Here is a 71649-nt window from a genome sequence, read left to right on the forward strand (position 1 = left end):
CCTCCCTCGATTTGAGCTTCAAGTGGACATGGAGGTTGTTGAATCCTGAGTTACAGATGAGCTGCAGCCATCTGGTTAGCTTCACTATGACCTGAGGAGTGTGTCTGGATGATTGGCTTGCCTTGAAACCTTCTGAATCACTCCATGGACCTCCAACTGCAAGTGCTCCAAAGTGAGAGCAACAATAGTGTTCCTCCACCTACAGAAGTGATCCAGGTGCTTGGATCACCTCAAATGACCTCCCTTGAGATGTTAGAATGCTCACTTCCCAAAGATAAGCTTTGGTTTGAAGAAATCGATTCTTCTTGCCAAAGAACTTTGAAAAACAATGAACAAGAGGAGAGAAAGAGAAAGCAAGTAATATGGTTGCTTTGGTGTGTTTTTGAATGAGGAATGCATCTGTATTTATAGGCAAATGGATCAGTATAGCTGCAGAGGAGTGAGCTTCCTTAGTGAAGTTGATTTGCTTTCTTAGCCATGAAGGAATTTTGCAAATATCTCTTATGCAATGATGAGAATTTTGATTCCATTTGATCAATCCCCTAGCCCTCGATTTTGCTTGATCTTAGGGGACAATTCTGAGCCAGAAATGAGCTCTAATTGGTTGGTGAGAAGATTCCTTGGGTGATTCATCAATTTGCCATAAATTCACAAATGTAATCATTACATAATCACATGTTCTTGTTTTTTTAGAATCTTCTTCAATCCTTATGGCATGGTGAAAATGAATGCATGGCATGGTTTCAGATGTGTTATGGGTCGTGTAGCATCCATAAGAGAGGTTATTTGCACAAAATTTGCAAAGTCCAAAAGTGTCCATGACCTATAATTTTACTTCATGAGGCCAACTTTGAACAAGCATAACTCCTAGCTCAAATTGAATTTGGAGAAGGTTGAACACAATTTGGAAAGCCCTAAACATCTACTTCAAATCATTAGTTTATGTCTTCTTCAGAATCATTTAGGAAATTTGTGACAAATGAGCCCAAAGTTGGATGAAAACTAGGTTAAAACACTTAGAAAAATTTCTAAGTGTTTATGACCTAAACTTCAAAATTTCCAAAACTTCATAAATGGTTGATCTTTTGAAAAAAGTTCCCTTGTAAGATGTTGTTTTATTTTGCAAGATCTACAACTTTCATGTTGGAAGTTTTTTGAGTTGTGTAGGTGAAATTTTGAGATCTCACCATGCCTTAAAAAAACCCTAATTCCCGACTTTTCGCTCCTTGATGAATTTCTTTGAATTTCTTTGGCCAAATGACTTTGACATCCATATATTGATGATATTGATCTTTGAAAGTCATTTTTTGACCAAAAACCTTAAAAGTCAATGATGATCCTTCACAGTTGACTTTTTCCTAACAAAGTGAATTTTTGGGCTTTTGTGTAGAAATAAGATCTTCTCCACAAATGGATGATATAAATGGATTATATGGAGGTAGTAGAGATCCTTGAATCATGTCTTGAGTTTTGGATTCATGCCCTGATCAGAAGTCAACTATCTTGGTGAATTAGGTCAAAACCCTAATTTGTCGACCATGTGAAAGTAATGACTGTAGACTTTGAATTGAAGTGTGATGTCCAGTAGACCTTGTAATATGAGTTATTTTAAGATGATTGATGTCTTTGAATGACCCTCTGAGGTTTTTTAGGGTTTCCCAAATGTGATCCCTGATTTCAGTCCTTGATAGGCTCAGAACCCTAGTCTGGTGATCTGAGTAAACCTGTACTCAGATGACTGGATGTCTAATCAATCATAGATGATAAAAGTGAAGTCTTTGAGCCCCATGATTGTATTAGAGACTAGTCTTTGTATTGATTGATCCTTTGCCTAAGCTTTCTTGTCTTTGAGCATCCTCGATTAGGTACCAGATGGAGAAATGACTGCTCTGGGCAATTGTCTTGACCCTGATGAAAAATCCTGAAGATATGTCATCTCAGGGGGGTCAAAAATTAGGGTATGACAAGCCTTTCCAGGATTCGCCATGTACCTGCTTACAAGACTTACTGCGTATGCTATGTCGGGTCTAGTACATACCATAGCATACATCAAAGAACCAACTATATTAGCATATGGGATGCTATTCATATAGGCTCTTTCGACATCAGTACTGGGACACTGATCAATACTCAGCTTGAATTGAGGGTTTGTTGGAATCACAACTGGCTACGAATTCGACATACCAAACTTTTCAAGAATCTTCCGTAGGTATGCCTCTTGAGATAAACATAACTTAGACTTCTTTCTATCTCTTCGAATGTCAATTCCAAGAATTATGGAAGCAGCTCCCAGATCCTTCATATCGAACTCCTTATTGAGTTCAGCCTTCACCCTCGTCACATCTTCAACATTGTTGCTTGCTGTGAGAATATCATCCACATAAAGCAACAAAATAACAAATGAATTACCACGTCGAAATCTGAAGTAAACACAGTGGTCGAACTAACTTCTAATGAAACTTATGCGTGCCATGAACTTGTCGAATCTCTTATTCCACTGTTAAGGAGATTGTTTCAGCCCATACAAAGATCTCTTTAACTTGCACACATAATCTTCCTTCCCCTTTTCGACATACCCTTCAGGTTGCCTCATCAGGATCGTTTCATCTAGATCACCATACAAGAACGCAGTCTTCACATCCATCTGTTCCAGTTCAAGATCGAACTGTGCTACCATGGCAAGTAACATTCAAATGGACCTATGCTTCACAACAGGAGAAAACACATCATTGAAGTCGACACCTTCTTTCTGAGTGAAAACCCTTGCAACTAACCTTGCCTTGTATCTTTTCGACGTCACTCCTTCAATTCCTTCCTTAACTTTGAAAATTCATTTACAGCTGACTAACCTTGCCCCAACAGATTTCTTGATCAGTTCCCAAGTATGATTATCATGAAGAGATTTCATCTCATCATCCATGGCCTTCAGCCATTCAGTCTTATTTCGACTCCTCATAACTTCCTTGTAGTCTCTAGGTTCTTGGTCTAGAACCTCACTTGCAGAGATTAAGGCATAAGCTATAAGATCTGCATACCCAAGCCTCTGAGGTGCCTTTATGACTCTTCTCGACCTATCTCTCGATAATAGGTAGTCATCGTCAGTTTCCTCAACTTCCTCAGTATCTTCTGCTTCTTCTTCGACTTCATCAGGGATATGCAATTCAGCATCAACATGTTCCACCTCAACAGGAATCTCTACCTGTTCCAGCTCTTCGTCAGATGTTTCTGTACTTCGACCAACATCATCAGTTTTCTTAAAAGCCATTTCAACTTCATTGAAAACTACATCTCGACTGGTGATACACCTCCTGCGACCTGGCTCTAGGCACCATAGCCTATAATCTTTGACTCCTTCTGGGTATCCCATGAACATGCATTTCAGATCTCTAGGTTCGACCTTGTCTTGCCTAATGTGAGCATAGGCTATGCAGCCAAATACTCTCAGTTTGTCGAGATCTGGTGGATGTCCCGACCAAACTTCTTCAGGTGTCTTCATATCTAACGCTGTCGAAGGACATCTGTTTATCAGATATGTTGCTGTCGAAACAGCCTCAGCCCAGAACACCTTTGTTAACCCCGCACTAGTCAACATGGATCAAACTCTCTCCAAAATAGTTCGATTAAACCTTTCAGCCAAACCATTTTGATGTGGAGTACCTGCAGTAGTTCTATGCCTTGCAATACCAGAGGCAGCACAAAAACTGTCGAATGCCTCATTGAAAAATTCAAGGCCATTGTCGGTTCTCAACCTCTTGACCTTTTTGCCAGTCTGATTTTCAACCAGAGTCTTCCAACTTTTAAAATTCTCAAAAGTTTCATCCTTATTCTTCTGGATGAATACCCATAATTTTCTGGAATAATCATCTACTATGGATAGAAAATACCTTGCTCCTGAATGTGATGGACACCTTGCAGGCCCCCAAAGATCAGCATGGATGTAATCAAGGGATCCATGTGTTCTTTGTTTGCCTTTGTTGAACTTCACTCTGCAAGATTTTCCAAGTACACAGGGTTCACAAAACTTCAGCTTTTCGACTTTGTCTCCACCAAGCAGATTTTGTTTCCCTAATTCGACCAGACCCCTTTCACTGACATGGCCCAATCTCATGTGCCAGATTTCTGTCTTCGACAAAGGTTTCGTGGATGCAACATTTGTCGAACCACTTACAACTTCAGCCTCAAGGGTATACAAGCCTTGTTTCTTCACGCCTCTCAAGACTTCCTTCGAACCCTTCATGACTCTTAGGATACTTTTCTCTCCTTGGAAAACATATCCTTTCTTGTCGAATTCACCAAGAGAAAGTAGATTTCTCTTCAAATCAGGAACATACCTGACTTCAGTCAACAACCTTATTGACTCATCATGGAGCTTGAATCTCACAGATCCAACACCTGCAATCTTGCAAGCCTTGTTGTTTCCTGGCAATACTGATCCACCATCTTGATCACATAATTCCTCGAACAAGTCTTTGTTTGGAGTCATGTGCCAAGTGCAACCTGAATCCATAATCCACTCCTTCTTAGAGTCACTACTTGAAACCACAAGAACATCAGATGATTCGAAATCATCTTGAACAATGGCAGCGTTTCCATTTGTCATACCCCAATTTTTGACCTAAGATACCACCTCATATCATTTGCATATGCATCATTTGCATCTCTAACAAATTGCATAGCTTGTGTTTGCTACTTGTGACTCAGCAGGATTTAAACAAGAAATCACTCATCAGTACAAGTAACAATTAGGGTTTTGTTCTCCCTTCATCTCATATGAACTATCTTCATCAACAGTCAACATTTGATCCTCAAAGGTTTATTTCAACAAGCTCAAAAGCTCTGAATCAACCAGATTAGGGTTTTGACTGAAGACAACATACTCCTGACTTTTGCTCAGGATTTGACCTAATGACTTGGGACATGACCTCAAGACCCCAAGTACATCATTTTGACCTAATCTATTGGCTCAAGACATCTCCTACACAAGGATTGATCAATAGTGAAATTTCAAATCATCAGATTAGGGTTTTGAACTATCAGGGACTAAAATCAGGGATCACATTTGGGAAACCCTAAAAAGCTCCAGGGAGTCACTCAAAGGTTTCAATCATCTACAAATAATCCCTATGACAATATCCAATGGAAATTGTATCTCAATTCAAGATCCACAGTCATCAATTTCATCAGGTCGACAATTAGGGTTTTTGACCTGATTCACCTGAACAACTGACTTTTTAATCAGAACATGGTGCCACAACTTAAACCATAGCTCAAGGTCCTCCAATAATTCAATGCGATCCATTCATACCATTCATTTAGTGAGGATAGCTTGGTTCATTTGAAATCTCCAGAAACGCGATTCGTTTGAAAAAGTCAACTGTACAAGATCACCATTGACTTTTTGGAAATTTTGGTCAAACATGACTTTTGAAGTTCTAAATCATCAATATATGATATATGAAGTCATTTGATCAAGGAAAATCAAGAAAATCAATCAAGAATCAAAAAGTCAAAAGTTTGACTTTCCATACTTAGAAAATTTTCTAAGTGTTTTTCAATGGTTTTTTCCAAACTTTGGAAGGGAATAACTCAAAATTTCACCTACAAACTGAAAAAAACTTCCAACATGAAAGTTGTATATTTTGATCCAATGAACAACTTTGTCACATATAATTTTTTTCCATAAGATCAACCATTTAAGAGATATGGAGCTTCAAAGTCACCATCTTTTGAAAATTTCACTTAAAATCTCATTTTTCTTCAAAGTTCATGGATCTTTTTCACCCATTTCCTTAAAGGTCTTGAAGAAACTTTCAACTAGGGTTTTGAAGTACATAACAAGAGCTTTCCAAAATGTCCAAGAGCATGAAAAAATATGGAGTGTAGCTATGGCTTTGAAATTCTCCATTAGTGACCATTTCACTTGAAATTTCAGGTCATTTTTGCCAAAGTTATGCACTATTTTACCTTATGATGCAAGCAATGACATATACATGTAATAATTGGGAGATATTTCTGGTTTGTAGACAGATGGGAAAGAGATAAGAAGCATAGCCAATTTTAACCATGGTTTAGTCATTTTAACCATATGCATTTAATGTGAAAGATTCCATTTTATCTCTTAAGCCAAATCATCACTCTTTGAGCCACTTACAAAGGCTTGTATTCAGAAAGCTTGGCCTATAAATAGAGGTCATTTCCACTCTTCAAATCACACCAAAACCTCATAAGCATAGGTTTTCTCTTCCATTCTTGAATTGCAAGTTTCATAGTTTTCAAAAGAGGTAAAAATCCCAACCTCTAAACCATTGGAGTTTTGAGCAAAGTGATGGTTCCCACAACTCATAAACATCATATGGAAGTTGTTTGAACCTTAGAAACACCCCAAAACACCCCAAATCTCAGAATCACTCTTCAACCTCCAAATATGCATAACACTAGCCTTATCATGCCAAAATCAATTCCAGGCCAATTCTGTCCAAACTAACACTTCCAACACCTCATATATGTCACATATGAACTATCCAAACACTCATCATCAACCTGTAACCTCAGAATCATCAAGCTCGATTCATACTTGTCCCTACTACAGATCGGGTTCCATGGAGTGATCCAGATGAATTCAATCCATTCCAGGCATCCAAACATGTTCCATAATCATCATTGAAGCTGTCCAGATCAAGAAACAACATCTGGAACATCTCATTTGCAGAATTCGATTCTCAGTTTTGCCATTTTTAAGGTAAGCCCTCTTGAACTTCAAACTCCATGAATCATGCATCATAAATGAAATATTGCTTTGCCATCTTGTTTCTGCACTATCACTGATCATTAACCCTCAATCAATTTCATAATTCATCAATCATACACGATTTCATGATCAATCTCAGAATTAGGGTTCTTTGTGTTCATCAGAAAATTAATGATCTTAGAGTGAAAATAAATGAAATTAAATGGTACCATCATGTTCCTTATGAAAAATCGAGCAAGATAGGCTATTCACTTGATCCAAACAATTCAGTTTTGAGAATTTTCAAATTCAAAAGGGATCCATGTTCTTGGCGCCATATTTTTGGTTCTGAATTTAGGAAATTGATTCAAAATATAATCTTTTCAATGCCTTTGTTTATCAGACCACGCGCGTGGTCCAGTTGATTATGTTTTTGAATGATAAACATAAGGGCGTGGGTTCAAGCCCTTGTGAAGACAAAACCATTTTTTTAACACTTATTTTTCTTCATTTTTTACACAACTTCACTTAATTAATTAACCAATCAAATTAATTCATTTTTGCTTCATTTTTTGTACACTTCTCATTTAATATATATATTTTATGAATATCCAAAAAAATTCACAAAAAAAAAATTTATTTAATGTGTTTTTATTAAGTTTAAAGTGACTTGTTTTTAAATGTTTTTAATACTTTAAAAAATAGTTTTTTCACTTGATTTTCAAAACTTAATCACTTGTAAATATTTTGTGATCAAACCCTAATCACTTAGGTCTTAATTAAGCATAAAATTTGTTTTTATCTTAATTAAGTTGACTTTTGTCAAAATTCAAAACTGTTTTAAAACAAACGATCAAAGTTTTTCGAAACAATAAACCATTTCTTTTTGGTTTTCTTTTAAAAAAAAAACTCTTAATCAAATCTTTTTGGATTGATCAATTGATTTTCAAAACACCATGGGCCTCTCGAATATTAGAGAGTATAAGTCCCATTCCTTTTTCTTTGTACAGTTTTTCTTTAAACAGAAAACTTCTTTCAAAACAAAACTTTCAAGCTTTTCAAAACGACGAAACCTCGCGTTTTTTAACAAAACAATCAACCATGTTTTATAAAATAAAACATGGGCCTCCACATAGGTATAAGTCCCATTCCCTTACATGAAATTAGGTATTTCATTATACATACACCTTTTGTACATACCTCGATCAATTTGATTTTTAACCTCGAATAACAAATCAAAAATGAAGGTTTTCTTTAAATCTTCCCAAAAATACCATGGGCCTCCATGTAGGTATAAGTCCCAAGCCCCTTTGTAAATACTTGTTTACATAGCTTCTGAATAAACTCAATGGGCCTCTCCCCGAGTATAAGTCCCGAGCCCCCGTGTATACAAACGGATCATCCTTACAGGTATATTTCCTTCATAAACTCCATTGTATACACACACTTTGTCATATATATGTGCTTGTTCATACTTGTTCATGCTTGTTCATGTTTGTTCATACTTGTTCATGTGTTTGTTCATATTATATATACTTGTTCAACTTAGTACAACACTAGGTTCCCCATAGCCTCTTATTGGGCTTCGTGCAAAGAATCTCCTTAGTTTAGGTTAGGACATAGAGTATGGTTTCCCGGTGAAATCGCTCTAAGAGCTCAAACCAACTATACCATGCCTCCTCTTGGGCTTCATACAAACGACTTGTCCCTCCCATAGCCTCCTCTTGGGCTTACAATGCAAGGACCCTCGATTGTCCCTCCCATAGCCTCCTCTTGGGCTTCGTACAAGGACCCACGGGCTTCTTATAAGCATCCCCAATATCCAAAACAAATACCCTAGGAGATTAGACATTTATCACTTCTATGATAGGAGTATCTCATCTATATCATCACAAACAATCAATCAATCAAATTTCTATTTTGCCACAAGGCTGGCTAATCAATCAAACCTTTTGCCACCAGGCTGGCTGATTAATCAAAGTTTTTGCCACAAGGCTAGCTTCGTCGAAACTTTTGCCACAAGGCTGGCTGATTAATCAAAACTTTTTGTCACAAGGCTGACTTCATTGAAAGTTTTTGCCACAAGGCTGGCTAATCAACTTGTTTTTGCCACAAGGCTGGCTAAACAAAAAATCATCTTTATCATTCTAAGCGCCATAAGTGGCACAGCCCAGGGCTTATAATGAAAAGATTTTAAACAAAAAACAAACAGATGTATGTGATGATATAGATTAGATACATCGAGCATTTAGATGACATTTGTCTCTTATCCTTTGCTTCCACTAGCATAAGTGGGAACTACGATTGCTCTGACTTTCTCAACATCCCTTTGAGAATACGTAGGCACAAGGTCGTATCCTTGGCGAGCAAAACTTCTCCCTCAAACCACTCAAACCTTAGCACCCTTAGACCCCGAGCTACAGATGCTCTGATTCCCTCTAAGGGATATGTATGCAGAGGATCGCGATGATCTTTGCGAGCATAATCAAACAAACACTTTAGGTCCCACCTATCTCACAAAAGAACCTCCCCATTAGTATAGCAAGAAATGAACAGACAAACATAACAAAGAAGCCTATAGAGTACTATAGACACGTTGGGTGCTAATACCTTCCCTTCGTATAACCAACCCTCTTACCCAAGATCTCTCCCCCACCTTTGCATTGCTTTTAATTTTGTGTTATTTGCTTTGCATATCTTTTAAGGTTATTGCAACTTTTTTCCTTTTCCTACTTTGGAAATAATAAAAAGTTTGGTCGTGACAAAAACAAAGAAAAATCTTTTTCTTGAGCACTCGAGCCCAAAGAAGGCATCAGGTGTCTCATCCCACAAACGATTTTTTCCCCGCGACAGAAAAATGGCGACTTCACTGGAGACCATCTTTTTATTGTTTCCAAAGAAAGGGTTAATTCTGATTGTTATTTTTTTTACGTGTTTGGTTCTGTGGTTCTGTTACATCTGTGGTTCTGTTACAAGTGATACATTATGGACAAATCCTAACCCGGATTAAGTACACATAAGAATTAGGTGGAGGGTATAGTCATGTATGGCATACAAGGAGTCAGTCCTTAAAAGGCTGGCATGAGAATCCTTCCGCTCAGCGGAGGTTCCTTGTTGGTAGTATATGTTTAGCAAGTTCAGTTTCGAAGACATTATTGCTTTCATTGAACTGTAGAAACTGAGTTGGCTGTAGAACCCATAACCCATCCTGGCCTTATTAGGTTGTGGCGCAGAAACTATTTAGGTGAAGACTTTGATTAGTTGTCATGCGGAGAGCCACACTCAGACGAGTTTTTCTTGAGAATATTGCTAGCTCACAAGTTCAGTTGTGCAAGCCGGTAATATCCGAAAGAAAAATGTAGACTCTGACGTATCAGTAGAACATGTTGTGCAGGTGATTAACCCCTAGTACTATCCCATGTTTGGTTCTCTGACCTCATGCTCGTGACGCTGGACCTTTGAACCTATGTGTACCATGTTTGAATTACCATGTTTGTATTACCATGTTTGTAGTACCATGTTTGCATTATCATGTTTGCCTTACCATGTTTGTATATGTGGCATTCGTGCACCCATGCATTCATACATTAAAAAAAAATCCATCTTTTTCCATAAACACATGATTTTTTCAAAAAAAGTTTTAGAGAATTTTCTTTGCAAACATTATAGGATTAAGTTATGGAGTGGGTAAAAAGGCATACCAAAAAGTACAGTTTCAAAGTGCCTAATGTGGAAAGACTGAGAGAGTTGGCATCTTTTGTACAAGATCCTTCCGATTTTAGGAAAAGCCATGGAAAGCTTTTGCCTATCTTGAATACTCATGTTGATGAAGGACTTCTCAAAATTCTGGTTCAGTTCTATGATCCCGTCTACCGATGTTTCACCTTTCCAGACTACCAATTGGTACCAACCTTGGAAGAATATGCCAATATTTTGGGTATTCCTGTGTCTGACAAAATACCTTTCAATGGTTTGGAAGCCATTCCTAAGTCACCAGTCATTGCAGCGAGTATCCACTTGAAGAAATCCGAAGTAGAGAGTAATTGGACTACCAAAGGAAACCTTCCGGGTTTGACTTTGCAGTTTCTAATAAAGAAAGCCTTTGATTTCATCGAAACTGGTAGCATGATAGCTTTTGAAGCTGTATTAGCCTTTCTCATCTATGGGTTGGTTCTGTTTCCCAACGTCAACGACTTTGTTGATATCAACGCCATAAAGATCTTTCTGATTGGAAATCCTGTTCCGACTTTGCTTGGTGACATGTATTTCTCTATCCATCATAGGAATCGCCAGGGCGGTGGAATCATTGTATGTTGTGCACCTCTGTTGTTCAAATGGATTGTTTCATACTTGCCTAAGTCTCCTACTTTCACGGAAAACCGAGAAGGTTTGCGTTGGCCTCAAAGACTTATGTCTCTTACTAATAATGATATTCATTGGTATACCTTGGCTCGCTGTGGTACAGAAACCATTGATAGTTGTGGAGAGTTCGCCAACGTACCCCTCAATGGTACACAAGGAGGAATTAACTACAATCCGGTCCTAGCCCGACGACAACTCGGGTATGCAAATTCAGCTAAACCCATTGGTCTCGCAGTGGAGTGCTACTTTTACCGAGAAGGGGAGGATCCTCAAAGGTTGAAGACAAGAATGGTAAGAGCTTGGTATGACATCCGAAGGAAAGAAAAAGGTGGGGTAAGTAATTGCATTGCCACAGACGCCTACACCTATTGGGTAAAGAAAAGAGCAAGGAAGTTTCAAATGCCTTATGATTATGAAAAACCCATGTTCCCTGTGGTATCTCAACTACCCAACATTCCCATTGACACTACGGAAGAATACCAAGGGACTTTAGCCAAGATGCGATTAGAAAAAGACGTTTGGGAAGAAAAGTTTCGTAAAACTGATGTGGAAAACAGAAAGTTGAAGAAACGAGTGAAAGATCACGAAGAAACTCTCTATTATCAAGATGGAAGGCTCATGAGCAAAGATGAGAAGATTCGTCGAAAAGACGCTGCAATCAGGAGGTACATCAAAGAAAGTAAGAAAAAGCTTGAAGGTTCAACAAGCGACGCTCCAATTCCTGACGATTGGAAGATTGTTGTTGACAAGCTAAGGACCGAAAAGGCCAAGTTGAAAGCTTATTATGGGAAAGAAATCATGAAGCTCAAGCTGCATAACGCATTTGGTTCTTCGTCCGATGAGGATGCTTAGGATTGTTTAAGCTTTTTATTTATCATTTGCTTCTGTAAGGAGCTACGCTCCAATGTTGTAACATTTCCCATTATTTCAACAAAAGAATAGTTTGTGTTCAAATGTTTGCAAGAAAATAATCTTTAAAATGTTTGGAAAAATCATAAACTTCTTTTTGCATACATCATTCTGCATATCGAGTCTGTTGTATAGAGTCTCATCTTTTGGATCTTTCTCCATTAGATCGTCAAGCTGTCGTGTCTCAAAGTTTCTCGACCGCGCTCGCAATCAGATCAAAGATACAATACCCGTTCAAGCAGAAGAAGAGTGATGGAAAGCTCTGAACAAGAGAATATTGAGCTCCGTGGTACAGTGACCACCCTTCAAGAAAAGTTGGAAAGTCTCACTACTCTGGTTGACTCCTTAATGGCCGCATAGAATCAGCAGCCACCACCCAACAGTCAAGTCAAGCAACAGTGATATCCGAGACCACTACTCCAGTTTCTACAGTTGCATTCAGCATTCCATCTTTCTTCATGCCAGAAGGTTGGGGCACGCCTTTCAGCTTTGGTGCAGGTTTCCGCCATAATTTCTCTGGGGTTCAAACAACCACAACTGAAGCGCCTGCTGCACAAAGTTCAGTGTTCACTCCAAATCAGGGGGTAACTTTTTCTCAAATCACTATGGCACTCTCTCAACCCACTATGACGGTTGCTACTCCTATGGTTCACACTGTTCCTTACGGAGACAACGAGATTTATCATGATCAAGGTGATAGCACAAATCAGCGTAACCTCGTGGGAGATCTCCAAGAATAATTCAATAAAGATTCAACTAGAAGTCAAAGCTATTCGTGGGAAAGATTTGTTTGGGAAGAATGCCCAGGAGCTATGTTTAGTTCCCAGTGTACAAATACCAGCTAAATTCAAGGTCCCTGACTTTGAAAAGTACAAAGGTAGTTCTTGTCCACAAAGCCATCTCGTGATGTATGATAGAAAGATGTCTACTTATGTAGATAATCATCAGTTGCTCATCTATTACTTTCAAGACAGTTTGACTGGTGCCGCACTGAAGTGGTACACAGGTTTGGATAGCACCAATATTCGGACTTTCAACGACCTAGGCGAGGCCTTTGTCCGACAATACAAATACAACTCGGATATGGCTCCAGACAGAGATCAGCTCCGATCTATGGCTCATAAAGATCATGAAGCTTTCAAAGAATATGCCCAACGATGGAGAGAAACTGCTGCTCAGATTAATCCACCGTTAAAAGAGAAAGAGATGACAAAGATCTTCTTGAATACTCTTGGCCCGTTTTATTATAAACGCATGATTGCTAGTGCTCCAAGTGATTTCACCGAAATGGTAAACATGGGGATGCGTCTAGAAGAAGGAGTCCGAACCGGACGTCTAACTAAAGAAGGTGGATCTTCAAGCGGAACCAAAAAGTTCGGAAGTGGTTTCCCAAAGAAGAAAGAACAAAGTGTTGACATGGTATCCCAAGGTAGGCCAAGAGGAAATGTCAATCGTCGACAACAGATTGCTGCTATCGCGCCAGTCGTTAATGCAGCACCGAATCCGGGATTTACCCCGCAGTTTCAACAACAACAGCCTCGACAACAGGCTCAACAGTTTAACAACAATCATAATCGTGTGCAAAGAGCTCCACAGTTCGATCCGATTCCAATGACCTACACAGAGTTGTATCCTGCTTTGATTGAAATAGGTCTTGTTCAAACTAAAGCACCACCACGAGTACCTGAGAAACTCCCATGGTGGTACAAAGCTGAGGTCTCATGCCCTTATCATCAAGGAGCACCTGGCCATTATCTTGAGCATTGCATAGCTTTGAAATATGAAGTTCAGAGGTTGGTTAGATCTAATCTCCTCTCTTTCAGAAATTTGAATCCAAATGTGCAAGCAAATCCGCTGCCCAATCATGGAGGGCAGGTTGTAAACATGGTGTATGGATGTCCTGGTCCATACCGAATCTATGACATCAATTTCTCAAGAGCAGATTTGGTACAAATGCACGCTACTCTCTGTCAAGGGCAGAATTTTCGCCAGCATCACTACGGTTCCTGTAGCATATGTTGTGTAGATCCTCATGGATGTTCGATTGTGAGAAGAGATCTTCAAGTCTTGCTAGATAATGGTACTATTCAGATCTACAAAAATAGGAATGAAGATGAAGTTAACATGATAGGATGTTATCCGCATGAGCTTTTAGTCTCAGATATCAACTCGGAAATGCCTAAAGTTAACGTCATCGTTCCTCATTTCAACATGCCCGAGCGCATAGAAGTTACTTACAACAAACCAAGGGTTCCTGTTCCTCCTTTGATCATTTGTCTACCTGGACCTGTTCCCTATGACTCTGACAAGGCAGTTCCATACAACTACAATGCAACAATGATAATGAATGGACAAGAAGTTCCTTTACCTACCCTTTCATCTGTCGTAAACATCGCTGATGTGAGTCGAGTAACAAGAAGTGGACGTGTGTACACTCTACCACCTCCAAAGCAGCCTATTGCTCCTGCAACCAGGCAAAATCCTGTTGATACACCAGTGGGGAATCCTGTGGAAACTCCTGTCAGTAATACAAACACTGATGTTGGTCAATCCAGTGGAACCAATGTCAATCCTGACTTTGATGAAATTTTGAAGCTTATCAAAAGAAGCGAATACAAAATTGTGGATCAGCTTATGCAGACTCCTTCAAAGATCTCAATACTTTCATTGCTTTTAAACTCAGAAGCCCATAGGGAAGCCCTGATGAGAGTATTAGATCAAGCTTTTGTGGATCATGATGTGACTGTTGACCATTTTGATGGGATAATAGCCAACATAACAACTTGCAACAATTTAAGCTTCTGTGATGAAGAACTTCCCGAGGAGGGCAGAAATCACAATCTTGCCTTGCACATTTCTATGAACTGTCAGTCAGACTCTTTGTCAAACGTATTGGTAGACACTGGATCTTCCTTAAATGTGATGCCGAAGACGACTCTTGCTCGTTTATCTTACCAAGGAATGCCTATGAAGTTTAGTGGTGTAGTAGTCAAAGCATTTGATGGATCGCGAAAATCTGTTATCGGCGAAGTCAACCTTCCCATGACAATTGGTCCACATACATTTCAAATCACCTTCCAGGTCATGGACATTCAAGCTGCTTATAGCTGTCTGTTAGGACGCATGGATCCATGAAGCAGGGGCAGTAACTTCTACGCTCCATCAAAAGTTAAAATTTGTAACAAATGGAAAAGTGGTAACAATAAGTGGGGAGCAAGCCTTGATGGTGAGCCATTTATCCAATTTCTCTTTCATAAGTGCTGATAATGTGGAAGGAACGCAGTTTCAAGGTCTCTCTTTAGAAGACGAATCTTCCAGGAAGAAAGCATCAATCTCTTCATACAAATAGGCAGTGAAAGTAGTGAAAGATGGAACTACCACTGGCAGGGGGTAAGTTGTGATCCCTACCAAGAATGAAACCAGAGCAGGACTCGGATGTTCGCCAATGTTTTCGAACTGCACCAAGAAGGATGAAACCATTCGTCCGATCAAAGAAACATTCATTAGTGGAGGATTCCTTAACCCAATTCCTCAAGAGGTTAATGTCCTTATCGGAGAATGTATCGAAGAAGGTCTGCCCGATCCTGAAAAAGAATGGAAATGTTATCTCAATGACTCAGGATACATATCTCAGGAAGAACCGTATGCACCGTTCTATCCTCCTTCAGAGAAACCCCGAGGCAAAGTCAAAACAAGTGCCAAAGAAACTCCGCCTATTCCTGCAGAGGTCTGGGACACCATGGGACAACCAAGTGGCAAATATGATTATATGGTGAAATATACTGCACCTGAAAGTTTAAAGATTGCGATTGAAGACATCCAACCAACTGGATGGGGAGATTCCTTTGAATATAATAGTCAACCAGAAGAGGTTTATCATCTCTCTCAATTTTCTCAGCAGCCTGAAATTACTGAAAATTTCAACTTCAATGCATCTACCAAGATTTATAATCCTGAAGATGGTTATTATCACATAAATGCCATTTTTGAAGATGGAGGGGAAGATGGCCCCGCAGTTGACTCAGAAAGTGTCTCTGACAATGAGTCTCTTCATCCTGAAGATTGGGAGTTACACCCTGAAGATTGTGACTCGTCTTATGCTCTTCAAGAAGTAGAAGAAGACTGTCTCAACTCTACAAAGAACAAGGTTGACAAACCAGGACCTTCAAATCCTGCTCGACCAGCGGTCAATGTCAATACTGAAGATAATTCTGAGGAGAATTTTCTTGAATACATAATACACAGAGGAGTTCATTACTACTGGAAAGCTGTCGACGTTCCGAATGTTGTTCGCCGCTCAAAGTAATCACCTCGCTGTTATTTTGACCCCCTGCCTGGCCCAAAGCAGAGAGATGTTTTATAGGGCTTTGCTTTTAAATGTTCCGCCCAAATAACTTTGTGTATAGGGCTTTGTTTTAAAAGTTTCCCTCTTTGTCCCGCCCAAGACAAATGAGTTTGTGTTTAGGGCTTTGTTTCAAAAATGAATCATAAATAAAGTGTCATTTTGAATTCTCTACACTATGTGTTTTATTTTTTGCTTTTTCTGGAAATGGTAATCCTAAAAAACCAAAAAAAAAAAACTTTTCAAAAAAATCTGCATACACTCTTGTATTCATAAATTTTCTAAAATAAATATAAATCATATGTGCAGATTTACTATTGATAAACCCATTGAATGCAATAACCCTATGCCCTCTCCCAACTTTGAGTTTCCTATGTTCGAAGCGGAAGTGGAGGAAGAAGAGGAGATCCCGGACCAGATCTCTCGATTACTTAAGCACGAGGAAAGAGCCATCCTGCCTCACAAAGAACCTTTAGAAAAGATCAACTTAGGTTCTGAAGAAGACAAAAAAGAAGTGACCATTGGATCGCTGCTTGATGCTGATATCAAGAGTAAGTTGACAGACCTTCTCAAAGAATATGTTGACGTGTTTTCCTTAGATAATCAGACTGAAAATAGAGAATGCCACAATAAATTGTCAGTCTTCAATATAGTATGTATTAAAATTTGACAATCATGTGGTTTGTAAATAGAGATATACCTGGCTTGTTGCCTCAGTAAAAATCCTCTCTTCAAACCTGTGAGCAATCTTCCAAAGTTCATTCAATCCCTCTGGACCAGAAACGGGAAGATGTTTTTTTAATGTGTCCGTTCTACAAAAATGAAAAACAATGGTCTCATTATTAAATAATAATTCAATTATATGAAAAAATTGGTGTACAAAATGTTAAAGTTAATGTATTTAATAATTCAAAATTTAGACCTAAATTTGGACCAAATATATCAACTTTTTTTAATTAATTTTTGTTTATGATTAAGAACATAGATAGACACCTCCTTAAGAAATTTTCTTTGCAACATGAGAAAAATTCATTACCACAGTTTTTCCATTCAATCCTACTAAGATTACCATAGTTTTTCCTATATATTCATTTTACAGAAATAATGGCGGCATTCTCCACCCAAACACACCACATACTTATAAAGATAACACATCGATCAACAATTTGAATGCATTAACAGTAAAAGACTCGTCAAATCAGCAGTGACTCAGTATTAACACTAAACTAAAGCTTACATTTTGTCGACAATTCTTAGGCGTGATTCTTGCTTCAATTGACCTCTCCAATCACTAGTATCCATAATGGGTTCAGCTCCTTGATCAGATCTCAAATTATTAGCATCCATTGAATTTAAATTGACTGAAACTACACCAAAACAAATCAGACTTGGAAGTCGTTAAGGAAGGTATAAAGGATGAATATAGACCAATATAAAATTAAAAAAGTAATCAAACTGAGCTATCTATAAAATCGAGATTTTTAACTTTAGATTGTATTAGTTCCGTTAAATTAATTCAGTTGGTAGCTTTGCAGATACATCAGATGCACATGCATCATCGGATGCATGAGAATGAACATACATGAAAGATTCCACATAAGACAGTCAGATCTATAAGTAATGTTGCACAAGATTACGAAGAAAGGTCCGCTACTCTTGTTAATAGATTATTCTCCAAAAAGATGAAGTTCCCCAGATCGAAGCAAACAAATACTAAGTATTGTTAATTTTTGTGATCAAAATAAACTAGATCTGTTCAACCAAATATTGAACGAAAACGGGACGGCGAGAGAGAGGAATGGAACCTGAAGGTGGAGATGAATATCCCGGCAGTGGCGTGAGCAGTGGTACTGGTTCGGTTGCGTGGCTGAGAAGGAGCTTGCGTCTTAAACTAAGATTCTATCTGGATTCTATCTCTAAAGAGGGACATTATAAAGTTTTGGGTTAAATAAGTTTTTTATTCCTATAAATATTTCAGTTTTGATTTTTAATCCCTATAAAAAAAGTCGACTTTTAATTCTTATAAAATTATTTTTACATTTATTTTTAGTCCCTGTAAAAGGACTAAAAGTGAGTGCAAAAATAATTTTATAGGAACTAAAAATAAACTTTTTTTTTATAGGGACTAAAAATAATTTTTAGTAATTTTATAGGGATTAAAAACATATTTAATTTTCAAAATATTGATTTTTGAGTATAAAAAAAGAATATACTGATTTTTGATAATTAATTATGAGTTCTTTTTATTGAATTTAATATGAAACATGGGTCTATCCTAAAAGTGAATCCATCACATGACTTATTATTCTGTTGGATTGATATCTGATGCATGTAGTACAATTGAATTAGATGCGACAATATAACGTGTATCCGTGATAACCGGAAATGGACCCCTTCTCCTTTTGTCTGCAGCCACTTCCCTACTGCTCCATGGCCAAGAATAAATACAAATGAAATAAATAAAGTGAAATTGATCGATATGGATTGTCTCATGTTTTTCCTCTCATGTTTCCATGCTGCTTTAATCCTAGCCATTGATTTGCTCTATTTTATTGTCTCTTGTCACTATTGTTTTTTTTATATGAATGCATCCACCATTGGATTGCAAATTGGAGGGATGGCTGGTCCATTAAAATAGGAGAGGATCCAAATTCGAAATTGATTTGATGAGAGAGAAAAAATATCAATGGATGACCGAGATGAGGTACAATGAACAGCAATTGAAAGAAAATTGGAGAGGAACCAAATCCATGAAATTCTATTCGAATTCGTCCTGCGTTTGAACCAAAAAAATCTACATTAATTTGATTTGAGTTTTTTCTATTAAAAAACATATTTTATTATTTAAAATATTTTTATTGTATGTACAAATTTTTAGATTATTTTATTATTTGTAATGTAATTTGATATGGGTAATGCTAACTCGTGCCCTTGGGGCACAAGTTAATAAATCCATAAATAGAAATTTTGCATTAAAAATAATAATAAAATTATTAACTATAAACTTATATTAAATGCATTACACAATTTCCAAGAAAATTTTACTATATTTATCTCTTAACTTGTGTCCTTGGGACACAAGTTAGCATTACCCATTTGATATTGACAAAAATGAATGTTTTTGTTAAAAAAAGTTAATTCCACTACATGGATGGTAACGACGCAGAAATATTCAAATTCTTGTGAAAACATTAGTAATCAAGTGTTCAAATTAGTTATTGTGTTCTTGTAATTGGTTATAGGATTTAGTGTTATTGGTTGTTAGATCAAGTGTAACTAATGACTTATGGTTGTTATTGGTTATTACATGCAGTTAGTTTCAGTTTTGTTAATTGTGTCCAAATGAATTTTAATTTGTATAAATATCTAAGGGGTATCTCAATGAATGTTAATGTGCATTCTCACCCTTAACTATATTCTCTCTGTTCTCTCTCTCAGACACTCTCTATATTCAATTACTCTAAATTTGTCAACCATGTGGTTCTAAGTTCTAATATTTGACATCAAAAGTCGGGTTCAATATACCAAATATCTAGTGTGCAACATGAATTGTCTTCAATGAAAGAATCTCTACAAACCTACTCATTATTTATGCGAAGAATAATGACAAATGGTACAAGCAAATGAAGATGTTGTTTGACTACCAAAATGTCCTTGAAGTGATCAAGAACGATGTGAGTCCTCTTGTCAAAGGTGCAAAGGTTGCACAACGAGCAACGCATAAGAAATAAATTAGTATGGTTGTAATTGGTGGGACTCATACAACAGATGTTATGAAATAAATTTGTACATTCCAAATTTTGTTCTTAGATCGGGGTGGGTCGAATAGCCGGATTGAATATCTCATTTCTGACTCTAGCATTTACAAGATACAAAAGATCACTCAGTCCGTTACAATATTTTCCATAAGTCAGAGAAACGTTATGTTTCTAAAGAGATTAACAGTACACAGTTGTTTAATGGTCATTAGACCCATTAAATTGAGATCTATGCTATAAGAGCAGGGGCTAAAGTTGTAAAGTAGGAGGCAACATATGAATAACATAAAAAGGAGGAGGCACATGAAAACCTTGGACCACCAACAATGATGACCATTCATCCCTCCCAAAAACACATCATATACCAACATTCCCAACATTTGCAATGTCACCTGACTAGCATTAGGGAGATTATCTAAATAATGTTTTTTGAAATAACATTTGGCGTCCACCATGGTGTTCTAGTAAAACTTTCTCGGGCCACACAATAACATAACCACCACGAGAATCCCTACATGCAGTACCCCATTAAAACTTTCAGCCAAGCCTAACAACCATGGACTGTGTGCACCACGCAAACCATCCACACCTCCAAACACCAGAATCACTCAGAACCGCACTCGCAGCCGCATCACAAAATCACCAATACAGAGCCCAACTAATACACAACCAAACTCGCGGTCTCAAGATCTCGATGATCGTAAAATGGAAACCAACATGTGTAGATCCTGGAGCTTCGTCAAAGTTGTTGGAATTAAACCCAAAACTTTGAGTAATTCCTTATCGCTACACAATGACAATGAAAGAAACAAGAAAGAAAATTTGGGAAGAAAGGTGAGTTAGGGTTTGGAAAAAATAAGAGGAGGAAGAATGATATTTTCTGCACAGTTTCTCTCTGTCCACAAATTGTGAAAAATCTTATTCACTTTGCAACTACAAAATTATGTGAATGTAACTGTATATAAAATAGGGGTTATTCCCTCTATTTATAGTTTTAGGTTGCTTTCTCCATATGACAATCTCCAAAACATAAAAGCCCAAAATATAATTCTGCTAACATTACAAAACTAGGCCTAAGTCAAAATAACTGTTAAGGTAACTCTTTCAACATTCGACACACAACTAGATTAGACTATTTCGACACAACCTTTCTTTTGTCGAGCAACCTGCTTCTACACAAGGAATTACAATCTCAACAAAAGTCACCCCGTCTTGGCAATCTAGATCTAGGAGCATCCGAACAAAGTCTTTGAAAATTCGAAAATGAAGGTGTTGTCATGATCGCTGACAGGAGAAATCTTGGATCGGGAAATAAAGGTATCCAGAGTCACGTACCGAAAAACGACAGCGAAGATTTAGGTTCGAAGGTTTGAAAGCATATCGTCTTTCTTTTTGTATCGTATTGCAGTGAAAACATTGCAGCATCAGTAATCGCTCGTAGAGGCAATAAAGAGATACGTTTTCTTTTTCTTTTCCCTTTTGCTAACGTTCACTATTCATATGTTGATCATGTTTTGGAATGTCCTGCGGGATATGTCGTTACTTGTTTTCCATTCATTTTATTAAAAAATAATCTGACAGAAACACTAATCTGTCTCACTTTTGAATTCCTTTTCATGAGAACAACATATTGCTCAAATCATAATGTATCTTGTCCTGTTTCGAAACCGTGTTTTGATTTCTCGTTAAATGAAATCAGTTGTTTGTCAAAAAAAAAAAAAAGTTGCAAAACTTGTTGTGTAGTGCAAGCATAGCGAAATGTCAAATTTATTGATTGGATTTGGGATGGTTCAAGTAGTTATCAACTTGAATATCAAAATCATATTCCATATCACCGTACTCACGCATTTTTAAATTGCCGTATTCCTCAGATTAAAATTAAATGGTTTAAATATTAATACAAACTTTAATTTTTTTAAATACAAAATATCAAACTAAAAATTTATATCGTCAAATCTCAATCTAAAGGCCATAATTATATAATGAATGCCTCAAATAAATGCAGCTATAGAATATGACTATCGTGATTGTGCGTTTCACAACGATAGAACTTTTGTTTGTCTTTATCTAAAAGAAAATAGTAAGATTAAAAATGATGAAAATTCAAATGACTATAACTTTGTTTACGTTCAATTAATTTGAAGCAAACTTATGCAAGAAGAAGACTCGTCCGATAATTTTATTTCACTAGAATTGATAACATAGCACGCTAGATAAACACGTGACATTTCATGTAGATCAATATCAATGAAACATTCCCAAAAAAAAGTTAGAAATGTAGAATGGCACTATCTATTCCATTTCATTAGTAGTGCCAACTTGATTCAATGTTATATAGTTGGCCATATCTCGCGATGGATCCTTTATTGTACACATCTTCCTAGATATTGTCCATATATAATCACACTGAAATTAGAGAATGACACAATAATTTGTCAATCTTCCATATTGTAAATAAAACTTGATAACCACATGGCTTCAAATTATAGATATACCTGGCTTGTTGCATGAGTAAAAACCCACTCTTCATACTTTTGAGCAATCTTCTCAAGTTCATTTAATCCCTCTCGACTAGAAATAGGAATATGTTTCTTTAATGTGTCTATTCTAAAATTAAGAATAGATTAAAACAAAGATAGCATATGAATAAACAATTCACAGTTAATTGTTCTTATGATACGCATTAATATTCAACAATACAATAGTAAAAGTAAAGCTTACAATATGCTGGTAACTCTTTGGCGTGAACCAGGATGCAATTGAGATTTCCAACCACGAGTTTCCATATTGGGTTGAGCACCTTGATTAGGTCTAGAATTTAGACTAACTGAAACCACAAAAACACAAAAAGGAATTTTTCTTGTCAATTCAGATTCTGTAAGGAACGTAGAAAGGTTGAATAATATCAAAGATTTCACACAAGGCAATCAAATCTATAACCAGTGAATATTAAGTAATAACTATTTCTTCCAATGTCTTTCAATTATGGTGAATCATACAAATACTAAGCTTTTTTTATGTAAGAAATTTCAACAAAGGATATTTATTCAATGAAAAGATGAACGAAAACGCGGCGATGAGAAACAGAGAATAACGGAACCTGACGGTGGTAGATGGTGGTGCTAGCGGTGGTTCGGTTGCTTTAGAGGATTTATTAGTATCAATGAAAAGTTTATGTCTCACATTTTATAACAATTTTTTTTTATTATTTTTGGGCCGGGTTGGAAAAGAACATAATTCTCTTTTTTTATTTATTTAATTTTTTTATTATTTAGGGTGATTTTAATACTCTTCTTTCTTAGGGGTGCATGTTTTGGGGTGGGTGGGGTAGCTCAGTTGGCACTTGCTGACTGAGCGGGTGTAGGCTGTTGGTCCAGGGTTCGATCCTTGGTTGGTGGTACTTATAAACCATCAACTTTAAAAAAAAAAAAAAAAAAAAAAAAGGGTGCATGTTTTAATGAGTATAATTTGATTGATTTAGAAACCAATGATCTTAGTTTTATTTGAACTACTTAAAATATTTGAGAAATTTTGGATAGATGACAATCTTGGCTTCTTAATTGTAAGATTAAATATAATTACAAAATTTTCTCTTTTCATCCAGAATGATTGTGATATTTCGATCAATTTGTGATTGGCTCAAATAAATTTGTAGTTTTTATTTTAGTGAATCTCTTAACACACTTATATACTTTCTTAAAGATCTCAGTTGAAAACCTCAAAATACCTCTAAATTTTGCATGTGTTTATTCGAACACATTTCTTTTGAAAAAAATTGGTGATTTCGGATGTGTTTATCCGAAAAGATGTCTGAGACAGAATTCTTATCACCAAAGCAACAAAGCATAAATTCATCATAAATAATCGAAATTACATAGATAGGTCAATAGAAATTTAACGCTACATATTATTCACTACAACGCGCAAGGCTTTTAAAAGCGCTTTTTTTGGCCTTTAACAGCGCTTTAAAGCGCTGCCAAAGCCAGCGCTGGCATAGGCTACGAAAGCGCTTTTAAAAGAGCTCTGGTAGGCCCCCCCTATAAGAGCGCTTTTCAGGAAAAAGCGCTCTTGTAGGCCCCCCTTTAAGAGCGCTTTTCAGGAAAAAGCGCTCTGGTAGGCCCCCCTTTAAGTGCGCTTTTTCCAGAAAAGCGCTGTGATAGGCCTCCCTATGAGAGTAAAAAATAAAAAAAAACGCAACATACTAAAGCGCTTTTGTAAAAGCGCTCTTATAGGGTGGGCTTTAAGAGCGCTTTTTCCAGAAAAAGCGCTCTGATAGCCCCCCCTATAAGAGCGCTTTTACAAAAGCGCTTTAGTATGTTTTTTTTTTTTTTTTTGCTTTTTTATTAATCTTTGGCAGCGATTTTAAAAAGAAGCGCTTTAGTATGTGGGCCTTTAAGAGCGCTTTTTAAAAAGCGCTTTAGTAGCTAAATGAGGTATTTTAATGTGCAGCCTGTAATTTAATCCTCCCAGTCGACCTGTAATATTTTCGACCTGTAATATGTTTTCAGCCTGTAATATTTTCGACCTGTAATTTATTTTCGACGATATTATTTCAGCCATCAGTAAGACAATATATATATATATATATATATATATATATATATATATATATATATATATATATATATATATATATATATATATATATATATATATATACTAATATAATACCATTATAATATCCAAAATTATATATATACATCATTACAACATCAATAATATTATAGTACTTCAATTCGACACAAATCCTACATGAAAAAGCGCTTAATATAAAAATGACACAAATCCTCTTTTATTTCTTCCAACTTAAGTTTCGGGTATCCAGCGGTACGGAATTCGTCAAGGTACTACAAAACAAAAACAAAATATGAATGATACATTTAGTTAAATGTAATAAATTATATGAAATTATCTTAAGTTATAAATTCATACCGTGAGCGGAATCTCTAATTGATTTGCCTGAAGGATTTCTTTCATAAACCTCAATACAAAGTATCCGCAATCGTAACTGTTTCGCTGTTGCGGACACTACATAGAAAAACAAATAAGATTCTATAGTTGTGCATTGTTTTATCAAGTAGCATAAATATATTATAAGCAACATTGTGAAAAATAATGTACCTGCACTTGGATCCAAGTAATGTTGCTAGATTTAGTTCGGGATACCTGTGCGTCCCGTTGACTTCGGAACACTTGTATTGATCTAATTAACAAATATATAAAAGCATATGTTTAGATCAATCCCACAAATAAGTAAATATATATATAAATATACACGAATATATATTTAGAACGATCCCACTTACAAATCAACGATGTCCTTCATGGCCGGATAATTGGTCCATTCACCATTTACCGAATTCAGATAATACACGACTTCCCTTATAGGGTTGATAGCAAGCAGCAACCAGTGTGCTCTATAAATAAAAACAATAGGTTATATGAAAATTTTTCTATACACAAAAGAAACAGAGATTAGATGAACAAAGAATGAGAAACTAACCCTACTGGTCGGGTATTATACGCCCAAAGATGCAGACATTCTGTATTGCCGGTGGACATGAATCTATCGACTAATCGCTGTCTAACTGATTCCCGTTCTGAAGCAATTGTCATTCCGTTGCAGTGGGCGGAAGACACGAAACGGAATCTGTTAGACAACGGAGTCCCGCGCAACACTCTGTCATACAACAACCTTAAATAAAAACATAATAAACATTAGATTATTTTCATTGAAATGTGTAAATAAATTATATTGTGGGACTAATTAAATAATATATCGGATGAGGGAATATTACCGGATGTATGAGTGCATGTTATTGACGCCTAGTTGATCATGCTTAAAAATCTCCTCCAAGTCATCAAGTGTAATAAGTGACTTGAATTCAATACCGAAGACACTCTCATCCATAACGATTTCACGTAAAGCACCATCCTTCAAATCGGACATATCAACCATTGTTGCGAGCGTCGACCGGTACCGAGGCACAAAAGCACCGCCTTTTTTTCCCGCTGGCTTCGGAGGACCAGTGGGTGGTACGGTACGAACTTGCTGCGTCACTTGTTGTGACTCTCGAGCGGATGCCTAAAAATCATATAAGTTAGGTAAAATATAAAATCATGCAGATTTAGATTCAGATTAATTATTAACACTTTAAATGTACCTCTTTTAGTGATGCAACGGACTCCTCCTCCTGTAAAATCCCTTTACCCTTAACTGTGGGTTTTATAGGAGCAGTCTAAAATTAAAATGTAAAAAATAATTAATAAACGGTTTAGAATTGACATTCGAAAACTAAATGATTCATAATCGTTTTCAATATACCTCATCACTAATGGTAATGAGCTCCGAGGGCCATGCAACAAATGATCCTATTGCATCTCGCAGCAATGTCGTCTCTGAGACCATGTCAGGTACCGGTAGCATCGCATCATGATCTACTACAACATCCACCGATACTTTCAGGTGTCCATCCCGGAGCGGTCTATGGTGAAGTAAATCTCCCAAAGTGTTGTGCACTTTTCCCTTGCCAACTAGTCGATAACTCGGTTCCGATAAGTATAGTTGGCAAGATGAAATGCCCTAAACCAATAGTAAATATAAAGTCATTATCATTAATAAAATAGAACAATTTAAAAGGAAAAAAAATTATAATCACCTCGGGAAATTTCCTTTGATAGTTGATACTAGCCTTATCACTAGTTTCTTTCACCGATGAAGTGTTGCACTTTTCTCTCATATACGCCTCTTTATCTCTTTGCAATTCAGAGACTTGTGCTTGCAATTCCGCCAACTTTTGCAACACTTCTTCATTTGAAGGATTTCTTCTCCTAGGACTCTTGTAAAAAGAGGTTGGAGTCACACCATGACCCTTACCCCTCACCCGACCGGGATACTCAGGAGCATCTAGTGCTCTACTAAGTACGCTCCCCTCACCGGTGGATGCCGATTGCGACAAGGTCTCCTGTAATTCATTTACATTAAAAAATCATTTATATATTAAAAAACATTTGATTTAATTAAAGACACAGTATTATACTTACACATTCAGTAAAAACTCTCTGAACTTCGGGATCGACAGCATGATCCTTGCCCACACGAGCTTCCCTCCACAACACATGTTCAGGAAGTGAGGTTTCCTCACTTTTAGTCTCCTCTAACTATGCATTGACACAAATGATAAAATCGTCAAATAAAACACATTTAGACAATTAATTAAAACGCATTTCTATTTACTTACAATTTTATCCTCCAAGCGTGCATATCCCAAACGCCCTTTTTTGTATGGATATGCGGGTTTGGATGCTCTCGCACTATTCTTGGCACTCCTTTTCCGAAAATCTTCATCTCTTTGCTCTACAAACTTAGCCCAATCTTCTTCACCAATGAAGATCTCATACTTTTTTGGCCGTCCCGGTGCCTCTTCAAGAAAGTTTCCATCTTTATCCTTAAGATAAGTGTTTGTCAAAAAAGCTTTCCACCCTCTATATCTTTTGCTAGCCAAACCAAGTATGTAGCGTCTACGATCATCTGGTATCTCAAAAGTCCTCTGCAAAAAAACATACTCATAGTGTGTTAGTATAAGTAATTTAAACAATTTATCGTCAAGATAATAACAACAATTAACCATATATGATATATACCTGAAGCTCGTCCCAAATCGCTTTTTTTTTCGCATCCAAGTCTTCGCTTTTCAGATTCCATTTAGCTACGGAGACCGGAATATGCATACGAACAAGTGTACCAATATAACTTGTCAACTTTGCAGAATTAGGACCAATTGCTTGTTTATCAGAATTCCATTCCAATCGGTATACTAATCCTTGGTCTCTATGTCGAACGATTCCCTTCATGATAGTGATGCCTCGTACAACTTCTTTTGCTTCAGTATCAGGTGGAGCATTTGTATCCGTGGCATCTCTTTCTTGAGCATCTCTTTCTTGTGAGTTTTCAGGTGGAGCATCTCTATCCGGAGCCATTTAACCTGTATCAAACAAACTAAAGCACATTAGTACACTATTAATAAGCTAACAATCTATACAAGTAAAATGGAAGTCAAACCATGCATGTACAAGTAAATCGGAAACGAAATCGGTACAAATCAAAATAAGCGTCAAAAAATAAAGTTGTCGGAATTGAACGAAATTTACATGGCTATGGTAAAACGTCCCCACGGACTCAAAAATAAAGTCGGTTTTCCAAAATTCAGACCCTAAGCCCGACTTTTGATTACGGGCAGAAGCAAAACCGATAAAAAAACAGTCCCGAAATGAACATATAAGTGCATGAGCAGCTCCGGAATCGTCAAAATAGTATAGTTACATGTAAAGAAGTCGACAAACGGATACATGGTTCAAAAGTTATGTACAAAACGAGAATATGCACCAAAATTGAATAAGTACTATACTATTGATTAAAACAATCGGTACAAATTGAATAAAACAAATTAGTCGGAATATGTATACTATTACCTTTATCACTAACGTCTCTTTCTTTTCTTGGTAGGATTGTGTTCTACGCGTCTCTTAACAACGCGGACGGTTGGATTGATCCAAATACCCTCATTATGATCATTTCTAGTACAAGATTCATTCTCATTTTGATCGTTTCTTGTACAAGATTCAATGCCAACACCAATATCACCTTGATCTTCAATGTTTTCATCTACTATTTTGTTAGATAAAAGCACTATAGACCATTTCGTACTTGTCGGATCATTGACATAGAACACTTGTTTAGCTTGAGAGGCTAAAATGAAAGGCTCATCTTTGTACCCTACCCTATTGAGATCCACTTGCAAAAATCCTGACTTATCCATTCGTATGCCACTATTATTTTCAACCCACTTGCAACCAAATACAGGAATCTGAAACTTCGCGTAATCAAACACCAAAATGCGCTCGATAACCCCAAAATATGACAAATTTGCAAATTTCGGATTTAAGTCATTCGCACTTGATATGTGCATTGCTTCAGCTACCAAGGTAACACCACTATTTTGCATAGTACTTTTATCATCCTGTTCTTTGGTATAAAATGTGTATCCATTAATAGCGTATGCGCTATAAGAAAGCACAATTACAGTTGGACCATAGGCTAAACATCTCAACCTTTCTGTTACTGAAGCAGGATCTGAACGATACTTTGAATAAATATGATCCCTAAACCACGGTATGAAACTTCGATTGTGCTCTCGTACTATCCAGTTCTCATTTCTATTTGGATTTAAATCTCGGAGAACAACCTTGTGCATTTCAACATACGGCTCAACCTCAATCTCATTGTGCAGAACATACAAGTGCGCTTGATCCCGTTCGACCATTGATACTGTCACAACTTTATTTCCAATTAGCCTTTTTCCTTCTTTTTTTTCGACAATATGAGATTTGGGGAGTCCAATTGATTGAACATTTGACAGATATTCAGTACAAAACTCAACCGCTTCTTCAACAACGTATCGTTCGGCAATACAACCCTCCGGTCGACTTCTGTTTTTCACGTACCCTTTTAATATTTTCATATAACGTTCAGCAGGGTACATCCATCTCATATAAGCTGGTCCGCACAATTGTGTCTCTTTCACAAGATGAACGACTAGATGAACCATTATGTCAAAAAACGAGGGAGGAAAATACATTTCAAGATCACATAAAGTAACAACTATCTCTTTTTGCAATGTTGGTAAGATTGCGGGATCGACCACCTTACTGCAAATTGACCTGAAGAAGAAACACAGCTTAGTTATTGCGCTTCTTACTTTTTCTGGCAGAATAGAACGTATACCTATTGGTAAAAAGTGTTCCATTATAACATGGCAATCATGCGTCTTCAAACTCTTTAACTTGAGGTCTTTCATGGACACAAGTCTTCTAATATCTGAAGAGTAGCCTTCTGGAACTTTAACTTCACTGAGGTGGCAGATATGTTCGTCTTCCTTTCGTCACGGGTCTCAATTCAGTTCTCATCCCCATGTTTACCATGTCATTCCTTATGTTAACGCCATCCTTAGACTTTCCTGGTATATTGAGTAACGTACCTATAACGCTGTCAAATACATTTTTTTTCAATATGCATAACATCCAGGAAATGTCTTACGTACAACGACTTCCAATATGGAAGTTCAAAAAAAATGGACTTCTTCTTCCACCCACCCTTGACAAGTGAATGTGCAAAAGGCTTGCCAAACTGAGTGCTCACATCTTTCACCTTTTCAAAAATTTGATCACCTGACAAAAAAGGCGGGGCTGTACCATGTTCGGCCTTTCCGTTGAATGCTTTTCTCCACCCACGGTAGTGATGATTAGAATTTAAGAATCTACGATGACCGAGAAAGACATTCTTCTGACAAAGATCCAATCGTGTCGTATCGGTTTCATCTTCACAAACGGGACACGCCTTTTGACCTTTATTGCTGTACCCGGATAGATTTCCGTATGCTGGAAAATCATTAATTGTTCCAAACAACATCGCCCTCAAGTTGAAACTTTCCTTCCTATACCGATCGTAAACCTCCACACCGTTGTCCCACAAAAACTTTAAATCTTCGATTAACGGTGCCAAGTATACGTCTATGTCATTCCCTGGTTGTTTAGGCCCAGAAATTAGCATTGATAACATCATGTACTTACGCTTCATACATAGCCACGGAGGTAGGTTATAGATCATAAGAATCACAGGCCATGTGCTATGCGAGATACTTTGAATACCATGCGGGTTCATTCCATCAGTAGACAATGACAACCGAAGGTTTCTTGCTTCTTTTCCAAATTCAGGATAATCAGTATCAACTTTCATCCATTGTGGTGAGTCTGCCGGATGTCGCAACTTTCCATCAATAATTCTTTCATCTGCATGCCAAGTCAAGTGTCTTGAATCGGTCTCACTACGATACATGCGTCTAAATCTCGGAATTATAGGAAAATACCATAAGACTTTAGCAGGAGACAACTTTTTCTTATATCGAGGGGCACCACATTTAGGACACTTATTCAACGCTGCATACTCGTTTCGAAACAAAACGCAATCGTTTGGACATGCATGTATCTTATCATAGCTCATGCCAATAGAGGACAACATCTTTTTGGCTTCATACGTTCGATTGGGAAGAACATTATCCTCTGGTAGCATATCTTTCATAAGGGCTAATAACTCTGTGAAACTTTTATCCGACCATTCATTGTCCGCCTTTAAGTTGTACAACTTTAACACCGCAGACAATCTTGTGAATTTTGAACAACCATCATACAACGGTTTCTCTGCATCGCTTACCAACCTCTCAAACATTTTGGGACAATCCGCAAGATCTTCTTCAAGCGCTTCTGCAATCTCTTCGACTCGATCGCAATCGTATGTGTCTGTGCAATCGTCGTTTGAAGCATACTTCCTATTACACCTCGACTCAGCATTCCCGTTACTTTTCTCACCATGCATTGTCCAACATGTATAACTTCTATCAATTCCAAACCGTAGTAAATGGGATCCCAACTGTTTCCCGTCAACCTTACCCCCATAACAGCAACCCAAGCAAGGACACGGCATTCGAAGCGGGTCTTCGGAGTGCTTAACCGCAAACTCAACGAATTCCCATACCCCTTTCTCGTACTGTTTCGACAATCGGTTTGAATTCATCCATGTCTTATCCATGTCTTAATTAAGCTAAACAAAAGCGGTCAAACTTTCACTCTTCACAAGTAACCCCTATGGCGAATTCAATTCACAAAGTTAGTAAGTACATCACTTAACGATTAACGAAATTGACATCATGTCGGAATAATGAGTATTACTTAATATAATCTAAAAGTTACAAAGTTAGTAAGTTCATCACTTCAAAATCAGAGAATATTCCACATGTCGGAATAATGAGTATTACACTCATGTCTTAATTAATTAAGCTAAACAAAAAAAACTAATTATTAAGGAACAGAACGGTATAATGCGTTTCTGTCAATAAAACGCAATGAATCAGAAGCAATAAAACGCAACATATTACGGAATGAATCAGAAGCAATAAAACGCAACATATTACTTTGGCGAGAGAGAACAATATATTACCTGTATAGTAGTAAGCAACTTGTAGACCCACACAATGTAAGATTCTTGAATGAGATCAAACTTTCACTCTTCACAAGTAACCCCTATGTAGCAAAGATATTCCTAAAAAATATAAAATAAAAAACTTAATTGAAGAGTATAAAAATGAGGTCATAATCCATAGCTTAAAAAAATCAGCATTGTATCATTATGTCAAATGCATTCAAAATCAAATAACATCAATACAAAATATGACTTAATTCCACTTCAAAACATGAGATTAATTCCAACCACCTTTGAATCAATTAACTTAGAAACCGGGAAGCCACTACACCAAAAAGAACCACCAATAGTTATACTCAAACCCGACATATAATACTTGCAACGGAACCACAATAATACTTGCAATGGAAAATAAGTTGCACAAAATCTAGTTTCATGTTTGGTTTATTAGCCAATATAAGTAAGAACAACCTGACAATTTAATTTGTACTTATAATGTGATATATTACAAAATATTTTACAGGGTAATCCACAACATCTAGTAACATCATATAAATGAAAAGGAAATGGCATTCCAAATCGTATGACATTCCTCCTTCTGGTCTTGTACATGAATTATAAATAAATAGGTTGGAAAACTATAATATTCAGTATCCAGTATTCACTATACAAAACAGAGTCAAAGCATCGCATTTGTTCTGCTACTAGACATCTCAAGCTTCATTAATAGATGGGAAAAGAAAGTGATCATTAATCACCATAGGAAGCAAACATTGTCATTTTATTAAAAACAATAACTCGCATGTTTTCAGATTCAAATTTCAGGACATTTGATGTCATTCATTTCTACCTGGTATAACAAGCTTCCAGTACTGACAGCTACAAGATTGTGTGCAACAGTGAACTCCAAGTCGTAGCTGAACATGAACAATGCAAGAAAAAACACTTCAAGCTCACACAGTACATAGTAAATACAGAAGTTTCAACTAATTTGCAAATAGGAACTTATCATTAACAATAACCAGAAGTTTGTACAATGAACATGAACAATAACCAAACCAGAAGTTTCATTTGCAATTCTTATCATTAATGTAAAAAAACACATGGTTTACAAGTTCTACTAAATAGTGGGAAGATTTTACCTGAACAGAAGTGTTGATTTTGACCAAGAAAACCCTAAAATCCCACAGAACGGCGGCGGCAGCGGCGGCGGCGACGGTGGCGTGACAGTGAGACGAAGACGGAGGGACGGGGAGTGGTTGAGAACGGCGGAGGGAGTGAGAGGAGGAGTAGTTGAGAACTTGCGAGGAAGAAGAAGACTGTTTCTGAAAAAATAGCGTGTTTCTGGAAAAAATTAGCGTGTCTGTGTTTTATGAAAAATTTAATCAGGGCTACAAGAGCGCTTTTCAGAAGCGCTTTCATACCCAGCCCTACAAGAGCGCTTTTCAGAAGCGCTGTCACACCCCCCCCTATAAGAGCGCTTTTAGAAAGCGCTTTCATACCCACCCCCTATAAGAGCGCTTTTAAAAAGCGCTTTCATTCCCCCCCTATAAGAGCGCTTTTGAAAAGCGCTTTCATTACCCCCCCTATAAGAGCGCTTTTCTAGCGTGATTTTTTATTTTGTTTTTAGACAAACCTACCAAAGCGCTTTTGGCCATAAGCGCTGTCGTAGGTGTGCTGTTAAAAGCCAATTTTGGCGTAGTGATTACAAACGGGTAGTTAAGGACGTCGCAACATTTTGATAACATCTTCTCCCGGTCTTTGAAGTTTCACATCCAACTCGCATGCAAGCAAATGAGAGATGAAATGAGGAGACTTTATCTCAAATTGAAACTTGGATTGGAGACGAAAAATGGATTGGAAATGATTGAGGATTTGAAGAGGGTTTTGGTTATGGAGTGAAAGAAAATGAATGAAATAACAATAGTGGTAATAATGTATAGCAAGGGTATTTTCGGATATGCATATCCGAAAATACCTCTGACATTTTAAATCCAACGTTTAAATAATAAAACATTTGAAAAAGGTCATTTCGAATGTGTATATCCGAAACATTTTGAAATGTGATAAAAGATGCGTCCGGATATGCATATACGAAAGGTATTTTAGGGTTTTCAGTAGTGTTTTTCACCCTATATAACCGACTTAAGGGATTCCGTTTATTTTAAATGTTGAGTCTCTTGGTAGACCATTGAGGTTTTTCAACCGACCCTATAATTCTTGATGCCACTTTTATATTTAGAATGCTAATATGGACTTTAGTAATATTTTGACTCAATTGGATTAGATTGGTCCTCCAGAGCAAATAAGACATAATATTCTCTAGAAAAAATATTCAAACATTCTCTTATAAAAAACATTCTCTGAAAAAAGACATAATGTTTTTTCCTTGAAGATCACTGAGCGTCATTCCCTCAATAATTCCAATTGCATCTTCAGTGTTTTTGATTATTAGAGAACCTCCCGCTGTAGCATGTAGTAACAAATTAATTCGTTATTAAAGTTCATTTATGAAAATGTGTATTTACGCGAATTCGTCAAAACCATGATTTGAACATCGTCTCAACATGGACTTGTACATTTCCCATGCTTCACAAAGACTTTCTGTTCCGTTTTAGAAAATCACTGGGATGATAGTCTTTGCTTCCATGAATTTCTTATGAGGAAGAAATTTGTTCTAGAATTTTTCCTCTAACATGTTCCAATTTATCGTCGTTGATGTGGGTTGGTCTAGATACTAGTCTTCATGATCTAGACTTATCTAGACCTGTAAAAAGGTTAGCATACAAAATTCGTAACAATTCTGTTTTCATTTCACTTTGTCGAACATTCCTTGGCATTCTAGTTAAGTGAGCTAGACATTTTCATCTTCAACAAGAAATGTTTGCATGCGTTCTATGTGTTCTTGGTCGCCTTTGCTTGCCCAATACACCACCCCTTCAACTAGCGCGCTAACCCTTGCTTCTTCATGAAGTACTTGCATCTGATCATTCCACTTAACCCTATTTTTCACCTAAGGTGCCTGTGGCGTGAGTCTTTATTCATGTTGCTTTTGTGGTGTTAGAAATGGGAGAGGAATCCTAAATCCTATTGATTATCGGAAAGTTGTCTTAAACAAGGCAAACTTTCTTTGAATGTAGGTGAAGAGAAAAATTGCCTTTCTTTAAATGTAGGTGAAGAGAATTTAATTTAATTTTCACAATATCATGAAAAGTCCTTCCTTTTGAGAATTCTTGTTACATAGTTGAATTGAAAAATAATGGTGTTGGAAGTGTCCTCCAGGACCACTATGTCATGTTGGTTTAAAGGCTTGTTTAATTGGAGCTACGTGCAATAGAAGTGATGACAATAAGGTGGAAGACATAAACTTGATTCATATAGCAATCCATTACCAGTTGAGTAGTAAGACATTATTGTGAGCCAAATGCATTCCTTGTTGAAAATAAATTATCAACCCAGATAGTACATGATAAGATAATACTTGGTTACTTACTGAAGCCAACAACTCACAAGATAAGCATCATAAAACTAGGCGTGAAAACAATATGACTTCAGCCGCTGATAAACCGTTGTCTGTTGGAGCTATGGGAAACCAGCAACCATCATTAAACTTCCATCTGCACATCAATGGTATTTGACAGCCCTACAGGCCAGTGATTCAAACACAAAGTGAACCCGGTCAAGCCCTCCCATACAAGGAAATAAGTTGCATCCGCTCAATAACTACAGCTTAGATTTGGCCTACTGCTATGTTCAAACAACAATCATTGGTTTAGTAAGCTCAATCCAATTAATAAAACATAGCTTTGGGAAAAAGACAAATGAAGTAAGGCTTCATCACACAGCATGTATGAGTTCAGTTTTGCTGTTCTCTCTGATTGTTTCTTTTGGCATTTCTCAAACCAGCTCAAATCTGCATAGTATTTTGGAAACAAGGTCCATCAAATGAGAAATAAATTTGCAAGGATAAGAAACGGACTGAGTTTGAGGTTAACAAATGTCACTATGTCTCGAAATGTGAAGGTGGCATCAGTTTCCTGATATTGATATCAGTAACAGAGAAAGTCCCAACTCTTTGTTCCTAACTCTGTCTCGAAAGGAAGGACCTATTCCTCAACAAATTCTCCTCCCAAAGCCTTTGTACCCAACTCTTTCCTCGGCTTAGACGAAAGCCCTTTGGCCAACATCTCTTCATCATACTTCCTAGCCATATCTATCAACCCTTTCTCCACGAGAGCATCAATCAAAACATTATAAGCAGACGCATCGGGACTACATCCAAGTTCTTCCATTCTATTCCACACCAGAAAAACCAATCGAAGAAACCCCCACCTCCCAAACTTCTTGAGGAGCATAACATACGTGTCCATAGTAGGACGAACCCCACTCTCAATCATCCCATCAAACAACTCAATTATAAACTTAGGTTTCTCAAGACAAGAAAAAAAGCATTGATAAGAAACAGCATTAGGAGAACAACCATTCTGACGCATTGTTCGAAGCAACGTAAGAGCTTCCTTATATCTATAATTATCACACAAAAGCCTAATGATAGTATTATAAGTAACAACAGTAGGACTAAAACCCAAATCCTTCATTTCTCGAAATAACCTAATAGAGAAATCAACACCCTGAGAAACACCAATTGCTCTAATCACAATGTTATAAACAACAACATCTAATTCAATACCTTTTCTCTTCATCTCCTTAAACAATTTCACAGCTTTCCAAGGCTTTCCACCTTTTGACAAAATATCCATATAAATCGAATACGAATGTAGATCCTTTTGAACCCCTAATTTATCCATTTCATCCCAAAACTCCCAACACTTACTCCACCATCCCAATTTGTACCAACCACGAAGAACAATGTTGTATATCTTAGTATTTTTACTACTCACAACCCCATCAACCCCATCAACATTCCAAGCTAAATTAAGAGTCTTTTTCTTACCGAAAACCAAGTCTTGCGCTTCGAGTACATGTTTATATTCGCAGAGAGCGTCGATGAGGTTGGCGAAAGAGGTTTCGTCTTTCAAATTGAACTCATTGAGGCGTTGAAAAGTGGTGACTGCGTCTTCGACGCAGTGAGCGGAGACGTAGCGTTTGAACATGACGCGGAAGGTGGTGTGATTGGGGAAAGAGTGAGGATTGTTACGCATTTTGTGAATTAAGTTCCAGCATTGTTGAAACTCGAAGAATTTGCCGAGGATGTCTAGGGTTAGGTTATATGTTTCTGTAGAGTGATTGAATTTGAATTCGGTTTCTACCCAATTGAAGAATTCGAGTGCGCGTTTCCAGTCGTTGTTGAAGGATGTTAGGGTTTGGTGAACGGTGGTGTGATCAACGGCGGGAATGTGAATGGAAACGGGATTGGAATTAGGGTTTTGTGCGGTGAAGTTGTTGTTGTTGTTGTTGTGAAAAGAGGAATGGGTTTGGAAAGGTGTGAAGCGAAATCGAAGGAGGCGAGTTGTGGAAGATGAGAGGTGAATTGGCCAACGCATTGTTCTGGCTGCCTGAGGGAGACGGAGCTTGTTCGTTGCTGTGCTTCTCTGCAGACAGACCTATCAATATGGGCTTGGGCTTCGTCGTACTCTTTCCATTCATGTTAGAGAATTTCTTTTCACAATTTCTTTACGAGAAATGATACCTTTACACTATTTTTATACACTACACCGTATATTCAAACATAAAACATACTAATTTTATTTTTTAATAATATATTTCATCTTGATTTTGGTGCCATACCATTTTTGCTTTGATATTATTAAGGGTGTAGCATACGGTGTAAGCAATTTGGTGTAAACATAGCATAGCTGTTTCTTTATAGACCCCAACCTTCTTCACACCCGCGGCGAAATTCTCAAAATGGCTCTATATTTCGGAAATGCATCTCCGAAGTCATTTTTTTATGAAAAATGTGATTTTAGATATGCACTTCCAGAAACATTTTTTTTTATAAAAAAAGGTGATTTTGGAGATGTACATCCGAAATAAAGTTTTTTTTCAGAAAAAAAAATGACTTCGGAGATGCGCTTCCGAATTCACCCCCTTGAAATATTTCGGAGATGTACTTCCGAAATCTTGTCTAATACAAAAATCATAAAACAAACGAACAACACTTTGATTTATTATAAAGCATCAAAATTACAAATATCACAGAACATGAAATTAAAGTTACATATTGTTAAACACGGGTAGTTGAGGATGAGTCAACATTTTGATAATGTCGGCTCTCGATCTTTGAAGTTTCGCATCCAACTCGATCGGATCCTTTGAAGAAAATCGGTTGACAGTTGTCCACCAAACCGCTAAATCTTCGTCGTTCTTGACTTCAAATGGGGTGAACTAAACGTCTCCCTCGTCGTTAAACGAAGGTGAGCGGTACTCAAGCTTGACAACCTTCTGATTTTCTTTGTATTGCAAGAGAGAGTTAAGCGACATTATCAATTCTGCGAATGACGTGTCGCGCGAGAAGCGAAATTGGAATGACATCGGGTAACTACTGGTGAAGTGGACAAAATCTAGGTGGGGTAGGTTTGTATCATTGTTCTTTGTGGATTGATGAAAATGTGTGGTCTATTATTTATAGACTTATTGGAGTAATAATGATCCAATAAACCTTATCTTGCTTTCAGTGGATGTTTCGGAAATGCACTTTCGAAAAAAGCCGTGAAGCATTAAATTTTCAGAAATGTACTTCCGAATTTAGCAGAGACAGAACAGAAAATTGTTTTTTGATGTGTGCAGTCTTTTTTGAAATTTTCCATAAATCAGCAACAATGTAGTGGAATAAGAGATTAAATGAATGATGTTTACCTCAAATTGTAGCTTTCTATGCTCCCTTTAGTATGATCAACCGCTTGAAACTTGTTTTGGAAATGAAAAATTGATTGAGAATGATGGAGGTTTTGGAGATGGTTTATGTTTTGGTTTGGATGAAAATGATGAAATAGTGAAAGAGGGAAAATGTATATGAACAACATTTTTCGGAGATGCATCTCCGAAAAAATACTTGACAGTTAAAATCCAACGTTTAATTTGAAATTTAAGTGCTTTCGGAAATGTATCTCCGAAAACACCTTTTTGGTGTTTTCGGAGATACATTTCCGAAAGCACTTAAATTTCAAATTAAACGTTGGATTTTAACTGTCAGGTATTTTTTTGTGTTTGCAGAGATGCATCTCTTAATTCTGGGAAAATCTGAAGAAAACAAAACTTCGGAGATGCATCTCCAAAGCAGGGGTATTTTGGAGTTTTTAGCAGGGATTCTCTCCCTTTGGGGGTCTACAAAGAATTCATATATGAAGTAATGATTTTCAGAAATAAAACTTAAAAATATATAACATTAACATAAATTTAACATAGATGATTAAAATTACATAGATATTGAAACAGAAATTTAACATTACATATTATTATAAGTGGGTAGCTGAGGACGTTGCAACATTTTATTGACATCTTCTCTAGATCTTTGAATCTTCGCATCGACTTCAATCGGACCCTTACTGTATCGGCGAAAAGTACTCAACATAATCTTTAAATCGTCACCAGTCTTCAGTGCAAAATGGGTGAGCCACAGGTTTCCTTCAGTGTCAAGTGATGGTGAACGATACTCGAGCTTGACTACCTTCCGATTTTTTGAATATTGCAAGAGAAAATTGAGTATGGTAATCAGCTCGACGAGAGGTGAGTCCTCGTAAAACCTAAATTGAAGTAGCGGTTTCGCATCATTGAGGTAAACAAAAGCAATGTGAGAATATGTTTTGGTCATCTCTGATTTATGGTGTGCGATGTTGAAGAAATGAAGCAATTTAGAGCCTATTTAAAGAAGATTTGGAGCTCTCTGTTGGGGGTTAGAAGTAGTCATTATATTCATGTATTAAATATGTCACATGATATTTTATGTAACTCTATTCAAACTTTAATATTGAGGAATCTTTAATCTTAATGTGTGTTTTTTTATTACTAGATCCAAGATAGTCATCTATTGGATATGAATGCCTAAACATAAGGATAAGTTTAATATTTGCACACACTGTAGTAGGATAATTATGGAGTCTTGTTGCTTTATAAATGTTATAACTTAATACTCTGCATTAGTTAATAGACTGAGATATCAGTATTAGATAATGCAATGATCTCACGACGTGGAGACCTATATGAGATACGAATGAGAGCAACATGCAATGATATTGATAGTTAAGTAAAGAAATATATTATTAACACAGGTTATGCATGACAATTAAGTAATGAAAATTTACCCCTAATAAAGTTTCTTATTGTTAACACTGAAATCTCTATTTTACTTTCTATCATTTATTTTCCGTCATCCACTTTCATGCATCAAACAAAATATAAAACCTTTATCTACTTAGAACCTAAAAAACTATTGAACGGTCTTTGAAATTACTAGTCTTTATGGATACAATAATTATAAAATTTTCTTTTGTGCTCAAGAACAATAAAACCACCTTAGAAACTTCGAGAGAAATTCTAGTGGCACCAAAGCAAGAAAATTTAGACCTTTTGGCCCGACCCCCAATTGTCAGCAGAATTCTTGTCTCAACCTGGTTTATTCATGTCAGCGACCGTAGAGTATGGATAATCATTTGATCTTTTACTCTGTCCCTCGCCTTCGTCGGAGTTAGCTAGCTTGTAAAAGACTGGTCCTTCGTTTATGTGGGAATTGAGAGAGGCGAAATTGTTTGAAAAGAAACATATATTACCCCAACCTTCTTCCTCTCATATAAGCTCTTGATAGATGTCGTGGATTATAAAAAAAGAATGAGATCAACATTTAATAAAACTGTCTTCAAACTTCTTCTACTTATCACATCTAAATGTACCTAACTCGACTTCTTAAAATACTTCTCTAGCACCACAACATAGCAAGACTCAGACTCAATACAAGGGAGGCCCAATTTCTCTCACCACCTTTAAGACCGCCGATCCACATAATAAGTTTCTCACTAATATAAATATAAAAGACAGAAATAAATTATGTCTCGTGAAATAAAAAAAATTCAATGAAATCTCAACCGTTAATTTTTTCAACTAGCCATATAAAATTAAATATAAAATATTTGAAAGGTGGTGATTTTCACTAGATTCCCTCCGGTCAAAATTTCACTTGAGATAATCCATAGTTCCATATACCCATAAAAGACCTATGCATGTGACATGACATGTCCATGATCTAGTAACCAAAAACAAGACAATAGTTTTTTTACTAGTTTACCCTTCTTCTCATTTGCACTCTGAGTTCTTAGAAAACTCGCCGTACCAACAAAAATGGCGGCTTGTCTTCAAACGCATTTCCTCAAAACCATACCCTTTCAGTTTCGCTCCTCCACATCTTCTTCAAAACCAACTTCCCTAAGATGTACTTGCTCCGCCGCCACCCCTTCTACCAAAAAATCCTACAAAATCACTCTCCTCCCCGGCGACGGCATAGGTCCCGAAGTCGTTTCCGTCGCCAAAGACGTTCTTCTCCTCACCGGATCCCTCCATGGTAACTTTCTTTCTCCCCCACTCCCCAATTCCCAACATTGCCTCCAAATTTTGATTCTTTATATATTTTTTTCAATTAGGGATTAAGCTCGAATTTCAAGAGAAGCTTTTAGGTGGAGCTGCATTTGAGGCTACTGGAGTACCTTTACCTGATGATACCCTTTCTGTTTCTAAGCAATCTGATGCTATTCTCCTTGGTGCCATTGGAGGGTATTTATCAATTTCACTTTTTTTTTTGTTACTTTTGTTTTCACTATCTGCTTTGTGGAATTATTTTGTTTGATTTTTGCCTGAAAGGTATAAATGGGATAAAAATGAGAAACATCTGAAGCCAGAGACTGGATTGCTTCAGCTACGAGAAGGGCTTCAAGTATTTGCAAATCTCAGACCGGCAACCGTGTTCCCGCAGGTACATTTACCTTCTTCTGCAATTTTTCACTTCATGTTGTGGCATTGAAAGTAGACAGCTTTAGGGGAAAGTTTCTTTAGATAAACAACTTAATTAAGTGCTTATCATATAAGTGTATTAACAAACTTAAAATAAAATCAATCTATTTCCATATAAGCTATAAGCTATCTTGGATAGCTTAGGGAAATAAGCTGAAAATAACTTATGGACATGTCATAAGTTTTTTCCGTATGCCCTTCCACAAGTGGTTATGTCATGATTTTGCTTAATAGTTTCCATTCTGTCTCTAGTGTGCTTTTGATTTTGGTTTATTTCTGTGTAGTTAGTGGATGCTTCTACTTTGAAGAGAGAGATTGCTGAGGGGGTTGATCTCATGGTTGTACGAGAACTAACCGGAGGTCTGTGGTGTTCTCATTATAGTTTTTGTACAGTGGATTACTTTTGAAAGTAATCCACGTTGTCAGATATGATCCTAATATTTGAAATCTTGAATATCAATTCGTGTGATGGATCTTGTTATTGTTCTGTTTGTTATTCAGGTATCTATTTTGGAAAACCCAGGGGCTTTGGTACCAATGAACAAGGCCAAGAGATTGGCTTTAATACTGAAATTTATGCTGCACACGAGGTATGTTGTAATTATAAGATGGTTGCGTGGGTTTCCGGTAGATCTTTAGTGCTTTTTTGTTTTTTATATTATAGTTGTGAAGTTAACATTTGTCTAGGAGGAAGGATAAGCGAATGTACTTTATGCATATTTCATTGTTTTTCTTTCTGTCTTGAGGAGTTTTTACCGATTTTCTTTAGTGTTGTCTCTTTCTTTTCTATAACTATTTTCTTTATTATTTCCGTATGTGCATTTTTCTGATTGATGACATTTGAATACCAGATTGATCGTATTGCTCGTGTTGCATTTAACATTGCTCGGAAGCGTGGTGGGAAACTTTGCTCTGTTGACAAAGCTAATGTACTAGAGGTACTGATCGCCGAACTAAGCTGTGAAACTCATTATACAATTTTGTGAAGTTTTTGCCTATTGATATGTGTACATAAAACAATCATAGCAGATTGCTTATGAATGAGTCCGGTCTTGTTTGATATACCGAGTGGTAATCTATATTTTCAAAAATTAGAACGAGTTGCGTGCGGTGCCTTAAAGTGCTTAAACCTGTAATTGTGAAGATTATTAAACCGTGCTGCAAGGAGAACATCTCTTATTTGTTTTTTTTTCTTGTTTGATTGTTTAGATTGAGTGGTCTAGAGAAAAAAGTGTCTCCACAAGCAAATAAAAAATTAATTAACTGAAACTGTATAAAGGTGTTTGTTTATTTTTAACTTTTATGTGAAATTTGAACATCCACTGAATTATTAAGACCTGTTTTGGCTACTTAAATGGACATGAAGATATTTTTGACAGACTTAGGTCCATTTACTGCATGCTAACTTCATTTGAATTCACCAGGCATCCATGCTTTGGAGGAAAAGAGTTACAGCGTTAGCAGAAGAATATCCTGATGTTGAGCTCTCACACATGTATGTTGATAATGCCGCAATGCAACTAATTCGCTACCCAAAACAGGTTTGCTTATGGAATAAATTAACATCACCTGACTTTTATTTTATTTATAGCCATGCAAATTTATATTCACCGAAGAAAAATTGTCTGAAGGATGAAAATTCAAATACTATAATATCTAACCCTGAATTTTGCAGTTTGACACTATTGTAACAAACAACATTTTTGGTGATATATTATCTGACGAGGCTTCAATGATCACTGGAAGTATTGGGATGCTTCCTTCTGCTAGCCTTGGGGATTCGGTATGAAATGAATGTTCCTAATAAGTTATAATACAAATAATGAGCATGTTCCTATTAATTTCACTAATCTTCTTGGATCAGGGACCTGGGCTTTTTGAACCTATACACGGTTCTGCACCTGATATTGCTGGACAGGTTGGTTTCTTCTATTTGTTCTCTTTATTTTCCTCAGGGTAACATGCTAATGGCATGTTTATTATCTTTTTACAGGACAAGGCAAACCCATTTGCTACTGTTCTTAGTGCTGCTATGCTTTTGAAATATGGCCTTGGAGAAGTAGAGGCTGCTGAAAGAATAGAGAGTGCAGTTCTGGAGACATTGAACAAGGGATTTCGAACTGCTGACATATATTCTGCTGGAACGGTTAGCATTTACCTCGTTATCTTGATATTAATGTTGAAAAAACTCAAGTTCTTTTTAAATGCACTTTGGTCCATAGATAAAAAAAATTAGCATTGGAAATGAATCGTTTACTATTTGTGACTCCCATCAAAGCATTGCTTAACTTCTTTTTGACGGGCCTTACCATGTTGCATCAAGTTTCAGAAAATATAAATCTGTTCAAATTTTGCTATATTCAGAGTACTATAGTGGTGCTAATGCCGCAATTTGCCAGCACTTTATTTCTAAATCACATTATCGCGGAACAATAATAGTTTGTTTAAATTATGCTATGCTATAGCACCGCTTTTTGACGGCAATGGTTTAACATCTCAAGCAACTTTTCACTCCAACGACCCAACTTTTTGAAAACCTAAACAAGTCTCACAAAGGATGCAACTCTTTAAAATTATATCTAATCTTGAGAATCAACTGTTTTTACACGTAGCTGCCAACTAGACTTGCTCTTATGGTGATACTCTTTAAGAACCTCCTATTCTTAAGTTTAAGAATCCTATATAACTGCTATGCTATCAGAGATATTCTCAATAGTCGATGGTGAATAATAATTGTTCTCATAGTAAAATCATTGAAAGTGTATTGGTTACATTTTTCTGAATAAACTTGATGTTTGGATTGCTGTGTTAATGCAGAAGCTGGTAGGATGCAAACAATTAGGTGAAGAGATACTCAAGTCGGTTGAATCTCACGTTCCCGCCACTGTAGGAGTGTAATTTTAAGATCAACTCAGCATAGAGTTTTGCAGGGTCTTGTTTGTCTTTGGAGATTAACACGAGGATCAAAGCTGAAAAGATATTTTATGAGAGCTCTGGCTTTCATATGCACAGTCATCTGAATAAAGGCCAGATATCATTTCAAATTGATTTTGTTGTGTAATCTCTCATAGTTATTTTATTTCAAGTTATTAACATTGAAATTGAGATTGTTTACCGTGTAAAAGTATGTTTTGTGTAAAAGTATGTTTTGTTAGATTTATTATTGAATTGATTAAATATGAATTGACTTTATTAATTTTTAATAAATTAAATTATGATCAATTGTTATAAAATATTATAGAATTATTTGATTGAGTTTTTGTGTTTGAAAGAACCATGATGAGATTGATCATTCACTTAAATCAAATGAGAGGTCTATGCTTTTACATTTAGCTATTTAAGCGTGCATCATTAAATGATTAACATATTCTGAAAATCTTAGTCGACAAAGAGGTAATAATCTTATCATATTAACTCTTGATAGTCGTCTCTCAAATATCTTATGAGATACACTGGTTTTATCATTTTTACAATCAAATTTATCAATTTGTAAAAGAGTCTTTAGAAAGTTATTTAAGTAAATATGAATGGAATTACAATTAAATTCATCAATTCGTAAAAGAGCCTAATAATAGATAGCTATTTACCTAAATATGAATGAAATGAATGACCATCAGATGTATGCCTTTCTGTATTTCTGTTGAGCGGTTTAATATTAGGACTAATCCATAATGTATTGACTTAATGGTTGTTTAAGTATTTGATTTATATTTGCACAATTGTTTTTTCTTTAACAAGGACCTTATTAATTTGCATTGTCACAATCCAAATCCTATAAAATTGTTGCATCAAATAATTGATATGGAATTTTTTGTTGTGGTTTGTTTGGGTAGACCAATTCAATTTCATTGAAAGCTATTTACACAAACCTTATGTATTGCTTTTTATATAAATAGAATATATCTTTCTTGATTATTCTTTAATATAAATAGAATATATCTCTCTAATCCTATAAGAATCATTTTTTATCTTTATTGATTATTCTTTAATATAAAATAATATGCTATAATTTACATCTATCAATTCAATTAAATTCATCATGTTTCTCTTACGAAAGGTCATTTTTTAAGTATGATTAAAAGATGGTTATAAAAGCTAAATATAATTTCAACTCAGAGTTAGTGCCTTACTAAACTCTATTAAAAAAATTGTATATTATAAATCTTGAAAAGGTTAGGTTAATATTTGGCTTCCAACGAGCATAAAAAAGGCGAATGCATGGGCTGGAGCTTGGATTGCAAATTTAGATGGAGGGGGTGCATCTAACTAAAAATTCAAATTATGATGAAGGTATTTGATCAAAGCAAAAAAAGATTATGAGTTTGACAATCTTCATCTGACATCTAGTTCTCTAGGTAATCCCATACTTTTGCCACAACAGATTAGAGGAATTTGGGAGCGGAAAAAGGTTGAGTGGGTTTGAAATTAACTGAAGATATGTGGAATTTTAGACAAACTATTGAGGTTGACTTTAAAGGAGCAGAGAATGCCAACATCAAGGAAGTTTATATTGTGGAAGGTAGAGAAAAAAATGGAGGCAAAAAATATGAGGAATATGCTATCAATGGGAGATAGGGGTTTTGTTTGTGTGTGTTAGAAGAGCAGGCGTTGTGTGTTGATCATGCATATTTTATCGTATAATATGAGGGGTTAGGAGGAGTCGCAAAGCACAAGGAATCCAGTGATTGATTATAGTCAATAAACTATATATTGTGTGTATACATGAGACTAAATTGGAAGTGGTGAAGAAATTGGAGGAGACAAAGGCTCTCATGTTATACCTAAATAAAATAGAAGAAGAAAGACAAGTTATTTGCATCTGAGTTAAAGGAGTTGTAGTTGATTTCTTTGCAATTGTTTTTTCTTTCAAGAGTTAATGCTATAATGAAGTGGTAGAAGACAAGATTAATGCTTTGGCTTAGAGATGGTGATGCACATTGTAAATTATTTCATAGAGTCATGATTGACAGGTGGCACTATGCCAAATTTGTCTTTTAGCAGCACCCCTACTAAAGCGCTTTTAGGAGAAAGCGCTGGCATAGGTTTCGCTAAAAACAAAATAAAAAAACACGCAAAAAAAGTGCTCTTAAAGGGGGGGGGGGGGGTTACGAAAGCGCTTTCTAAAAGCGCTCTTATAGGGGGGGTACGAAAGCGCTTTCAAAAAGCGCTCTTATAGGGGGGTTACGAAAGCGCTTTCAAAAAGCGCTCTTATAGGTGGCTTATGAAAGCGCTTTCAGAAGCGCTCTTAAAGGGGGGGGGGGGGGGGGGGGGGGGAGGGGGGGGGGGTTACGAAAGCGCTTTTACCCTAAAAAGCGCTGGTAAAGGCAGGGCTACCAGAGCGCTTTCTAAAAGCGCTTTCATAGCTGTTTCGTTAATTAAAATTTTTAAAATCAAAATAATAGCTGTTTCATAATCCCTAATTCTTCTTTCACTGCCATCGCTGCCCAGAACGAAGAAACGAAGAACCATCGCTGCCATTTACGAAGAACTCCATAAAAACTCCTCAAAACCGTATCTCATCCTCAAAACCGCCCAGAAAAACAAATACGAAGAGAAGACGAAGCTAGAAAGAAGAACAAACCCTGCCCAGAAAACGAATTCGAAGCTAGACGAAGAACAAACCCTGCCCAGAAAACGAATACGAAGAGAAGACGAAGGTACACGATTTATAGTTCTGTTTTTGACATTTGAAAGATTAGTGTTTATAGGTATTTTATTCAGAAAACTAGATTGCTTCTGGCTTCTGTTTTTATAGAAATCTATATTAGGGGTTTAAAAAATAGTGATGAGTAATAGGTATTTTCTGATGATGTGTTCGTTTGATTTTGAATCCAACTCTGAATTCTGGAAAATTTCTCTTCCTCTTTTCTTTTGTTTTTGTTATTTAGTGATGATGTGAGTTCTAGTTTTGTGATGCATTTGTGTAGTTTATGTCAATGGTGATGAAGGTTAAAGGTTATTATAGTAATGGTGAAATTATAGTAAGGCAATTTCATGGATTTATGGATGGTTATTTGGTTGTGGTACATGAGTGAAGTTAGAATTTTTTGAATTTGGTTATGGGTAATTGCAAGCTGGTTTGATAATTTCTACTTATGTGTATATAGGGAGCGTATCCGGTTTGATAATTTCTACTTAAGTGTTATTTTTGGCTTCTGGCTATGGCTTCTGTTTGATTCAATATTTTGGTTGTTTAATGAAACCATACATAATTTTATATAATAAGGCTTTTGTATGACGATATTATTCTTAATCTAAGTGTTATTTTTATGTTGAAACAACAAAGAGTTTTTTTGTGGGTTTATTATTATTCTGTTAATTGTACTCTTGTTAGTTTTGGAGGTGTTATTCTTAATCTATTCTATAAATTGTATATACTGTTTGAGATTGCTTTTGCCTTGGATTCTAATATAGCTTGGCTTCTGTTTTAACAGTGGCATAAGGGTTGGGTGTGGTGGTTTTCAAATTTTAATTTGTATTTGTACATCTTTTTCCGATTTTTTTTTGGTGTTCCATGAAAGTTTTGTTTGATTTTATTATGAATATTCTGTCAAAATCATTGGTTCAATTACTTTTACAGTTACTTTGAAGTCTCTGGTTTCTACTTCTAAAATCATTGTAGTTTGTGCTACAGTTTGCATATAGTTCCTTCACTTTTATGATATTTGTATTTAACAGCATCGTGTGTGTGTGTTTAATTTTACAGTTACTTTGAAGTCTCTGGTTTCTACTTGTACAACGCCGATTCAAACCTACCCATCTCCCACATCAAGTCTAACTCAGGTTACTATCCCTTTCTTCTTGCTTATAGTTTATTATTTTCTGCTTATAGTTTATTGTTTATGGTTCTATTTAATATCAATTTAGTGTCTCTCAACCAGTTTTTTGGTTTGTGGACTTATATTACCTTGAAATAAGGTAATGTCTTCTTTAAGAAATCGGGTATTCTGATTAGGTATTATGATTAGGTATTCTATTATTCACACTTTATAAGATCTCATTAGGTATTCTGATCAAGACATAATGATGATAGCTATTTATTATCTTGACAGAATTCCTTAGTACCTGATAGAGAAACCAAGAAGCATTTGTTTAGCTTAATTAAGACATGGATAAGACATGGATATTTATGCTACTTGACTATTGTGATATTTGATCTTATTTGTTTTTCTATGTAGTGTCCGCAACAGCGAAACAGTTCAGATTGCGGATACTATGTTTTGAGGTTTATGAAAGAAATCCTTCAGGCGAATCAATTAGAGATTCCGCTCACGGTATGAATTTATAACTTAAGATAATTTCATATAATTTATTACATTTAACTAAATCATTCATATTATGTTTTTGTTTTAATTTGTAGTACTTTGACGAATTCCGTGCTGCTTCGTACCCGAGACTTAAGTTGGAAGAAATCAAAGAGGATTTGTGTCAATTTTATATTCAGCAACTTTTCATGTAGGATTTGTGTCGATGTGAAGTATAATATTGTTGATGTTGTAATGATGTATATATATAATTTTGGATATTATAATGGTATTATATTAGTATATATATATTGTCCTACCGATGGCTGAAAATATATCGTCGAAAATATATTACAGGTCGAAAATATTACAGGTTGAAAACATATTATAGGTCGAAAATATTACAGGTCGACTGGGAGGATTAAATTACAGGCTGCACATTAAAATACCTCATTTAGCAACAACAGCGCTTTTAAAAAGCGCTCTTAAAGGTCCACCTACGAAAGCGCTTCTTAGTAAAAGCGCTGCCAAAGATTAAAAAAAAAGCATAAAAAAAAAACACAACCTACGAAAACGCTTTTGGAAAAGCGCTCTTATAGGGGGGCTATCAGAGCGCTTTTCCCAGAAAAAGCGCTCTCATAGGGGGGGGATACCAGAGCGCTTTTCTGGAAAAAGCTCTCTTATAGGGGGGGTCTACAAGAGCGCTTTTTCCAGAAAAGCGCTCTTATATGGGGGGTCTACCAGAGCGCTTTTTCCAGAAAAGCGCTCTTATAGGGGGGGGGGGGGGTCTACAAGAGCGCTTTTAGAAGCGCTTTTGTTAGCTACGCCAGCGCTGGCTTTCACAGCGCTTTTAAGCGCTTTTAAAGCCCAAAATAAGCGCTTTTAAAGCCCACGCGTGTTGTAGTGTGGAGGAGTAATGGTATTCAGAGTATCGTCACAAATGCTGTAAGAGTGAAAGGTGTCTGGGGTGTAATGTATGGAATGTTTAACCATTTCAAGTCTGTTAATTTAGTTAGATCCGGGGTGAATAATTTTCGATTCACTACTCTCATAGGTAGCAAGGAGACTCAATTAGTTAGTTTGTTTTCATAGGAGTAAGTGAAAAAAGTTGTGCGGGGTTGTTATAGTTTCAAGAGTTCAAGTCCAAATGAGGTAAATTTTGGACTCATTAGATTTTTGGTCGGATCTTAGATTGGATCTCATAATATTTTTAGATGAACTTTGCAAATGGAAAGTTGATGAAATATTGTAATTATACCTTTATCTCTCTAATTGCTAAAATGATTAATCCCTAAAGGTTGTCAAATTTTTTACTGACTTTTCTAGTGGGGTGTATGTATAAGGTCTTTGATATTGTTAATGTTATTTCTCAAGTTCATTATGTCTTTGTGAAAGGTTGATAAAATTTGGATGACATTGTTATAGTGAATGAAGTGGTAGACGATACAAAACGATGAAAAAAGAACTGATTATCTTTAAAGTGGATTGCGAGAAGACTTGTGACTAAGTAAATTAGGGGTGTTTGGATATTATGATGGAAAAGGCGAGTTTTTTTAGAGATATGGAGGTTGTGGATTAATGAGTGTTAACACAATCAACTTCATGACACAAAATTAACTTCGTGTATGTCTGGTTCCACTTCTACAATACCCAAAATCAATTATAGAGATGTATAATTGACTTTGGGTGATTTTGAGATATTTTATTTTTAAAAATAGAATTGATTATATTTGAAACTAGAATTTGTAATTTCTGACTCCATAATTGATTTTGAGTGATTTTTACACAATTGATTGTTTAACTCACTATAAATGTATCCAAACATACTCTTCTACCATGATTTTTGAGAAGCTACTATTACTAGCTTTTACCAACCACGCGTCAGTACCATGTTTTTTTTTTCTCCAAAATTCCAAACATAGAATTCCAAACATAAACTATGCCTAACTCAATTATGTTAAAATCAATTTTATTCGCTACCAATCCAAACATATTCATGATCTCGTTCTTGTGTAATAAAAAAGGCATCATCGATAACTAAAATTATCTATAAGATGCATCCGTTATACTTTTCCAAATCAGTGAAGGACTTCTCTCTACGTCATTACTTTACAATGATTCATGTTTAATATATTTTGCATTGCATCCAAAGATTGTTGTTATCATAAACTCCATATTCATTTTTTCCCACCACAAGTATTTAACCTATTAGACCAACTAATCTAGTTCAAAATCAGTTTTGACATCTAATAATTCTAATCTCCTCTCTATAACAGTTGCCGATCCAACTCCACATCCATTTTTCAAGTAAAGAATAAGATAGTGATTCTAGCATCTTTAATAGCGAGCCATTCAAAGTTCAAACTTTTCAGAAGTAATTATTGACTAATTACCCTTGTTATGCTTTCTTGCTCAATTTTCTCTTCAAATGAACTTTTTTTATAACTTCATCAATATCATCACACAATACTTTTAAAAAGAAGATTAATTTACTTATAATACACTGACATAGACATAATGAATGACTTAATCAAGCAAATTATAATTCTCTATTAAACTCAAATAAAATAGTCAAACCTTAAACTTGACAAGAAGTTGAAAGGGAAAGTTTAAAATTCCAAAGTTTAAACTTTAAAAGCTGATAATCGCAATCATATAACGTAGATTAGCGATGTGGAGTTCAAGCAGAGTCTCCGAAGAGGAACCGAGTGAATCATTTCCATTCTCCACTTCCGTTTTCAATTTCTCTTCCGGAAACCCTAGAATCGAAGAAACCCGCGGCCTCATGCACTTCTTCCCCGACGATTCTTCTCCTTCTCTTCCGGTATCAACCTAATCAATTCAATCTTCTTCTTCTTTAATTCAATTTTCATTTCCGAATTATCGTTTCCGATTTCCAATCTCTGTATGTGTGTGAATTAGGTCGAACGGAAACCACTGGCATGTGTTCTTGGAGTACCGAATCACATGACATATGCCGATTTCTGCCAATTCTGTGGCTCCTTTATTCAGCATATTCTTGAAATGCGTATTGTGAGAATGGATTCGATGGAAGATCGTTACAGTGTTTTGATTCGCTTCGATGAACAGCAATCGACGGACGCGTTTTACACTCATTATAATGGTCGACGTTTCTCGTCTCTTGAGGTTTCTATTTGTTCATTTCTTGATTGATTTTTCTCTAGTTTAATGCGTTTCTTGTTTTTGTTTTTCTGTTTATTGATTTTCTTGTGTTTGATTTGTGTATAGGTTGAGGTGTGCCGTGTTGTTTTTACATTGGATGTGCAGTATACTGGCTCGATTGAACATGCGCAACCTTCCAATGCTACTTCAACTGAACAGCCAACATGTCCAGTTTGCCTTGGTAATTACATATCCCTTCTATTATCTTAGGCCGCCTTTCATAGTATAGCTTGCTTTCAAAAGTTTTGGAGTTTATAGATGAAATATGATAAAGGGCTTATAGATGTAGGGGTATATATATCAAGATTTTAAATAATAGAGCTTATGAAAGAATTTTTGAAATGTAGAAGCAAATTTCAAATTATACGAGAATCTGTTGATTGAAAAAGTCATTGTTATTGCAATTATGTAACTTGTTTTCCTATAGGATCGTTTGGAGAATTTATCTAACTTTCTCATAATATAATGTAGTATTAATATATATTTTGTTTCTATTTTAGATATACTTTTTGTTGTCGGCTTTGTTGTTGCTGCGAGTATGGAACCTTCAGAATGAACTATCATTGGCATACGCAAAATGTTTAATTAGGAAGATTTAAATATTGGTATCATTTTGTTATTTTACAGAGAGATTAGATCAAGACACAAATGGAATTCTTACTACCATATGCAATCATTCATTCCATGTTTCCTGTATTTCAAAATGGGCAGATTCTTCTTGTCCTGTAAGTTGCTCCATTTCCTCTGTCTTTTCATGTAGGCATGAGGGTGTTTGTTATAGGGCATGCCCAAGAGGCGAGAGCAGCTGACTGTAACTGTACTGTCTGAGCTGCTCTGAGGATTGGGGGTGTCTCATTCAGTTGAATGCTTTCATGTTTATAATTAATTTAAACTGGGATTACTTGATTAGTTTGAAAGCAAGGGTTTCTTTTTGAATCCTTCTAATTAAGTATTCAGTACTGATCCCCTACTTATATTTTCAGGTATGCCGCTATTGCCAACAGCAAGCTGAAAAATCTATATGTTTCATTTGTCAAACCACTGAGAACCTTTGGATATGTGTTATATGTGGTTTTGTTGGTTGTGGAAGGTGAGAGATTTTTGTCACTCAGCCCCTTCTTTTGTTGCATTTTATTCCTTGCTTTTGTCTTTTTAAATGTATTTCGGTGCAACGATGTGTATCTTCTGGACTTCTCATGATCGTCTTGATTCAGATATAAAGGAGGGCATGCCATAATACACTGGAAAGAGACGCAACATTGCTATTCCTTAGAAGTGGAAACTAAGCGCGTCTGGGATTATGTGGGAGACAACTATGTTCATAGACTTATTCAGTCCAAAACCGATGGGAAGTTAGTTGAGCTGAACTCTCACTGTGTGAACGCAGACAGTGGATGTGGCAGCTGCGGAGATAATGCCATGAGAGAGGCTATACTTAATAGTAAAGTCGAAGCTGTAATGTTGCACCATTAATTAATAATTTTCTAACATATTAGTTTTATATATTGAGCTTTAACTTTTGTTAAATTATATTAATGTATTGATTCTCTTCTACAGATTGTCAATGAATACAATGAGTTGCTTGCTACTCAGCTCGAAAACCAAAAATTGGTGAGTGTATTCCATTTGCCATTTGCAGTATATCTGCCAACATTTCCTCCTGTCTTGTACAAATTTTAAAATTTTGAACCTGTTTAACTGTAGTATTTTGAATCCTTATTACAACAAGTAGAACAAGAAACTGAAGGAAAAATTTCTGTAGCTGTTCAAAAGGCTGTGAGTCTCAAACAGCAAAAGATTCAGTCCAAGATCGATAGATGTAACAAAGAGAAGAAATTTCTGGATGAGGTAAGTTTAATTCATGCTTGGGAATCTCCTTTTGGCAAAATATGATACCCAAGTTATAACCATGTCTTTGACAAAAAAGAAATTATAACCATGTCATAGGATTTTGGGTTTCATTAATGTTTACAAGGACATGAAATCTTGTTGCAATGTTTATATCTGCAGCTTAACGACAATCTCTTGAAGAATGAGGAGATCTGGAAAGCCAAGATACTTGAGATAGAAGAGAGGTATGCTTTTATCCGTTGTCTATTACTTGTCACTGTTGATGTGTTTTTCAAGATTGTAGTTAAGATGTCTTTTCCCATCAAACCAAATGTGCACAATTGCTGCTTTAATGTGTGTTTGTCATTTTTAGAGACGTTCCTTTGTAATTGTCATGCTTTAAGTTCCCATGTTTTGAACTCAATTACTTGCAAATCTGGTCCAGATTTTTGCAAACTGATAGGTGATGTACTTTTTTTTCTTTTCAGGGAGAAAAAAGCTTTAAAACGGACTGACGACAAGATAACGGGTCTAGAAAAGCAGGTAAAATAAACCCTTTCATTTCTCTCTTATTTTTAATCCTGGTGGAGTGGTGGGAGTTTGATTTTAGGGTACAATAATATTCATACATCAAACTAATGAAACTACTGTTTTGTTTCTTCTCAAACTGTGCAGCTTAGTGACCTCATGGTTTGTCTTGAGGGTGGAAAGGCGGTAGAACAGCTGCCATTGCTAAATGATACAAATGGTGGAACTGTCTCTGACATTTCAAAAGAATCCTCATCAACTTTGTAGTTCTTAACTGGAAGTTGAAAGGGAAAGAGAAAGGGAAGGGGAAAGAGGGGCAGGAACGAGGTAAGAAAACACACCCTTGCCAGTTTGAGGGAACATGAAAAATTAGTTAAGGTGACTAGCTTATTTTAAAATCATCCATTCCCTTATTTTAAAATTCTCCCAAACAAACTAGGAAAGAGTTCATTTTTCTTTTCTGCGCCTAAATTCACCTCCTAAACAATCATTGCGTAGGCTTACCTGCACCATACAAAACAAGGACGGAGGCACAAGTTGAGATGCTTCCGCCTGTTTTTTTGTTGTTAAAACTTTACCGTGTCATGTTTGTAAATAAATAGATACATACATAGATAGCTTTTAAGAGAGGATTTTTCAAGTGCTTGTACTTTACATGTTTCATACTTTAATTAATGTTGAAAATGCCCATGATACTATCTAGTTGTAAAGATACTTCTAGTTCATCAATAGAGGGTTTGCTTGAAAAGATTTATTAGAAATAGAGAGAGATATCCTTGATCAGTTGTAACATGTGTCTGATGAAGTGAGGCAGCCTCACTTAGAATTTCCTTGTTCTTTTCTAGTCGAAGTTCATGTACAAGAAAAACTTTTACTTCATCAAGATCCAAAACATCAAATTTACTTTCAATCGAAGAAATTACCTGTGCATAAGTAATCCTTCAATGTGATGACTCACATGAACATGATCTCCTATTGATTCTAGCATCAACTGTTCTTTGAATTCGAGGAAGAGATTTTCACTGTTGCACTTTTCAATTTATTTGCACACTTAATGCAAAGATGACGCACTTTAGCGCATGTTTGTTTTTGAAAGTATGCAAAAAGATATAGTTCATACACATGCAGATTTTTTTTTGCAACAATGATTGAAACATCTAATTGATCTGCATGAGAGAAATGCAGGGTTAATCGTTCCTTTGCAACAATCATCTTCATTCATGAATTGATGTAGGGTCCACTGTGACAATCATATTCATTCATAAATTGATGTAGGGTGATAGGGTCCACTGTGACAATCATATTCATTCATGAATTGTGACAGTCAAACGATAAGTTCTACGAGATTGTGAGCGATGAAGTAAAACTCAACTTGTTGATGCCCTATAGATGAAAACTACCTTCGGATAATTTCTCTAAATTTTTATAGAAAACTGACACGAAGAGCAAGAGCAAGAATCATTACAAAAATGAGTGTTCGTTTTATGAATTTGAAACAGCATGCCATCATTGTCCTAACTGTTAAATGGCGGCGGATGAGGATTAAGATATGCCATGAATCAGTAGTATAGGATGAGGATTGAGGTCTGGCATGAATCAGTAGTGGAGGAGGATTAATATTTGTCATGAATCGAACTTTGTAATTGATACCATATTAGAAAGAGAGATTCTTGTTCTCAAATCGATCTCAAATTATATTTCCTACATTTGTTTTGATCCTGTTACGAGCTTATATATTTTCCGAATGGTTACCTGTTATTGCAGGTTACATATATGATATTAAACAGGACTCCCCTCCCTTTGCTTTACTTTTTTAAGTGATCACACACAGCCCCATCACTTTCTATAATTTTTTTCGTCGTCATAAAATTTGTAAAGTAAAGTTTCTTTAACAGTCTTCAACAATTTTTTTTCTTATTCATCTAATTTAATAATCCTCGTCCAATACATATTTTAACAGAGCAAGAGATAAACTTGTGCCAAAGCCAAACACATTGGTTTCCATCGTTCCCACTAAATGTACAGTCAAAGTGAATAGCAATGGCTTTAATTTAGGGCATTACTCTGGCGAAATTCTAAAATACTCTTAGAGTGTGTTTGGACGAAGCATTTTAATGAGGTAATGTAATATTTTGAGGGAATTTAAAATGATTTGCACAAAATTTATTGTTTGGATACAAAAATGAAGAATTGTTAAAATGACGGAAATTTATGAAGAATTTTATGTAAGTTAAATTTAAGCATTTTGAAATGACACCAAAAACCAAAGAATTTGAAATTCCTCTCATACTCCATTAGGGGTGGAAATAGGCTAGGCTAGGCTAGGCTTTAGAAGGCCTGAGCCTGGCCTACGATAAACTTAGAAGGCCTAAGCCTGGCCTAAGGCCTATCATAGGCTCGGTTTTTTGGCCTGGCCTGGCCTTTTTAAAAGCCTGGCCTGGCCTGAAAGCCTATATAAAAAGCCTGTATCTCATTAAAGTTTTCAATTAATTTATATAATTTAAGAAGTCTTGTAGGTCGACCTATATATACATATATAAGTGGACCTATTTAGCATTTGTTTTATATATATATATATATATATATATATATATAGGGTAGTCTATTTAGTTTTTTTTTCTTCTAATATATGCATACATGGACCAACTTATTTAACATATCTTTAATATATATGAAAATATAGGCCGGCCTATAAGGCTTCATAAGCTTTTTTAGTAGCCTAAGCCTGGCCTATTTAATGAAATAGGCTTTTAAAAAAGCCTAAGCCTGACCTATTTATTAAATAGGCCTGGTCTGGCCTAGGCCTATGTAGGCTGGGCCGTAGGCCCCTGTAGGCCGGCCTGGCCTATTCCCACCCCTATACTCCATAGAATGTATTTGTTACAATTATTTCATCAAATTTTGCAAATTGGTCCTCATATTTTCCAAAAATTATAAAATTAACCCTAAAAATTTTCAAAAAATTGCAAATTGGTCCTTAATAATTTTTAAATTTTACAATTTGGTCCTTCAAATTTTTTAAAATTGCAAATTGGCCCCTACATTTTAATTTTTTAATTTGATCCAAAAAATTTAAATTTTATAAAAAATGACCCCAAAAATCTAACATTGAATTATCTTAATACTACATCCAAACAAAATAATTTTAAAATGAATGGATTTCAATTGAATCATTTGAATTACTTTAAATTTTAAATTCCTTTAAAATTTTTAATTACCTCATCCAAACACACTCTTAAAGTTTGAGTGCATTAAATACACAATGAACTTTCTAAAAAAATAAGTAAATTAAAGAAATTCGGATAAACAATTTAAGGAAATTGAAATTCCGACACACCTTTATACACTACACAAAATCCAATTTCAGAAGAACCACACAAAATTAAAATTAATAAAATGTTCGAATTTTGAAATCATGATAATTAGTGGAGGTTTTTTTCCTAAATTTGCAGGAGTTTAACCTCTTCAAATTCATCTGTGGTGTTAATTGTACGTGAACGAGTGTCAGGCTAGGGTCAGTTCACATACTCTTCACCTTACCCCATCCATTTATGTCCCAGTGTTCTCCTTGTTCTAAGTAGAAAAAATGGTTAATATGTCGATCTCTGTAAGATTCATGTGAAATTTTTGAATGCACAATCCCTCAAACACGAAGTTTGAAAGGGTGATGTGATTAAGACAAAGCATAGTACTAGTTCACAACAAAATTTAAAATTTGATATTTAACAAATAAAAATATCACTAAATATATTTAAGAGTGTCAAAGAATCAAGCAAATCAAGAATAAAACTTTGAATCTAAAGAAGAGTTAAAATGAGAAATATTGAACAGGGTCGTTTTTTAGGGCGTGCAAGACGGGCTATCAGACAAGGTCTCAATTATTTTACGATTAAATTATAACTAAATAAGGTCTTATAAATCTTTGTCATTATTAAAATGAGGTTAAGTAGAGCCTCTAATTATTTTGTCATGGTTAAACTATAATTAATCTACACATGACTTCTAAAATATTAAGACGCTGTTAACAATAAAATATTTATAACTAAAAAAATGAACTAATTAAAAATATACAATAATATCGCACGGTTAATTCAGAGACAAAAGTTTTGATTTACTCAAAATAAAAAAAATATTTAAATGGTCATTTATCCTAAATTTTTAGCCATATTACCAAATAAAACACAATATTATTATAATAGTAAAAAATACATGAACTTGTGACAATATTGTTATAAACTAAATGAAACTATATAGAGATCAAAAGATAGGAAGAGAAGAGAACAAACAACATTGTATTATATTCTTCTAAAGGGGTGAATTTACATTGTAATATGGGTCTTATTTATAGAACCCAAGGGAGATAAAAAATCATGTACATTAAAGTGGAATAGGAAGATGAACAATAAGAAGAGGGATGTACATTCACTAGTATAAATGTTTATAACACTCCCCTTGGATGTCCATTGAGGATATGCCTCGTTAAAACCTTACTTGAAAAAACCCAGTGGGAAAAAATCTAGTGAAGTAAAAAGAGTACAATATCCTTTCATTTCTCCCCCTCAGTTGAACAGTCATTTCTTTGATGAAGACCAATCTTGTGTACTAGTTAATTAAAAATTCTGCTTGGGAGTGACTTTGTGAAAAGGTCTGCAAGGTTATCACATGAACAAATTTGTTGGATGCTTATATCACCATTCTTTTGGAGATCATGAGTAAAGAAGAACTTTAGGGAAATGTGTTTTGTCTGGTCTCCTTTAATGTAACCATCTTTCAATTGAGCGATGCATGCGGTATTATCTTCATATATGATCGTTGTATTTAATTTTTCAAAAGATAAACCACAAGTATTTTGGATGTGCTGAATTAAGGATCTCAACCAAGCGCATTCTCGACTTGTCTCATGTAATGCTAAAAGTTCTGCATGATTAGATGATGTTACTCCTATGGTTTGTTTTACCGATCTCCATGAAATAGCTGTACCCCCACATGTAAACAAATAACCAGTTTGTGATCTACCATTATGAGGATCTCACAAGTAACCTGCATCTGCATAACCTGTTAATTTGAATTGGGATACTTTTGTATAAAACAAACTCATGTCTATTGTACCTCTAAGGTAACGAAGTATATGTTTGACTCCGTTCCAATGTCTTCGTGTAGGTGAAGAACTGTATCTTGCTAATAAATTTATAGCAAGTGATATATCAGGACGTGTATAATTAGCAAGGTACATTAGTGCTACAATTGCACTGAGATATGGTACTTCAGGACCAAGCAATGCTTCATCCTTTTCTCGAGGTCTGAAAGGATCTTTCTCCACATCTAATGATCTAACAACCATTGGAGTAGACAACGAATAACTTTTGTCCATATAGAAGCGTTTTAACACTTTTTCTATATAGCCTTCTTGATGTACACATATTCCTTTGTCCAAATGTTCAATTTGCAAACCTAGTCATAATTTTGTATTTCCTATGTCCTTCATCTCAAACTCTTTCTTTAAACAACTCATAGCTTTTGGGAGCTCTTCAGGAGTTCCAATAATATTTATGTCATCCACATAGACAGCTATTATTGCGAATTCCTTTCCTGATCTTTTTATAAAAATACAAGGGCAAATGGAGTTATTTGTATATCCTTCTCTAAGCAAATATTCACTGAGGCGATTATACCACATTCGTCCAGACTGTTTCAGCGCATAAAGAGACTTGTTCAATCTTATGGAGTAGCGTTCTCGAGATTCGTAGTTGTGTGCATCTGGTACATTGAACCCTTTAGGGAGTTTCATGTAAATTTCACTATCAAGTGAACCATACAGATAAGCTGTTACAACATCCATCATGTGCAAATTAAGCCCTTCATGTGCTACTAGGCTTATTAGATATCGAAAAGTGCTTGCATCCATTACAGGTGAATATGTCTCATCAAAATCAATTCCAGGTCTTTGAGAAAATCCTTGAGCGACAAGTCGAGCTTTGTATCTCATAATTTCACCTTTTTATTTCATTTTCGTACGAAAACCCATCTGTATCCAACTGGCTTCACACCTTCAGGTGTTCGGACTACAGGTCCAAAAACTTGTCTTTTGTAGAGTGAGTTTAATTCTGCTTCAATTGCATCCTTCCATTTTGGTCAGTCCTCACTTTGTCTACAAATTTTGATAGGCGTTGGTTCCTCATCCTCTTTGCCATTTATCTCATTTAGCGCTATATTGTATGCAAAAACATCATCAATGTCGACTTCGTTTCGGTTCCATTGTATTCCATTTTGGACATAATTTATCGAGATCTCTTTATTTTCATGAGTTTCAGGTACCTGATCAATCTCTTCTAGAGATGAAATGTCTATTATGTCTGACGATTCTTTTGGATTTTCTATGTCCTTACTTGGGCCATCTTTATTCTTAACTCCCTTTCTTGTTCGAGGATTTTTATCTTTGGAACCGATTGGTCTACCACACTCCAGGCGTGGTTGAGACTCATAGATTGTCCAACAGGGATATCAATTTTTATTAGAGCATTTGCAGTTGGTATATATGATTTAGTCACACCTTTTGGATCAGTGAATGCATTTGGCAATTGATTTGCTAAGTTTTGCAGGTGAATTATCGTTTGAACTTCTAGTTCACATTGTTTTGTTCGAGGATCAAGATGAGATAATGATAATTCATTCCAACTAATATCTTTTTCCAGCTTCTTATTCTCTCCCCCTAATGTTGGAAAATTTGATTCATCAAAATGACAATCAGCAAAACGAGCAGTGAATAAATCTCCTGTTGTTGGTTCAAGGTACTTTATAATAGACGGAGATCCATATCCAACATATATTCCCATCCTCCTTTGAGGACCCATCTTATTGCGATGTGGTAGAGAAATTGGAACATACACCACACATCCAAAAATTATTAGATGGGAAATATTAGGTTCTTTACCAAAAACTAATTGTAAAAGGGAAGAGGTGTGGTAACTCGTTGGCCTGATGCGAATTAATGTTGCAGCATGCAAAATTGCATGTCCCCAAGCAGAAACTGGGAGCTTGTATCTCATAATCAGTGGTCTTGCAATTAATTTTATTCGTTTAATAAATGATTCTGCAAGTCCATTTTGTGTATGAACATGTGCTACTGGGTGTTCTATGTCAATCCCAACAGACATACAATACTCATTAAATGCCTGAGATGAAAATTCTGCAGCATTATCAAGACAAATTTTCTTGACAGGATAATCGGGGAAATGAGCTCTTATTCGAATCAATTGAGCTAGCAATCTTGCAAACGCCTGGTTACGAGTTGACAACAAACAAATATGTGACCATCTAGTTGATGCATCAATTAAAACCATAAAATATCTAAATGATCCACATGATGGGTGTATTGGCCGACAAATATCACCATGTATACGTTCTAAAAAACTGATAGATTCATTTCCAATTTTTGTTGGGGATGGCCGAATTATCAACTTCCCATGTGAGCAAGAGCTGCATGAGAACTTATTCGATTGAATAATTTCCCTACTCATTAATTGATGGTCGCATGAATTTTCAATTATTTTTCGCATCATTATATAACCGGGATGGCCCAACCGGTCATGCCAAATTAGAAATTTATCATTATTTGTAAGCTTCTGGTTTACAGTTGCATGTGCTTCAGTTGTACTAATATAAGTGTAGTACATGCCAAAGGATAAAGCCGATAGCTTTTCCATTACACATTTTGTGTCTGAATTGTGTTTTGTAATACATAGATGTTCAATCCCTCCATCATCTCCTGTTTCAATGTGGTATTCATTTAGGCGGATATATTTGAAACTTAATAAATTTCTATGGGACTTGAGGGAATATAATGCATTATCAATGTGCAATATTGTTCCACCATGTAACAGCATATGGGCTCTTCCGGAGCCTTCAATTATTTTTGAGGTGCCAGAAATAGTATTGACATCAGTTTTTCGATTCACTAAATTAGAGAAATATCTTTTATGCTTGAGAATTGTGTGGGTTGTTGCACTGTCAGCAAGATACATATCTTCATTACTGGAGCTAGTGTCCATATTCATTCTAAGAACAATAATAATTTTTTTAACAATAAGTTATAAGCGCACATTAAAAAACACAAATTATTTAAATAGTAAATTATGTAAACAAACCAGTAGAAAACACACTTTATTATTATTAGAAAATAAAATTCAAAACATCCATAGAACTTAAAAAGAAAATTTCCATAAATTTTGTTTCTTGACACTTCCATCTCCAATAAGGTGATCAATTTTTTCATCTGGATCAGCAAAGAAGTCACCAATATCCAAATGGGTAACATCTATATTACTGTAATCTGGATCATCATCTTCATTAGCAAAGTGAGTCTCGATCCTTTCCTTTTTATTTTTCAGTGATTTTTTATAAAGATCAACAAGGTGTTTTGGAGTACGACAAGTGCGACTCCAATGACCTTTTCCTCCACAACGGTAGCAAATATTTTCATTTGTTTTGCTACTCTGACCCTCTTTTTCATTCTTTTCAACATTTTTCCACTTTGGGTGGAAATATGTGTTTTTATGATTCCCATTGCGACCACGATCAAAACCAAGACCATGAGCATAATAACGACCACGACCGCGACCACGATTTTTCCTTTAGTGGCCGTGCCTTGCCACATTCACTTATGGGAATGGAGTTGTACCAGTGGGACGGGCCTCGTGATTTTTCATCAATAGTTCATTATTTTTCTCAGCCACAAGAAGACAAGATATTAGGTCAGAATATTTAATAAACCCCTTTTCTCGATACTGCTGCTGCAGGAGCACATTGGATGCATGAAAAGTGGAAAATGTTTTTTCTAGCATATCTTCATCAGTTACTTTTTTTCCACATAATAATAACTTAGAAGTTATTCTAAACATTGCAAAATTATAATCACTTACACTTTTAAAATCTTGCAAACGTAAATGCATCCATTCATATCGAGCTTTTGGTAGGATAACCGTTTTTTGATGATCATATCTATCTTTCAAATTTTTCAACAAGACACGTGGGTCAGTTACGGTAAGATACTCATTTTTAAGATCCTCGTGAAGGTGACGACGAAGGAATATCATGGCTTTTGCCTTTTGTTGATCAGATGATTTATTTCCTTTTTTAATAGTGTCACCGTGACCTTCTGCGCTTAAATGAATTTGGGCGTCTAGGGCCCATGTCAAATAGTTCTTTTCCGAAATATCAAGAGACCCAAAATCCAATTTTGTAAGATTTGACATACTTAGTAGTTCTATAATAAAAATAAAAGAAATAAAAAATATTATAATGAAATAATTATCATAAAGGCAATATTAAATATTAATATTTTCAATAATACTTTTGTAAATTCTAATATTTAGAAATAACACAATAGCAAACTAGATTGTCACATTAGTCTTAAAATTATCTGTTTTTTTTATAAAAAAATATCAATTTAGTGACAAAATACATCTTACATATACAAAAAAAAAAGCATTATGAGTTCTTCATGAACTATACAATGTTATTTCGCTATCCTTCAGGGATGCTTTGCTTTTGTTACAAACAATGATCTAAAAATTATAACCATCCTTCTAGGATGCGTTAAAATTATAACCATCCTTCTGGGATGCAAAAAGTTATTTCTTCATTCTCTAATTCAATTCCACTGAATGAACAAAAATAATTCTTTCATGCTTTAAGCCAAATCCACCTTTTAATCCTTTGACACAATTAAATTTATTTGTGCACTATCCATCAAAATTGGAATCATTGTAAAGCCACATATGTTATCCACAACCTCAACAACATCAACCCATCTTACTTAAAGTTGAGTTGCTACCCGAGATTTTTTTTTATATAATATTCTTAAACATACATCAATTCTATGACAAATAAAATTACAATAAAATTACAATAAAATTACATAATCTTAACCATAAAATTACAATAAAATCATTGAACAATAAAATTACAAAATTTTAAATGTCCTAATATGATTATATTTACTGAATATCATAAATATTAAAAAAACAATGATCTCCTCCAAATCATACCTGAGAACGTCGCGCTGATAACGTGTTATAAACTAAATGAAACTATATAGAGATCAAAAGATAGGAAGAGAAGAGAACAAGCAACATTGTATTATATTCTTCTAAAGGAGTGAACTTTACATTGTAATATGGGTCTTATTTATAGGACCCAAAGGAAATAAAAATCATGTACATTAAAGTGGAATAGAAAGATGAACAATAAGAAGAGGGATGGACATCCATTAGTATAAATATTTATAACAATAAATCTAATAAGATATAAAAATAGAATACTATCACGCGAGCTTTACACAAATAATCACAAATATATAAACTTATGAAATTATGACTTTAATAAAGGCTATATAACCTAAACATAATTTTAAAAATATCATAAATGTTATTTGGACCAATGTTTTAAAAATTAGACCGAATCGTCCGGCTAAATCGGTTGGACCGAGAATTAGAGGTGACTCTGATTCGGCCAGTCTTCTAAAATTGTAGGTGGATCAAAATCGAAATTAAATAAAAAAATCAGATTGAACCGCTTAAAACCTTCGAACCTTCGAACCGGAGTCTATTTTGTAAAACAAATAGAAATGTTTGTTATTGTTCAATTTTAATATATTTTTTATAAAAAAACTGAATAATAAATAATTATTATGTTAGTATTAATATTAAAAAAATTTGGTTAAAAAAAAAAACTTCTTTTGACATATGTAGCTTTGTTTCTTTTAAGCGTACCATTGTGTAATTATGTATTATATAATATTAAGTTTGTAATGAATTTTTAAAATATTTATTTTATTAATTTGTGAACATGACTTATCCATAAAATTTAGCATTATATTGTCAATTTATTTAATAAATAATTGATTGAATCAAATGAATCTTGGACCAAAATTATTACGGGTTCGACTCTTGGTCTAATTTTTAAAGGGTCTTGCTAACCAGTGTCCTTAGGGCAATGGTTAAACATTCCTAAAAAAAATATTTTATAGAAATTTTAATATTTCAATTTTCAAGACATTAAATATCCAGATTACCAAATTAAGTTTACTATTTTAAAGTCTTAACCATTACATGAGGAATTGGTTAGCATATTCCATATAGAGAGTTAGAAAAGTGAATGTAATTGATAATTTCTATTAGTTTACAGGAGTGTTTATATACAGGTTTGATAAACCTAATTTGGAATGAATCAAGGTAACAAATCTCCTATTGATTTTCCACTAATTTAGCTATTAACTTTTGACTGCAAAATAAGTAAATAACAGATTTGTAAATCTGCATAATTAAAGGAATTATAATTCTAATTATTATTATTGATATCCTCCCGCAAGTTGGATAATTTGGAAGAGAGATGCAACTTGGACAGTAAAACCTCGAACCGTGGGCGAAGCAGAGGCTTTGTTAGAATATCAGCAAGTTGATCATCAGTAGAGACAAAAGAGACACGAAACTTGCCATGTTGAACGTTTTCACGGACAAAGTGATAGGCTAAGGCTATATGTTTCATTCGAGAGTGGAATACAAGATTAACACTTAGATGTGTGGCACCGAGTGTCGCAAGCTCGCGAAATGATGAAACAGAGTCGCCACCAATATATTTATCCCAAAGAGGGAAAGGAATATCAGAAAACCTAAGGTGAAGGGAATTTCTACCTAATGTTATCATGGTTTCTACCTAAGGTTAGGAATAAAAGAATATGAAAATAAAGATCACAATGGAAGTCATAAGTAAGATACATGAGCAAAATTGAGTAAGGATACAATGGTACAAAATTATACACAAGCATGTAATGACAAGTCAAGAATATAGTACAAAAATGAACCAAAAATACTACTATTTTTATATTGATTTTTATGAAAGAAATTGAATTACAAATCAAGTAAAAGACTAAAACAAAATAGCCTAAAACTAATATTTTTAATGATTATTTTTATGTCAAAAATTGGATTAATGGTCTAAAAACAACAAGAAAAGTTAGCATTTTTATTACTAAAAAGAAGTGACAAAAAAAAAACTAACTAAAATCTAAAAGAATCAATAAAAAAATAAGGAAACAGGGGGGGTGCAATCTGAATTATGCTGTTGTGAATAGCAGGGGCGTAGGCCCACTGGTACAGGCCCAAGAACTTATTATTTTGTTTATTCAGATTTCCAAAAAGAGAGTTATGGGCTCAGAGGGGAGTGTGATCAGCAAAAAGGCCCAAGATTATTTTTACAGATTTTTGTTATTGGTCCAATATCAATATTATTCAGAATTATTAACAGAACAAATTGATAAAAATAAAATAATAAAACAAAAAAAAGAAAGAGGAAAATGAAATGGGGATTAGGGTTCAGTGTAATGTGACCTTCAGACTCCTCTCACTCAAATTTCTTCTCCCTCGCGGCGGTGACGATCGGAAAACTCTCACCCCTCTCCGATTTCAGATCAATAAAACTCCTTCCGCCGTGAATAGAGATCAAGACGACGTCCTTTCATCTCTCTCCTGTCAGTCTCGTATTTCCGATCGAATGAAGATGGACGATAATGATGATGGAGCGTTGTTACGGTTGCGATGCGCGATGCTCTTTGCTGCAGAACAGAAGGTGAAGAAGATTCAAAGACGTCGTTTATGGTGATTTTCTGTGAATATTGATGTGATGAAGAAGATGACGCGACGAAGATCGAAGTGATACAATTCGGTGGTGAATGATATTGAAGTATGAGGTTCTTTTATGTGAGTTTGTGAATCTGGTTCTTGTTGATGCTGATGAATGATTCGTACAATTTGTTGCAGGTGTGCGAACGAAGATGAACTGAAGATGATGTTGGTTGAAGGAGAAGATGAAGGTTTAGATGTGGTTATCGATGAAGGAGATTCTGAATTCTTTTTTGTTGCGATTTTCTCATCTTCTCAGTATCTTGGTTCAGTTTTTGCAGGTTCTTGTGATGATTATTCAGATATGGAGAGTGATTGGAGAAAGCTTGAAGATGATGATGAAATTGAGAGTCAAGTGTGAAGCAGAGAAGTGAAGAGAGTGAAACGGATGAAAGTGAAGAATGATGGTGGAGAGGTGAGAATGGAGCTGAAAGAGAATGGGAGAGAAGAAGTAGTAATGGAGAATGATTATGGAGGAGATGAATGAAGAAATGGTGGTGCAGTGGAAGTGAAGGGAAGAAATGGAAGTGAAGAGTGGTGAAGATGATGAAGATTTGATGAAGGATTGAAGGTGGAATTGGAAGAAGATAGAGGAGATAATGGTGACCATCTCAAATAAGCCTCTCATGATTTTAGAAACCTGAATCCACAAATCAAAGCTCAAAGAACAACCAAATGAATCATGCCACACTTTTCTAGATCTTTGATTCCAAGTCAAAATATTGATTAATGAATGTATGATATGTTAGATGACCTAAAAATGAAAATGATGGTGGAACAATAAGCCAGTTAGCATTAAATTAGGCGGGCAAATTTTGGGGTGCAACACCGAGATTGTCACAATATATTACCGGATTAGCGGTTGGAGTGTGACCAAGTTCCGTAAATAAGGAAAGCACCCATAGTAGTTCACTAGCTGTGTCAGCCAAGGCTTTATACTCTGCTTCTGTGGATGATCGAGCAACCGAACGTTATTTGCGGGAGCTCCAAGAGATGGGAGTGCTGCCAAGATATAACAAGTAACCAGTGGTTGAAACATAATCATCCTTGTCACCTGCCCAGTCTGCATCCGAATATGCATGAAAGTTCAGCGGAGCTGTTGCCGAGATGAAGATTCCTTTGTCACACGAGCCTGCCAGATAGCGGAGCACTCTTTTGAGTGCAGACCAATGCACCGTTCTTGGGTTCTGCATGAACTGTGCAAGTTTGTTAGTGCTGAAGGCGATGTCTGGGCGTGTAAGACTCAAGTATTGAAGACTTCCAACTAGCGTTCGGTACTCAGTTGGGGAAGGCAGAAGATCACCAGAATCCTTGAGTAATGGAATAGTTGCAGACAACGGAGTGGATGCTGGTTTCGCATCTGCCATACCTGAGTTATGTAGCAGATTGGTGATATATTTTCTTTGTGAAAGAAACATACCCGCAGCATAAGGAATTACTTCGACACCCAAGAAATAGCTGAGGCATCAAAGATCTTTCAACGAGAAGCGAGCAGCAAGTGTGGCAATGAGGCTGGATAATTCTACAGAAGAACTCCCAGTGACAATTATATCATCAACATATACTAATAAGTACAAAGTAACACCTGGTTTTTGGTAGATGAATAAAGATGCATCTGCAGTTGAATTAACGAAGCCAATGGAGAGCAGAAATACTCGAAGTTCTGTATACCACGCGCGAGGTGCCTGCTTCAGCCCATAAAGTGCCTTTTTGAGGCGGCAAACATGATTAGGGAAGGTTTTGTTGACAAAGCCAGGCGGCTGCATCATGAAGACTTCCTCTTTGAGTGTCCCTTGAAGAAATGCATTATTGACATCAAGTTGACGGATGGACCACCCTTGACGAACTGCAAGTTTTAGAACTATTCGAATAGTCACCGGTTTAACAACGGGGCTGAATGTTTCTGTATAGTCACAACCGGGGCGTTGGTGAAACCCTTTGGCAACTAACCGAGCCTTGTAACGATCAATTGATCCATCTGGATTCCGTTTGATTCGAAAGACCCATTTACAACCAACCAAATTTTGAGCAGAGGACCTACTTACAAGATCCCAAATGTTGTTGTGGTGTAAAGCATCAAATTCGGATTGCATGGCTGAGCGCCAATCAGGGTCACGAAGAGCCTGAGTGATGGTATTGGGTTCAATGGGAGAGGATGATTGAACATGTAGGTTGAGCTTTGTAAGAGGTTTGACGATGTTGTTTTTAGACCGGGTGATGATCCTACCAACATTGGTTTGTTGTCTCGGGTTTGGGTTGATGGGTGGTGGAGAAGGTTGGGTGGAGGGTTGGGAGTGTGAAGAGGGAGTTTGGGTATTATTGGTGGGTTCATTTGAGGTTGATGTTTGAGCTGAATCTGGTAAGTGGGTGACGGATGGAGAGGTATGGGCAGCGGATAAATTTTCCGGTGGGTTTAGAGTGGTACTGTCAATAGGTTGAGCTGGGGGCGGTAAAATAGAGAGTTGAAGTGGGCTTGTTTGTGGTTCTGCATGTGAATTAGATTGAGCCACCAGAGAGCTGAATGGGAATTTTGATTCCACGAACTTCACATGGCGAGAGGTATAAGTCCTTCCAGTTGTGGGATCGAGACACAAATACGCGTGTTGATCCGCCGAATAACCTACAAAAACACACATAGCAGACTTTGGCGCAAGTTTATGGTTAGCATATGGTTTAAGCCAGGGAAAACACAAACATCCAAAACATTTTAATTTATGATAATCCGGGCTAATGTGGAGTAATTTGGAATAAGGTGACTTGTACCCAAGAATTGGAGTTGGGAGACGATTTATGAGGTAGGCTGCAGTAGTCATGGCGTGAGGCCAATAGGTGAGGGGCAAGCCCGAGTGATGAAGAAGAGAGAGACCGGTTTCGGCAATGTGACGATTCCGGCGTTCAGAGATTCCATTGTGTTCAGGTGTATGAGGTGGGGTTGTGTGGTGACTTATACCATGAGTGCTTAAAAAAGGACGAAGTCCAATGTATTCACCACCATTATCGGTGTATAAGATTTTGATTTTGTGCTGATAAAAATTTTCAACTAGTGATTGGAATTTGGGAAATATATGTTGGACATCAGATTTATGTTTTATTGGATATAGCCAGATATAACGAGTAAAATGATCGACAAACATGCAATAGTAACGAAGACCATCAATAGATAAAACAGGGGAAGTCCATACATCTGAAAAAATTATTTCTAATGGATAAGAAGATTTAAGAGTAGATTCATGAAAAGGAAGTTTGTGACTCTTACTAATTTGACATGAATTACAATCGGATTGTGGGAATTTATTTGAACCCAAAGAAAAATGCTGTTGAATAAATTTAAAGATAGAGGATGAAGGGTGCCCAAGCCTATGGTGCCATGATGCAGAGGAGTCCGTGCGGACGGTATGGACGGATGGTGAGGAGGTGGGCCAGAGATAAAGTCCATCCACACATGAGCCCTTATGGGTTATTTGGCCTGTCTGCAAGTTCTTTACATAAAAAGAGTTTGGCAGGAAAACAACAGCAGAGTTAGTTTGTTTGGTAAGTTTAGAGACAGAAATAATTTGTTGTTTCATGGAAGGAACACACAGAGCATTAGACAAGGATAAATCATGAAGTAAAAGTGTTCCAGAATGAGAGATGTTTAAACCTGAACCATTGCCCATGAACAGCGAGTCAGGACCAGTGTACGGATGATGAAGTGCCATATTTGCAAGATCGTTGGTTACATGATGTGTTGCTCCACTATCAACCAAGAAATCAGTATGAGATGGACCAGCAGCTGCAATGTTGGCCTGAGCTGATCCAGTGTGAGCAATAGAGTTCCGAGACGGCGGCGGGATACCGAGATGCTGCTGCTTGAAGAGTTGGCACTGAGATAGAACGTGTCCTTTGACATTGCACCACTGACAGCGTCCAAGAAACGGTTTGCGATTGCTGGTGTGTTGATTAGACGGTGCAGGGAATTGACCAGACCGAGGCTTGTTGTTATAGTTGGGTCGAGCCTGAGCATTCAAAGCTGTAACCGGGGAAGGAGTTTGTCTCTGAGCAGCAACAATAGAGAGTTCTTGGATGAGAAGTTTCTCGAGGAGATCATCAAAGTTA

The 71649-nt window shown here is 35.9% G+C and overlaps 6 protein-coding genes and 1 long non-coding RNA gene across 8 annotated transcripts; 2 read left to right on the top strand and 5 right to left on the bottom strand.

The window, feature by feature from the left end:
* Positions 1 to 16909: 16909 nt before the first annotated feature.
* LOC131651481 (mediator of RNA polymerase II transcription subunit 15a-like) lies at positions 16910 to 18239 on the bottom strand. Its single transcript, XM_058921141.1, has 4 exons — positions 18146 to 18239; positions 17578 to 17701; positions 17041 to 17152; positions 16910 to 16948 (listed from the first exon to the last, which is right to left on the bottom strand). Exons 2-4 carry the CDS (start codon positions 17685 to 17687, stop codon positions 16910 to 16912), a joined length of 261 nt encoding a protein of 86 aa, XP_058777124.1. The 5' UTR covers positions 17688 to 17701; positions 18146 to 18239.
* Positions 18240 to 22221: 3982 nt separating this feature from the next.
* LOC131648364 (mediator of RNA polymerase II transcription subunit 15a-like) lies at positions 22222 to 23272 on the bottom strand. 2 transcript variants are annotated; one of them, XM_058918128.1, is made up of 4 exons: positions 23199 to 23272; positions 22820 to 22925; positions 22594 to 22669; positions 22222 to 22504 (listed from the first exon to the last, which is right to left on the bottom strand). In XM_058918128.1, exons 2-4 carry the CDS (start codon positions 22882 to 22884, stop codon positions 22391 to 22393), a joined length of 255 nt encoding a protein of 84 aa, XP_058774111.1. In that variant the 5' UTR covers positions 22885 to 22925; positions 23199 to 23272; the 3' UTR covers positions 22222 to 22390. The 2 variants fall into 2 exon arrangements, with proteins under 2 accessions (XP_058774111.1, XP_058774110.1); XM_058918127.1 differs by having other exon boundaries at positions 22594 to 22705.
* An 8871-nt stretch (positions 23273 to 32143) lies between these two features.
* On the bottom strand, positions 32144 to 33465 carry LOC131648365 (uncharacterized). Its single transcript, XR_009298125.1, has 3 exons — positions 33275 to 33465; positions 32983 to 33049; positions 32144 to 32252 (listed from the first exon to the last, which is right to left on the bottom strand). It is a non-coding gene; the product is annotated as an uncharacterized LOC131648365 (long non-coding RNA).
* Positions 33466 to 35565: 2100 nt separating this feature from the next.
* Positions 35566 to 37754, bottom strand: LOC131654075 (pentatricopeptide repeat-containing protein At1g80550, mitochondrial). The gene has a single exon (XM_058924488.1). It carries the CDS (start codon positions 37634 to 37636, stop codon positions 36239 to 36241), a length of 1398 nt encoding a protein of 465 aa, XP_058780471.1. The 5' UTR covers positions 37637 to 37754; the 3' UTR covers positions 35566 to 36238.
* Positions 37755 to 41317: 3563 nt separating this feature from the next.
* Positions 41318 to 45256, top strand: LOC131648366 (3-isopropylmalate dehydrogenase, chloroplastic-like). The gene is made up of 11 exons (XM_058918129.1): positions 41318 to 41646; positions 41726 to 41855; positions 41943 to 42054; positions 42377 to 42452; positions 42594 to 42682; positions 42944 to 43030; positions 43517 to 43633; positions 43768 to 43875; positions 43957 to 44010; positions 44086 to 44238; positions 44910 to 45256. Exons 1-11 carry the CDS (start codon positions 41427 to 41429, stop codon positions 44988 to 44990), a joined length of 1227 nt encoding a protein of 408 aa, XP_058774112.1. The 5' UTR covers positions 41318 to 41426; the 3' UTR covers positions 44991 to 45256.
* Positions 45257 to 51889: 6633 nt separating this feature from the next.
* Positions 51890 to 55787, top strand: LOC131654076 (BRAP2 RING ZnF UBP domain-containing protein 2). The gene is made up of 11 exons (XM_058924489.1): positions 51890 to 52160; positions 52259 to 52483; positions 52586 to 52700; positions 53147 to 53244; positions 53503 to 53609; positions 53734 to 53974; positions 54077 to 54130; positions 54224 to 54367; positions 54530 to 54594; positions 54838 to 54892; positions 55025 to 55787. The coding sequence occupies exons 1-11, from the start codon at positions 52008 to 52010 to the stop codon at positions 55142 to 55144; spliced, it is 1377 nt and encodes a 458-aa protein (XP_058780472.1). The 5' UTR covers positions 51890 to 52007; the 3' UTR covers positions 55145 to 55787.
* A 7291-nt stretch (positions 55788 to 63078) lies between these two features.
* LOC131651482 (uncharacterized) lies at positions 63079 to 64128 on the bottom strand. Its single transcript, XM_058921142.1, has 2 exons — positions 63647 to 64128; positions 63079 to 63505 (listed from the first exon to the last, which is right to left on the bottom strand). The coding sequence occupies exons 1-2, from the start codon at positions 64126 to 64128 to the stop codon at positions 63079 to 63081; spliced, it is 909 nt and encodes a 302-aa protein (XP_058777125.1).
* Positions 64129 to 71649: the final 7521 nt, after the last annotated feature.

This window comes from Vicia villosa, linkage group LG2 (assembly GCF_029867415.1).
Source record: "Vicia villosa cultivar HV-30 ecotype Madison, WI linkage group LG2, Vvil1.0, whole genome shotgun sequence".
Taxonomy (NCBI): domain Eukaryota; kingdom Viridiplantae; phylum Streptophyta; class Magnoliopsida; order Fabales; family Fabaceae; genus Vicia; species Vicia villosa.

Coding starts and splice junctions, on each gene's coding strand:
- LOC131648364 (XM_058918127.1), bottom strand. CDS start 22,884: ATGGAAACTCGTGGTTGGAAATCTCAATTGCATCCTGGTTCACGCCAA. Junction 22,706..22,819: donor CAAAGAGTTACCAGCATATT/GTAAGCTTTACT, acceptor TCTTAATTTTAG/AATAGACACATTAAAGAAAC. Junction 22,505..22,593: donor TTACTCATGCAACAAGCCAG/GTATATCTATAA, acceptor CTCTAATTTCAG/TGTGATTATATATGGACAAT.
- LOC131648366 (XM_058918129.1), top strand. CDS start 41,427: ATGGCGGCTTGTCTTCAAACGCATTTCCTCAAAACCATACCCTTTCAG. Junction 43,031..43,516: donor ACAAAGCTAATGTACTAGAG/GTACTGATCGCC, acceptor TGAATTCACCAG/GCATCCATGCTTTGGAGGAA. Junction 44,239..44,909: donor ACATATATTCTGCTGGAACG/GTTAGCATTTAC, acceptor GTGTTAATGCAG/AAGCTGGTAGGATGCAAACA.
- LOC131654076 (XM_058924489.1), top strand. CDS start 52,008: ATGTGGAGTTCAAGCAGAGTCTCCGAAGAGGAACCGAGTGAATCATTT. Junction 54,131..54,223: donor AGCTCGAAAACCAAAAATTG/GTGAGTGTATTC, acceptor GTTTAACTGTAG/TATTTTGAATCCTTATTACA. Junction 54,595..54,837: donor ATACTTGAGATAGAAGAGAG/GTATGCTTTTAT, acceptor TTTTCTTTTCAG/GGAGAAAAAAGCTTTAAAAC.
- LOC131651482 (XM_058921142.1), bottom strand. CDS start 64,128: ATGTCAAATCTTACAAAATTGGATTTTGGGTCTCTTGATATTTCGGAA. Junction 63,506..63,646: donor CAGCAGTATCGAGAAAAGGG/GTTTATTAAATA, acceptor CGGCCACTAAAG/GAAAAATCGTGGTCGCGGTC.
- LOC131654075 (XM_058924488.1), bottom strand. CDS start 37,636: ATGCGTTGGCCAATTCACCTCTCATCTTCCACAACTCGCCTCCTTCGA.
- LOC131651481 (XM_058921141.1), bottom strand. CDS start 17,687: ATGGATGCTAATAATTTGAGATCTGATCAAGGAGCTGAACCCATTATG. Junction 17,153..17,577: donor CTAAGAATTGTCGACAAAAT/GTAAGCTTTAGT, acceptor TCATTTTTGTAG/AACGGACACATTAAAAAAAC. Junction 16,949..17,040: donor TTACTGAGGCAACAAGCCAG/GTATATCTCTAT, acceptor CTCTATTTTCAG/TCTGATTATCTAAGGAAAAC.